The following is a 72,089-nucleotide window of genomic DNA, read 5'->3' as shown; positions in this document are numbered from 1 at the left end:
CTGCTGAGGATGATGGCTTCTAGCTTCATCCATGTCCCTGCAAAGGACATGATCTCATTCCTTTTTATGTAACCTCATGTGGTTAGTGGCTATGGTGTTCGACCATGAAGTTCTGGAGCAGGGCTTTTCAAACTTGTGTGGATTCCGAGGTGGACGGATCACCTGAGGTTGGGAGCTCAAGACCAGCCTGACCAACATGGAGAAACTCCGTCTCTACTAAAAACAGAAAATAAATCGGGCGTGGTGGCGCATGCCTGTAATCCCAGCTACTCGGGAGGCTGAGGCAGGAGAATTGCTTGAACCCGGGAGGCGGAGGTTGCAGTGAGCCGAGATTGTGCCATTGCACTCCAGCCTGGGCAACAAGGATGAAACTCTGTCTCAAAAAAAGAAAAAAGAAGAAGAATCTGCATTTAAACACCAAGATTCCTATTCACACAGGTTTGAAAAGCCCTGCTCCAGAACTGCATAGTTCAATACCATAGCCACTAACCATAGGAGGTTATTTAGATTTAAATTAAATTAAAAATTCAGCTCCTCAGTTGCACTAGCAACATACATTTCAACTGCTCAATTGCCACGTGTCACTGGCTGGTGGCTACCATATTGGACAGTACAGATAGAGAATAGCCTGATCACTGCTGAAAGTTTATTGGACAGTACTGCTCCAGAACATTCTGGAGTGGTGGTAATCCACCAGTCTTTTTTCCTGTGGATGCTGCAGGCATACAGACAGACAGTGCTACCCTCCCTGGATGGGACAAAATTAAGATACATTCAAGCAGGCACACAGGGGATGTATCTAGATTATTGATTTTCCGCTCATTTGAAATAAATCAAGGACATGGCCATGTCTTCCCAAGCCCTAAATAAGTGCAGTTTGTGGGGTGGGAAACAGATGAGTGGGGAAGAAAGGAGAGGAGAAATGCAAGAAGCAAGATCAATTTCAGGTGCTAGAACAGGATGCAAGAGGGTTAGCCCAGGCCCCCACACCTCTCTGTCAGTCTCAGCACTGCCTGCTAATCACAAGGCAGGAGAGCACTTGGCAAGCAGATGAGGTTGATTTGTTACTTCAGGTGCAAATATGAAAAGGGGGCATTTAGTCAGCTAAATAATAGCCAAGCTGTAGTGTGACGAGGGTGGGGGCTTAGGTTGTTTTTCTTCTGCTTTAGGGTGGAGATGGCGGCAGAGAGTTCCACCCTTCTGCAAAACCTTGCCTGTTTTCTGGGAAGGCCAGGCGAGGTTTCCGCCTTGTAGACCGTTTAGTTGCAGTCAGAGGGATGTATAATGGGGCTAGAGCTGAACAATATGATAATGACAAGCCAGACCAGCAGTAGAGAGTGATGTGTATTTTTCTTGGAAAGCTGCTGTCCATGTAGACAGCAGCTGACAGTAGGTGAGGGGCAGCAGTTAGCGGCAGATCATTTGCCTACTTGCACGCTACCCCTTGGGTGTGCTCCTTCCGAAATACTGTGGGTCAGGGCAGGGTGAAAAGGGTGAAAACTCAAAACAAGAGAATGCACCAACAAAATGTACCCTACTACACAGCAACATGCACCATTCAGTGCTTTTCAAACTTTCAGCTTTTAAGGCTCACTAATACTTCTACATAGTAAAGCTTTTTGCATTTTGAGGTGTTTTGTGGTTGCCTTATGGGGCTGGTCCTCATGACCGCCTCTGGAGGAAGTCAGAGCAAATTTTGCCATCCCTTTAGACGTGAATAAAGCCCAGAATGGTTAAGTGAGTTTTCCAGAGTCACACTGATCGTGAGTTGAAGACGTAAAACAATCATTCCGTTATTTGTTTATTCATAACTATTTACTGAGAGCCCTACTAAGTGCCCAACCCTGGGGATGCTTCTGTAATGTCTCTGTTTTCGTGGAACTTGGAGCTTGGATTCTAAAGAGGCTGATAGAAAAAAAAAGTAAACAAATGAAAGAACCACCAATTACAGTAAATGCTACAAAGGGAAGACAAACTAAGAGAATGCTGAGAGAAAAACAGGGAGAGGGATGGGGCAACTTGGAGAAGTTGATTTGCAAAGGCTTCTCTGAAAAGGACATGTTTATGCTGCAACTTGAAGAATGAGATGTAACAAGAGCGGGAGAACATTTCCGGCAGAGGGAGCTGTATAAGTAAAGGCAGATGATTGGAAGAGTACACAGCCTACGTGGGCCACGCAAGGAGACGGGTGTAGCTGGTGCCCATGAGAGGCAGAGAGCATGGTTTGAGATAAGAGCACGTAAGGGCCTCCCACCTCCCTCGCCCCCAATGTATCCCTATGTCCAAGGGGAATTTTGTCTTCACCTTTCAGTTCCTCCTCCTCTAATGAGGGACAATTCAGCCAGCCCATTCCAAGACTTCGTGCTGTGGCATCAGGAGGTCTGGGAAGGGGGATGAAGAAGAGAGACAGGTCTGGGAAGGGGGAAGGAAGACAAATAGGTTTCAAAGACAGGGACCCTGAAGCCTGAATGTCTGCAAAAGCTGGAGTAGAAAGTTGAAAATGAAGAACTGAAAAAGAGCAAGGGGTCAGAGTTTCCAGGGCCGCTGCCAGACACAGAAAGAAGGCCGGTCGGGTGGACGGGAGCCTCTTCATTCTCCTTCAGAGGTAACTTAAGGCTTTGTCTCTGTGCTTCTTCTGACAGGCTATTGCTGAAAGACTGAATGACATGGACCCCAGAGTTTATGTGAGTTACTCTAAAATATGGTAAAATCAGGGCTTCACTCCCAACTGAGAGCCTTGCAGAGTGAAGAGTTTCTCTAGAGACCATCTGATAAATGCGGGCTCCCACACACAGAGATGTGAGCTAGAGCCGTGCAGCAAATAATATATATTATTTTCTTCTCCACTTAAGGTCCAAATTATCTGGTGTAACATCTTTGGTGACCATTCCATTTGGGAATCCTAGCTTACTGGATGGAGCCGTGTGCATTGTGAGGTTGGCCCTTGTTGTGCCTGAGCTTAGAAGAAGGAATAGCAGGGGTAATAATGATTATGATAAGCACTTCTTCAGCACTCACTACATATTAGGCACTATTCTGAGCATATCACATGCACGGGTTCTTTTAATGTGCATAACAACCCCACAGGATTAGTAGGTGCCACTTACATCCCCATTTTACAGGTAAGAAAACCAGGGCACAGGGTCTCAGAGTTAGCAGGTGGCGTTGCCAAGATTGGAAATCAGACAGTTTGGCTCCAGAGCTCCTGCCCTTTAGCACTGTGGAGGTGACTTGAGAGATGCCGTAAGTTCCAGCCCAACCACAAATACCACCCCCATTGGCCATAGTACATGACTAAATGTGACAATTACTTATTCAGCATTTATTAAAAGCACAGTATTGTCCTAAGCACTTTACATGTAGTATCCCAGTGCATCTCCTTATCAACTCTTTTAGATAGGTACTGTTATTCTTCATCTTTTACAGAGGAAGAAATTGAGGCTCAAATCAATAAGTAACTTGGTGAGAGTCTCCCACTTAAAAAATTGGTAAAGTTGAAATCCAAATCTAAGCATCCAACCCCAGAGCCCAAGCTCTCAACTAACCCTGGTCACTTTTTTGAGTAAGGACTTTGTATCTCTCAAATGCCCCCTATTAAAATGAACCTCAGCCATGTGGGAGCAGTGTGATATTTTTTTTCCTGCCCCTAAAGCATGTTGAAGATTTGGGGACAAGTTTTATTGAAACTCCCCAAGGCACTAGCTTTCACCCTTGGTGGTAATTATCTAGTGACTGCAGATGCCTAATTAAATGAGTTCAGGCACACTGATCTCCTTAATTCAGTTTCTTCCAACCCCCATCTTCATTCTGCCCTTGTCTTTGAACTCCTCATGCTTTGTCTCAGTGATCTCCTCCACTACCAGCTGTTAACATCTTCTGTATTGGGATGAATCCCTGACACACAACTTCAGCCCAGACCTGGCTCCAAATCTCCATGTCCTTCATTCCACCTGCTCCAAGACCTAGGCACCTGGATTTTCCCTAGTGTAGCTGAGGCTGGCGTGCCCCACCCAGATCCCACGGGGTCTTTTTTCTACCCCCATTTCCAAGCCACTGCCTGCATTGCTGCAGGTAAAGGCTCACATCTGCAGCCTTCTCCTGAGGCTTGCCCTTGAGCAATGGGAGCAGCCTCACCCAGACTCGTACTCCCCACCTTCACCTGACCTCAGATACTGATAGCGTCTGTTCCAAGAATCTAGTGCAACTTCCTTAGACTAGCAATCAATACCTCCTGCACCTGGCGACAACCTCACTGTCAAATCTTCACTCCTGCTCAGCTGCAGAGCAGCTCCTCAGCCCTTAAGAGTTCCTCTGCCTTCTGGCCTTCTTGCCTTTGCTCACTCTGCTTCTGTTTGGAATGTCATCCGCCCTGCTTCCAACTGTCAAAATTCTACACATCCTCTGAAGGCTAGTGACACTGCGCTTCTGCCCACGAGGCATTCCCAAATTGTGCTTGCCCTTGCAACGTGGGTTATTGCTAGTTACGCATGGGTCTCTAGTCAGCATGGTTTGTATTATAAAAGGTCAAGAATGAATCTGATTCTCTCAGCTATCTCTAGTTAAGGGTTCAAATGTGTACCCACCAAAGGGTACTGAAGTCTTAACCCTCGGTACCTGTGAGTATGACTTTATTCAGAAATAGGGTCATTGCAGATGTAATCAAGTTAAAATGAGGTCATTAGGGTGAGCCCTAATCCAAGAGAAGAGAGACAGACACAGACTGGCACAGAAGGAAGATGATGTGAAGGCACACAGGGAGAACACAGAAGCAGAGATTGCAGTGACGATGCTCGCATGAGCCAAGGAACTCCAGATCTGCTGGCAAAACCAGAAGCTCAGAAAAAGGCATGGAGCAGATCTCCCCTAGAGCCTTCAGAAAGAGCACAGCCCTGCTGACACCCTGATTCCAGACTTCCAGCCTCCAGGAAGGAACTGCGAGAGAATAAATATCTGTTGTTCTAAGCCACCCAGTTTGTGGTCCTTTGTCACAGTAGCCCTAGGACACTAATATATTAAGTATCTCACACAGTGCCTTCCACAGAGTAAGTAATGGCAAAAGCATGTTGAATTCATGTGGGGGTGGAATATTTCTCTCACTAGCTTTTTTTTTAAACAAGCTATTTAATGTTTATTGTAACATGCCTTGCACTATGTTGATAGAATCTCTCAGATTTCCTAAACCTTTTGTTGTTATGCCATACCTATACACTACCCAGCCCCCACTTGTACATTCCATATGTACTCTTTTCTCTTTTTTCTTCCTTCCTTTCTTTCTCTCTTCTTTCTTTTTCTTTATTTCTTTTTTTTTTTTTTTGGTCTCCCTATGTTGCCCAGGCTGGTCTTGAACTCCTGGGCTCAAGCGATCCTCCTTCCCTGGCCTCCCAAAGTGCTGGGATTACAGGCATGAGCGGCAGTGCCCAGCCATTCCATATATATATGACGGAGAAGAGCGCTTACACCAACCTAATAGTTACTTAATGTTGTATAACAAATCATGGCAAAGCTTAGTGGCTTAAAACAAGAGTCATTTATTACATTTCACAGTTCCTGTGCAGCAGCCTGGCTGGGAGGTCCAGACTCTGGACTTCCCATGAGGTTACAGTCGTCTATCTGAAGGCTTGACTGGGGCTGGAGGATCTACTTCCAAGGTGGCCCACTCACACGGCTGGCAGCTTAGTGCTGGCTATTGGCAGGAGGCCTCTGTTTCCCTGCAGAGGCTGCTTAAGTGTCCTGATGACATACATGCTAGTTGGCTTCCCCCAGGTTGAACCATCCAAGCAGAGAGCAAGACAGGAGCTAGAAAGCCTTCATGACTTACCTTTGAAAGTCACAAATCATCATTTCCACCATGGTATACCATCTACACAGGCTAGACCTGATTAAATGTGGGAAGGCATGAATGCCAGGAGGTGAAGATCATTGAGGGCCATCTTCATTAGTCAAGGCCATGCAATCTCAGCAGGGCCAATACCATCCCAACCAGGCAAAACATTCATTCTTGGAAGGAATGAAAAAAAAAATTACTCTTTTTATGTATAAGCAAAGATATACATACTGTACATAAACAGATACAGAGTATATCTGTGGTGCTAAAATTTCATGGTGAGGGGAACAGACAATAAAGAAAAAAATTGTCTAAAAATTCTTGGGGGTGATTTTTTTTTTTTAATTTAAAAGTAAACTTTAATGTCGAAAACGCAAACTTGGGAAGGGCAGAAAGATCACACATAAGGCTGCCACTTCACACCTGGAGGGTTGCACAGCGGCCGGGCAGAAGCGCTCCTCACTTGCCAGGCGGTGCGGAAGCTGGGCAGAGGTGCTCCTCACTTCCCAGACAGTGGGACTGCAGGCCAGAGGTGCTCCACAATTCCCAAACGGTGGGGCTGCCCTGCAAAAGCGCTCCTCACTTCCCAGAAGGTGCAGGTCAGGGCAGAGGTGCTCCTCACTTCCCAGATGGTGGGGGACCGGGCAGAGGTGCTCCTCACTTCCCAGACGGTGGGGCGGCCGGGCAGAGGTGCTCCTCACTTCCCAGACGGTGGGGCAGCCGGGCAGAAGCCTCCTCACTTCCCAAACGGTGCTGGGCAGGCGGACTCCATTGCTAGATCTGACTTGGGTTTAAGCCTCTCCCTTCTGCCCTCATCTGGACATGCTGACAGCCTGCGCTCTCCCTCCTTTGGCACGGGATGAAGACTGAAGCCTGGCAAGGCCCTGCCCTCAGCAGGAACTCCCACTGGGCCCCACTCTGTGACCCTGAGCCCAGGCCAGGATCCTTCCTTTACTTTCTCAAGCCACTTTGGGCCTGCCCAGCTCTCTCAGAGCCCTGTCATGTAGGTGACAACACTGTTTTTTGTTTGTTTGTTCCTTGTATCTTTAGTAGAGGCAGGGTTTCACCATATTGGCCAGGCTGGTCTGGAATTCCTGACCTCAGGTGATGCACTCGCCTCAGCCTTCCAAAGTGCTGGGATTACAGGCGTGAGCCACCGCGCCCGGCCCCCGTTCCCACATTCTTGGTGTATGTGCTGTCATCACATTCAACCCCAACCAAACCTTGAGTGGGTAGCCTCTGCAGGGGACCACTCGCAACTGGCCTGTAGTTACGGTCCCCTGCAGAGCCCTCGCAGGTGGTCCAGATGTGCCCACTGACCCTGCCCCAGGTGCGTCTTCCCTGCCCCTAGCCTGCTCTGCCTGATGTGCACTGCACTCAGCTCTGCTGACTCCCAGGGGACCTCCGTCACACACCGAGCCAGCCTCATGAGCGGTCTCGGTAGGTGGTGTTCAGGGACAAGGTAATGGGATCCAGCCCTTCCTAAGGTGTACCTGGGCTGCGACTCAGAATGGATGTTCAGAACAAAGAGATGCAACTGTGAGTGACCCCACAGGCCGACCGTCAACCAGGCCTTGGCTCTAGTCCATCGGGCACTCACCCCTTGCAAGACGTGGACCCGCTGATGCCCAACGTGTGAACGAGTACCTGGAAGCCTCACCCCACACTGCTAGCATGGCCAGAGAAAAGGATCTGCCTGCCTCTTCCCCACCCAGGTGTGGCAGCTCCTGGTGCCAGTTTCCCAGGAGCATGGCCAGGCCCCGAGTCTCTCCATCACAGCTGCGGCTCTGGCTGCTTCTTGGAAGTGGGGAGGGGCTCACTCCCCATGCAGCCGCCACTGCTGCTTCAACATCTGTAGGCCTGCATGGCCCACTCTCTCTCCTCCCCACAATCCGCTGGTAGGCCAGGGAGGCAGTCAGAGGCTGGAATACACCTCGGGGGCTCAGAAGCATCCTCAGCATCTGCGATCTCCTGCCAGGCTGGTCCTTGCTTACGCTCCTCCGGGGCCTGGTAGTCAGCTCTGGGTGCTGCAGGACAACCTCACCAAACTTCACTGTGTCTCGGAGCAACTCCTGCTCCAGCCTGTCTGCTGTCTTTTCCTCCTTTTTCTGCCAGGCTTTATCTAGTCGTCGCTTCTGGAACACTTTTTTTGCTTTTTTCAGCTCAGACTTCTCCTTGGGAGCTGCCTGGACCTCTGGCTGCTGGGTGGCCTGGTTCTTGCTGAGGAATAGCATGTGCTGGATATAGGCCTAGTCGGACTCCCCCTTCCTCTGCTTGAACTTGGGGATGGCAATGTCGGGCTCCACTCCCTTTGCTTCCTTTTCCAGTGTCTTTCTGAAGGCCACCTGGGCCGCTTTCTTCCTCTTCTTGTTACCGGTCAGATTTTTCATCTCCCGGCAGCTCCTCATAATCTCCCGGAGCCGGAAAGGGATCTCCTGTTTGTCCTGGGTTTTGGGCTTGCAATTCACTTTCTCCTCTTTGCTGTGAATCCTGGACCACGGCGCTGGGCGCTGCTTCCCCAGCAGCTGCACTTGCTGCCGGCTGCTGCACCCGCTGGGGACTCCCAGGACCCGCCGGCGCCCTGGGCACTGCTGCCCCACCTCCAGCTTGTCCCATCCCCACACTGGAAGCTTCCCTAGCGAAGCCACTTCCACATTCCTCCATTTTTTAAAGTGATTAAGAAACACTGGCTAAAACTTTTTCAGTTGTAAGCAATAAAACCCAATTCAAACTGACTTACGCAAAAATGAAGTTCAGGAGTCTGGACTTCAGGTATTGCCAGATCCAGAGGTTCAGATAGTATCAGCAGTGCTTTTTCTATCCATATTACACACAGACTGTCTCCAAGTAGCTGTCCGTGAGGGCTCCTGTGAGTGTCATTTACATCTTACTGCCAGCTATCTGGGAGGATTGTGAAACACTGCCCAGCTCTGACAAGCCTAGATTAGACAGCAGTGTAGGCGCTAAGACTCCCACGTATATGGACAGAGAAGATAAAAGACCTTCAGCCATTTCACAGTGCTGCCTGGGGAGGGCTCATTTTCTCCTCATATTCTAGGAGAACAAGAAAAACAGGGCTTTGTAATCTGATAGGTATAAATTCAAATCTAAGATCTACCAGTTACTAGCTCTGTGATCCTTAAAGTTCTTGAAGCTTTGGTTTTTCATCTGTAAAATGGAGGTAATGGTAGTCACCCGTAAGATTGTTGCTAGGATTAGTTGAGACCATGCATGTAAAGTTTCCCACAGAGCACCTGCACATGCTATATCTAAAAGAGGAGGGGAGGAGGAGGAGGACTGTAAGTGGGGGATGCTTATTTCCTGTTTCCAGAGAGGGGAGGACACCTGCCCACTCCAAATGTTTTCTGCTCTTGTGTTGTTTTGCTCAAGATTGAAATCCCCAGGATAGAAACTCAGATTGGCCAAGCTTGGGTGATGGGAAAGGCCAGGTGAAGTCAGTGCACCTTGCTTGACCCACCAAGACCACCCAAATGGGGGTGGAGTGGTTCCCCAGAGGAAAATTGGGTGCTGTTAGGAGAAAGGAGGGGGCGGACACTGGGTAGGAAAAGTTGCAGATGTCCACCGCAGGCATCCTTCAATGCAGTGTGCCGGGAAGCCCTGACCCATACTTTCTTCCCCTCACCCCCTTGTGTCTATTTTCTCCTCTAGTGGGATCTGCAGAGAAGGAGGAGTAGGTGATTGTGGCTGACACAGTCAATTGCCTCCCCCAAGGACCTTTCCCACCTTCTTTTAGCTGGCTAAGTTCAAGAGTTGACCATCTCTGGCCTGCTCTGCCTGATGTGTGCTATGTGCTCGGCTCTGCTGACTCCCAGGGGACTCCATCACAAGGCTAGCCAGGCTCATCAGCTGTCTTAATAAATGGTGTTCAGGGACAGGGTAATGGGACCCAGCCCTTCCTAAGGTGTACCTGGGCTGCGACTCAGAATGGATGTTCAGAACAAAGAGACACAACTGTGAGTGACCCCAGGCCCCACAGGCTGACCGTCAGCCAGGCCCTGGCCCTAGTCCATCGGGCACTCACCCCTTGCAAGATGTGGACCCGCTGATGCCCAACGTGTGAACGAGTACCTGGAGGCCTCACCCCCACGCTGTTAGCATGGCCAGAGAAAAGGATCTGCCTGCCTCTCCCCCACCCAGGTGTGGCAGCTCCTGGTGCCAGTTTTCCAGGAGTGTGGCCAGGCCCCAGGTCTCTGCATCACAGCTGTGGCTCTGGCTTCTTCCGGGAAGTGAGGTGGGGTCGCTCCCCATGCAGCTGCAGCTGCTGCTGCTTCAGTGCTCTGTAAGCCTGCACTGCCGGTTCTCTCTCCTCCCCTACAATCCGCTGGTGGGCCAGGGAGACAGGGGCAAAGGGCTCCTCCCCAGCCCCAGGAAGGGGATATCACTTGGACTCACCAGATCATGGTAATTCCATTGCCCTTGCCAGCAACTGTGTGTACATGACTATCGTAGCGAGTGGGATTTAATGGAATACCCTCTGGGCACCTCTGGGAGAGTTGTTCCTCCTGAATAAAAAGACACATGGGCCAGGCACGGTGGCTCATGCCTGTAATTCCAGCACTTTGGGAGGCCAAGGCAGGTGGAACACTTGAGGTCACGAGTTCAAGACCGGCCTGGTCAATGGTGAAATCCCGTCTCTACTAAAAATACAAAAATTAACTGGGCGTGGTGGCACAAGCCTGTAATCCCAGCTACTCGGGAGACTGAGGCAGGAGAATTGCTTGAACCCGGGAGGTGGAGGTTGCAGTGAGTCGAGATCATGCCATTGCACTCTAGCCTGGGAGACACAGCAAGACTCTGTCTCAAAAAAAAAAAAAAAAAAAAACCGCAAGGAAGAAAGCCCCATCTCTTCTTCAGACTAATGTTTCTGGGTTCACATGTGATACGTGGAACAGTGGCAGACTTCAGCCTTTCTGGAATAATGAAGAGACAAGCCCAAGAACAAAGCCAACATGATGAGGATGGCAGGACAGAAAGACAGGGAGAGGCTAATCCTTATTGAAGTCAGTCATTGGCTGAGCTATCCATGGATACTACCTCCAGACTTCCTTTGATGCCTTACTGCCTAAACTACATTCAGGTGGGTTTACTCATACCAAAGCCAAAGCATCTCAGTGATACATATATATGCTCATCTATTTCTAAATCTCCAACAAGGGTAAGGAAGCCTTTTAGGTCAGTGGTTCTCAAAGTGTGGCCCCTGGACCAGCAGTATTGACATCACCTGGAAACTTATTAGAAATGCATATTCTTGGGCCCCATCCAGTTCTTGTCAATCTGAAAGGGAATGTGTGCAGCAGCAATCGTGCTTTCACAAGCACTCCAGGTCATTGTGAGGCATGCTACAGTGTGCCAACCTCGGCTTTATATACTACTCTGTTGTCATACTGATATCAGAACTGACCACTGGGAGTGAGAGCACCACTCATTATTCCATCCAACTTAACCTTTTTCTATCATTGCTTCATTTGATTCTGCTATCCCTAAAACAAACAAACAGAAAAACAAGAAAAAGGACAAGGAAAAAAAAAAGGGAGAGAAAGAGAGAGACAGAAAGGATTTGAAAACTGTTGGCCAAATAAACCTTTTGCTTTGAGTTTCAATCTGCTGACTCTGGGTCATCAGCTCTTTCCAGAAAAGACTTTGGGTGTCTGCAGAAACCTGTAGTTGCTAGAATGTGGTGGACATTTCCAAAATATTTAGAAACACTAATAATCACTGTTATCAATAATGCTCCATAGGGATCTCCCTTGAGCTACCGGAAGTGAAGTTAGCAAGGAACTTAGAGAGGCGTGTACTGCCTGGGGTGAGAAAAGAGAATTTGGAGGGACAGAGGAGCCCTGAGAATAATGTTAGAAAAAAAAGGAAAGAAAAACTTGCTGAAAAAAGGAGAAAAGAAGGAAGGAAAGAAAGAAAAGAAAAAGAAAATGAGTCTCATCAGGGAAGCCGGTGAAGATGGATTTGTTTTCCAGGACTCAATACATTTAGACAAAGGAGCCCAGAGAGGAGATCCAGGTTTAGGGGTGGTTTGAGCAAGGTGTCCAGGAGGGAAGGCAGGGGCACGTCTGGACACCTGGGCAGCCATGGATAACGGAGAGAACAGGTCATGGGAGTAATGCTGTGCGGGAGGAAGAATGCCTCCACAGGATTAGACTCTGGCACCACCCCCTACTAACTTTGGTCTTAGGCAGCTTCCCGAGCTTCTCTAAGCTTCAGTTTCCTCAACAGCCAATGGGCTCAGTGATTCTTATCTCACAGCTTGTTGGAAGGTTTACATAAATCAACATACTATGATCTGAAGTGCATACCCCCCAAATTTATATGTTGATGCACTAACCACCAATGTGTCGAATTTGGAGATAAGACTCTCGGGAGGTAATTAAGGCTAGATGAGGTCAAGGGAAAGGAGCCTCCATGATAGGACTGGTGGCTTTATAAGAAGATGAAAAAACAGAGAGAGAGAGAGTTCTCTCTCTTTACCATACAAGGACACCACAAGAAGGCAGCTGTCTACAAGCCAGGAAGAGGGCCTTCACCAGAACCAGAATCAGCCAGCACCTTAATATTAGACTTCCAGCCTCCGCTGTGAGAAAATAAATGCCGGTTGTTTAAACCACCCAGGCTATGGTATTTTGTTATGGCAACCTGAACTGACTAATACACAAGGTATATTAAGGACCTTGCATAGTGTTTGGCTCATTCTAAATGCTCAATAAATAAATAAGATTCATAACAATGAATACATTAATAAGCAATAAGTTAGGAAAATGAGATTGCCAAGGTCTTTGAATGACTAAACTGAGTATGTAATTTATTATCTGCCCATGGGGAGTTTCTGAGCAGGAAACAAAAAGAGGAAGCATATGTGTGCATAGCTCTGAGGTCAGTGTGACAATAGGGCATTACATAAGGCGGGATTCAGCAAACGTGAGGGTGCGTCAGGATCACTTCGAGGGCTTGTGAAAATATAGGTTGCTGCCGCCTCTACTTTCTCTTTCAGATTCAGCAGGTCTGGGAAGGGGTTCAAGAATTTGCATTTCAAGTAAGTTCCCGGGAGATGCTGATGCTGCTTGTCTAGGGACCAGACTTTAAAAGAGGAAAGAAGAAAGATAAAGAGAGAAAAAACAGACAGAGACATTAGCATGACCTTTGGTCTGGAATGGCAGCAGAATGCTTGCTCTGCAGACATTCAGTCCACACTGTGATGGATGACGGAGAACGGAGGTGGTGCCTGGAGCTGCCAAAAGTAATTGCTTCAAGCATGGCACGCAATTATGGCATTGGTTTTTTTGGTTTTGTTTGGCTTTAAGGGTAAACCACTATAATTAGAAAACTTGCAAAATCCTGACTTACAAAGTGAGCAGATTTTCAAATCAGAGAAACTTAGTTTTCATGCCTTCTCCAAGTTGTGGATCACTGCTCAGAGATGACTATTTGGGGCCGGTTGCTAAGACTGTTACTAGTTGCAAGGTAATATCATACACAGTGCTGGTAAGGTCAGCTTGAGCTGCAGGCCCATTAGGATGTTTGGTTGAATGTGTGATGGTAGGAGTGAGATGGTCTTTTTTGTTGTTGTTGTTGTTGTTTGTTTTTTGTTTTTTTTCTGATTTTTCTTAGGACCCTGAGGTGAACATATGTGGTTTCTTCCACATAGTGCTTATTTCTTCTTTACATTTGTACCTGCACTCTCCCTTTATCTTTCTTTGGGAAAATCCTCGTCACTGCATACTTCTTCTTCTGTTTTTTTGTTGACAGAGTTTCACTCTGTTGCCCAGGCTGGAGTGCAGTGGTGTGATCTCAGCTCAGGCCAACCCCTGCCTCTGGGGTTCAAGTGATGCTCCTGCTTCAGCCTCCTGAGTAGCTGAAATTATAGACACGCATCACCACACTCAGCCAATTTTTGTATTTTTAGTAGAGACGGGGTCTCGCCTTGTTGGCCCTCAAACTCCTGACTCCAGGAGATCTGCCCACCTTGGCCTCCCAAAGTTTTGGGATTATAGGCATGAGCCACCACGCCTGGCACACTGCATACTGCTATATGGTGTCTGTCAGGCTGCTAAACTCCTCAGTCTTCCCGTAAGCCACAAGGGTGGCCATGGGATCGAGGTCTGCCCGATCCTAGTGTCTTCTCCCTTCAGACCCTGTGACTGGGCTAAGGAAGCTTGTGACCAGACCAGCCTATCAGAATCCTTGTCTGGGATTCATCCGTAAACCAAAAATAAAATTCTAAGTCCCCAGCCATTTTGATGGACCCCGTCTCTTGGCCAAAGCATTCCAAAGTTAACCAGAAAAACTAGTTCAGGCCATGATGGGAAGAGGGAGTCAGACATGCTTCACCATACCGTCCTCCCCTTTTGGAATTCAGGCTCACCTGACCAGCATTAACATCAACTCAACCTTAAGACTGATAGAACAGAGGTTTTAAGTCTGATAAGAAACATTTACAATCTATTCTGTCTGCAGCCTGCCACCCGAGGCTTCATCTACATGGTAAACCTTGGTGTCTACAATGCCTTATCACAACCCAGACATTCCTTCTGTTGATTCCAGGTCTTTAGATAATAACTCTTTCAACCAATTGCCAATCAAAAAGTCTCTGAATCTGCCTATGACCTGCGAGCGCCCCCGCTTCCAGTTGTCCTGCCATTCCAGACCGAACCAATACACATCTTACATGTATTGATTGATCTTCTTATGTCTCCCTAAAATGTAGAAAACCAAGTTGTAGCTCAACCACCTTGGGCACATGTTCTCAGGATCTCCTGAGGGTTGTGTCACAGGCCATTGGTCACTCATGTTTGGCTAGAATAAATCTCTTCAAATATTTTACAGAGTTTGACTCTTTTTGTTGACACACCTATGGGTACCAGAAGAGAGAAATCACTGTTTCCTTGGACGGCCCTAAGATGTGATGATGTGACTGAAGCATGCAGTTCACCCAACCCCATAAATGAATGGAGTCCTCTTGTAAGAGGCAATCAGCCCCAACCTACAGAGAAAAGAGAAGCTAAGTCTAGGCAGGGGAGGGAGAAAGGGGTAAAGGAAGGAAGAAGAGATGGGGAGGGAGGAAGGGACAGTGGAAAAGAGGAAGGCAAGGGGAGGGAAAAGAGATCCTTGTCGTTCGATTCACTAGCATCCCAAGGCTAATACCACATTCAGATTTTCACTCGCATGAGTCAAAAAAACTTCCCCATTTTACTTAAGCTTTGAGTTGGTTTCTGGCACTTTTAACTAAAAAGGTCTGAATAATAAAGTTCATCAATCCACTTGTAACGTCTAACTTCTAGAATTCAGGTTGTGCGGGGAAATTGCTAATTCAAAACTCAAGTGCCTACATCAGCGTGGGAAGGAGTCCTTTGGAGCTGTCTGAAATTTCAGGGCATTGTCCCCATTGGAAGCTTTGAACATTACACTTAGAAATGCTAATGAGAAAGAGAGAAAAGAGGGAGAGAGAGAAGGTTTAACCAATTTTCAAAAGCCGAAGTCAGTCTTTTTAGGAGAGAAAGAGGAAGAAAAAGGGATGGAAGACACTGGGAGTGTTTTTAGTGGCTGAGACAATGGAGGGTCTTCCTCACCAGGTAGTGAGGAATTTTTCCTACAAAAAAGACACGAGTGGCTTTTGTATTTGTAGAGAGGACTAACCCTCCTGGGGGTGAGCTGATCAAGGTGAAATTATATAACCTATACAGTTAACTAAAGTGAATTCATCTCCATGCCCTCAGCAAGAAGAGTGAAAAAGAGGGCTGTGTTTGTTCTGCCCATCCTCACCTGCAAGGGGCATGTGAGAGCTGAAGTAATCAGATTTACTTCCTACTTCTCACGGTGCAAGCACCTCACTGTGCTAGCGGGCATTTGAAGGGATTTTCCAAATGCACCTTTAACCGTACACAATTTTCATCTTTGTAGAAATTTAGAACCCGACTCCCTAAATAAGATGAGACATCACCATCGCAGGCCTCATATTACAAGCCTGTACAGAGGGTGTGTGTGTGTGTATGTGTGTGCGTGTATGTGTATGTGTGTGCATATGTGTGTGTCTCAGAATATATCTGATGGTTATTTGAAGCTCAGTATTAATAAGCTATATAATAACTGGGTTCTATAGTATTTGAAATCAAAATCACTTTTAGATTCCTCTAGTCCTCTGGGCTCTTGTAAATGATAAGTACATCAAAATGCCTTGTGATGGCCTTCTGGGAAAAAATCCTCTCAGCCCAATTTACCAGGCAACTTTTATCCCATTGAATAAACTTGAGGCTCTAAGGCAGTGACTCTGCCATCAACAACATATATGAAAGCCTGCACTTTGTGGTTGGCCTGTTTTGTGTGAGGTGGGCACTTGCTGTTCTACTTGCCCAGTGGCACTTTTTAATTGGAATGATTTTTATTTGGTCTGATTTCCTGAAATAGAATACATCGCCTGCTTTAGAAACCCCAGATAGTCTATCAGCACAGACAGCAAATTGTCCTGGGGTTCTTGGCTTAGCTGTTTGTGGGGGGAAAGACTGCTGGGCAGGGTTTTGGCGGGGGGCAGTTGTAGCATATTCAAATCTGATATTGAAACAGTTTGTGTGTGTTTAGGAAGTAACCGCAAATTTGACATGCCACCTCCACCCCAAACCCCAAACTGGTTCCATTCCAACAGGCAGTAGTCTCAAAGACTCTCTTAAATGGTTCATTTCTCCCTATTTACAACTCCCACAGCGAGCTGTTTTTTTAAGGGGAAATCAGTTTCTATGAACGTCTAGGGCCCTGAGTGGGTCTTTGCTCTTTATTTGTCCTGCTTTGTTTAAACCAAAGAATACCTCAAGCCAGTAACTAGGCGAGCAGGGGCCTGTGACAGGCATGGTCACCTGAAATCCATTTATGCACAGGGATTGAAGGAGTAATCATATTCTAAATAAGGCTAATGAAGCTTTTTGTGAAAGCGCCAAAACCCACACACAAACGTCACCCTTGGCGTGTTCTCATTTCCACGGAGCAAAAGTGAAGGGGAGAAGGCTTACTGGGAAGCTGCCGCTGGCACATAGAATTAAGCAAATGCTGTCCCATAGGTGTGCACAGCGGGCTTCTTTTCAGAGGGAGGATGAGGAGGAGGCAATGTGGTTCTCGCATACTAAGGGACTCAGTGTACTGCTCTAGGTGTGATTTTTCTTTTCTGTCACAATTGAGCCCAGTTTGAATTTCTCCCCTTACTTTCTTTTGGTTCACTCTTTTCCTTCATGGTAATCTTGCTGCTTAATGACCCTGGCCCCAGGCTTCCAAGGCAACTTGCCAAGAAGATCAAGTTTACTTCTGAAGTCCATGGCCTCTCACTTCCTCTTACTTCGTCCCTCACCTCTTCTCACTTTTCTCCTCACACCTCCCGCACAACATCTGAAATATTCACTACCTCCAAGCGGCCCCACTTTTGCAACCCACCCAAGCCTGTCATTTGTTTAAACACTACTACTTATTTGGGTTTTGGCTCTGGGCCAGTCATCAGCAAACATTTTCTGAAAAGGGTTAGATAGTAAATAGTCTCAGCTTTTGAGCCACACTGTCTCTGTTGCAACCCTTCACTCTGTTATATCATGTAAATAGCCATCAACAATATGTAAATGAACAGGTAGGTGTGTCTGTGTTGCAATAAAACTTCATTTACAAAAAGAGGCACTAGGTTTGATTTGGCCTGATGGTCAAATGGAGTGAGTCCATGTGACATATGCAGGAAACTCACAAGGCTTTTAAGAATGGTATGTCCCCCAAAACACTGCCAGCTTGACCTGAAAGGGACAGAGAGAACAAAATGAAAGAAGGCTGTCAAATCCCCAAAATTCTACAGACAGGAAACAGGTGGGTGAAACTACAGCTGCAAACAAGTTTTACCCTTCATGAAAAAGGAAAGATGACTGTGAGAGCAGACCTTATAGGCTCAGAAGGCAGAGCTGAGAGCCATGCCTTGAAACCTAATGGAGTTTTTCTGGTTGGATTTAGAAAATATTTGGGACCAGGGACTCTTTTTTTTCTTTCATTCTTCTCTCGTTTTGAATGGGAGTGCTGTTACCCTGGTGGAGTGTGTTTCATTTTGTATTTTGGGAGCAGATAATTTCTTTGCTAGCTTCATAGGTCCGCAGATAGAGAGAAATTGTGCCACACACTGGACTATACCCAGAGCTTCACCCATGCCTATATTCGATGATTTATGTGATGAGAAATGAAACTTTTGACCTGATAAGACTTAGATGAGATTTTGGATTCAGGTTGATTGCTGTAATGGGTTGAGAGTTTTTAAGAATGGGGTCAATGCAGTTGAGATAGACATAAAACTTTGGGAACAGACAGCAGATTTTTGCAGGTTAAACAATGCCCTCCAGGCCAGCACAGTGGCTCACACCTGTAATCCCAACACTTTGGTAGGCTGAGGAAAGAGGATCACTCGAGCCCAGGAGTTCAAGACCAGCATGGGCAATATAGTGAGATACTGTCTTTTTTTAAAATTAAATAATAATAATAATAATAATGGCCCTCCAAAGATGTCCATATCCTAATCCCTGGAACCTGTAAATATATTACTTTCCACTGTAAAAGGAATTCTGCAGATGTGATTATGTTGAGGATCTTGAGATGGGGAGGTTATCCTGGTGGGCCCAATGTAATCAGAAGAGTCCTTGTGAGAGATCAGCAGAAGCATCAGAATCAGAGAGGGAAGATGTAAGGATGGAAGCTGAGGTCAGAGAAAAGAGAAGATGCCACACTTCTGGCCTTGAAGCTGGAAGAAGGGGCCACAAGCCAAGGAATGCAGGCAGTCTCTAGAAGTTGGACAAATCAAGGAAGCAGATTTTCCCCTAGAGCCTCCAAGAGGAAGATAGGCTGACACCTTGATTTTAGCCCAGTATTTTTATTCCAGAACTATAGGATAATAAATTCACATTGTTTTAAGCCCACTGTGTTTGTCGTCTGTTGCGGGAAGTCAGGGACCCCAAATGGAGGGACCGGCTGAATCCATGGCAGAAGAACATAAATTGTGAAGATTTCATGGACATTTATCACTTCCCCAATCAATACTCTTATAATTTCCTATGCCTGTCTTTACTTTAATCTCTTAATCTCATCATCTTCGTAAGCTGAAGAGATATGTCACCTCAGGACCCAGTGATAATTGCGTTAACTGCACAAATTGTTTGTAAAACGTGTGTTTGAACAATATGAAATCTGGGCATCCTAAAAAAGAACAGGATAACAGTGATTTTCAGGGAACAAGGGAGATAACCATAAGGTCTGACTGCCTGTGGGGCCGGGCAGAACAGAGTCATATTTCTCTTCTTGCAGAAGGCGAATAGGAGAAATATCACTGAATTCTTTTCCCAGCAAGGAATAAACCTGGGAAAGGAATGTATTCCCAGGGGAAGGTCTGTAAAATGGCCTCTCTGGGAGTGTCTGTCTTATGCGGTTGAAGATAAGGGATGAAATACGCCCTGGTCTCCTGCAGTGCCCTCAGGCTTGCTAGGATTAGGAAATTCCAGCCTGGTGAATTCTAGTCAGACCGGTTGTCTGCTCTCTAACCTTGTTTCCTGTTAACATGTTTATCAATGACAATGTGTGCCCAGCAGGACATGGAACCTCATCAGTAATTCTGATTTTGCCCTGGCCTTGTGATCTTGCTCTGCCACTTGTCTTGTGATCTTTTATTGCCCTAGGAAGCATGTGATCTCTGTGACCCACTCCCTATTCGTACCCCCTCCCCTTTTGAAGTCCTTAATAAAAACTTGCTGGTTTTGTGGCTCAAGGGGCATCACGGAACCTGCTGACATGTGATGTCACCCCCGGAGGACCAGCTGTAAAATTTCTCTCTTTTGTACTCTTTCTCTTTATTTCGCAGACTGGCCAACACTTAGGGGAAATAGAAAAGAACCTACATTGAAATATTGGGGCTGGTTCTTCCGACAGTGGTCATTTGTTATAGCAGCAAAGGAGACTAATACAGATTTTGCCAACCACTGATCTAAACATAAACTATGTAAGGGACTTTCATGCATTACCTTCTCCAGTTCCTCACCACACCACTTTGAGGCAGGTATCAACAATATTCCCACTTGCAAGAGAGAAAATGCTGCTTGCAGAGATTGATTCAACAGTGTAGTTTATTGAACTTCAAAGCCCATGTTTCTGTCATATTGCTTGACTCAGGCAGACTTCCATTTTCCTTATTTCAGAGTGCCTCCACAACCCCCATTAATGTTTACCAGGCCTGGGTCCCAATCTCTTGGAACTTTTTCCTCTGTTTCTATGCATGTGTTTTTCATTCACTCAGCCTACAGTTTCTGAGACCTACCAAGTACCAAGCCTTGGCTTAGGTTCCAAGATAGGTATATAAAAAAGATGCTTATTCCAGGCTGGATGGGGTGGCTCACACCTGTAATCCTAACACTTTCAGAGGCTAAGGCAAGTAGATCACTTGAGCTCAAAAGTTCAAGACCAGCCTGGGCAACATGGCAAAATCTCATCTCCACAAAAAATATAAAAACTAGCCAGGCATGGTGGTGCGTATCTGTAGTCCCAGCTACTCAGGAGGCTGAATTGGGAAGGATTGCCTGAGCCAGGGAGGTTGAGGTTGCAGCGAGCAGTGATCATGCCACTGCACTCCAACGTGGGTGACAGAGCAAGACCCTGTCTCATATATATATATCCTCTCTCTATATATATATCCTCTATATATATATATACTCTCTATATATATCCTCCATATATATCCTATATATATATATCCTCTATATGTATCCTATATATATATCCTCTATATATATCCTATATATATATATCCTCTATATATATATCCTCTATATATATATCCTCTATATATATCCTCTATATATATATCCTCTATATATATCCTCTATATATATATCCTATATATATATCCTCTATATATATATCCTATATATATATCTCCTATATATATATCCCATATATATCTCCTATATGTATATATCCTATATATATATCTCCTATATGTATATATCCTATATATATCTCCTATATATCCTATATATATCTCCTATATATCTCCTATATATATCCTATATATATCCTATATATATCCTATATATATCCTATATATCCTATATATATATCCTATATATCCTATATATATATCCTATATATATATCCTATATATCCTATATATATCCTATATATCCTATATATCCTATATATATGTATCCTATATATATATCCTATATATATGTATCCTATATATGTATCCTATATATATGTATCCTATATATGTATCCTATATATGTATCCTATATATGTATCCTATATATGTATCCTATATATGTATCCTATATATATGTATCCTATATATGTATCCTATATATATGTATCCTATATATGTATCCTATATATATGTATCCTATATATATATCCTATATATATGTATCCTATATATATCCTATATATATGTATCTTATATATATCCTATATATATATGTATCCTATATATATATCCTGTATATGTATCCTATATATATATATCCTGTATATGTATCCTATATATATATATCCTGTATATGTATCCTATATATATACACTATATATGTATCCTATATATATATACTATATATGTATCCTATATATATATACTATATGTGTATCCTATATATATATATCCTATATATATGTATCCTATATATATGTATCCTATATATATGTATCCTATATATATATCCTATATATATGTATCCTATATATATATATCCTATATATATGTATCCTATATATATATATCCTATATATATATCCTCTATATATATATCCTATATATATATATCCTCTATATATATATCCTCTATATATATCCTCTATATATATATCCTCTATATATATATCCTCTATATATATCCTCTATATATATATCCTCTATATATATATCCTCTATATATATCCTCTATATATATATCCTATATATATATCCTCTATATATATATCCTATATATATATATCCTCTATATATATATCCTCTATATATATATCCTCTATATATATATATCCTCTCTATATATATCCTCTATATATATATCCTCTCTATATATATCCTCTATATATATATCCTCTCTATATATATCCTATATATATATCCTCTCTATATATATCCTATATATATATATCCTCTCTATATATATCCTATATATATATATCCTCTCTATATATATCCTATATATATATATCCTCTCTCTATATATCCTATATATATATATCCTCTATATATATATCCTATATATATATATCCTCTATATATATATCCTATATATATATATCCTCTATATATATATCCTATATATATATATCCTCTATATATATATCCTATATATATATATCCTCTATATATATATCCTATATATATATATCCTCTATATATATATCCTATATATATATATCCTCTATATATATATCCTATATATATATATCCTCTATATATATATCCTCTATATATCCTCTATATATATATCCTCTATATATATATCCTCTATATATATCCTCTATATATATATCCTCTATATATATATCCTCTATATATATATCCTCTATATATATATCCTCTATATATATCCTCTCTATATATATATCCTATATATATATCCTCTCTCTATATATATCCTATATATATATCCTCTCTCTATATATATCCTATATATATATATCCTCTCTCTATATATATCCTATATATATATCCTCTCTCTATATATATCCTATATATATATATATATCCTCTCTATATATATCCTCTATATATATATATCCTCTCTCTCTATATATATCCTCTCTCTCTCTATATATATATATATATAGCCTATCCTAGAAGAATCAACATCCCTCTCTCTGGTATTTGGGGATGGGACCTTTGGGAGATAATTAGATTTAGATGAGGTCATGAGCATAGAACCCTCATCACAAGATTCATGGCGTTGCAAGGGGAGGAAGGGTGAGCTCTATCTCTCTCTCTCTCTCTGCTGTCTGAAGGCACAGCAAGAAGGTGTCTGTCTGCAAGCCAGAAAGAGAGCCCTCATCAGAAAAATGAATCAGTAGGCACCTTGATCCTGAATCTCCCAGCCTCCAGAAATGTGAGAAAGGATTGTCTGTTGTTTAAGCTATTCACTCTATGGTATTTTGTTATTGCAGCCTGTGAAGATGGAGACAATCTACAAAGCAAAAACAAAACCCTAAAAACAGCACTTGGGCTAGTAGCTGAAAGAGGCTTACACATTTGTAATAAGTGGGCTAAGCAGGAAGCAGGACAGCATGGATTGGTAGGCTGACTCTTAGATGGCCTCAAGGATCCTCACCTCCTGGTATGTCTGCCCCTGTGATCCCACTGTGTGATGGTGGGTTGGCCAAGCAACTTGCTTTTAACCAATAGAATATAGCAAAGGTGATAACATGTCACTTCCATGATTATGTTACATAAAATTGCAATGTCCATATTGCTAACAGTCTCTCTCCTTTGCTAGACTTGATGAAGCAAGTTGCCATGTTGTGAGCTATCCTACAGTGAGGCTCATCTGGCAAGGAACTGAGGGTGACCTCCAGCTGACAGCAAGTAGGGACCTGAGGCTCTGTCTTACAACCTAAAAACAACTGAATTCTGCCAACAGCCATGTGAACTGGAAAGTAGCTCAGTTGAGCGTTCAAATGAGACCTTAGTCCTGGCCAAAACCTTGGTTGTAGTTATTCAGAGGACCTCCTAAGTTGTGCCCAGATTCCTTACCTACAGATACAGTGAGAAAACAAATGTATGCTGTTTTAAGCTGCTAAGTTGTGATAATTTGTTATACAGCAATAAATAACTAATGCAAGTTGAGAGCATGGGTTTAGACTCATTGAGCAAACATTGTGGGTTCGAATTTTGCCTTGACTGCTTACTCTTGTAATCTTGGGCATGCCACTCAGAGGCTTAGTTTTCTTATGTGCGAAATAAGACAATACCAGAGCCTACCACATAACAAGTATTCAATTATTGCTAGCTGTTATTATTTTTTAAGTGCTAAGGAATCACAGATGAGGGAAATTTAATTTTCTCTGAAATCAGAGCAAAATAATTAAAACTAACACTTGTATTGGGCTCTCAAATTTACAAAGGCTCGCATAGGAATTACTGATTTTAATCCTTGCTGTGGTGTTTCCTGACTATGGGCAATTTTGTTTCCCAGGGAATATTTGGAGATGTTTTTGGTTGTCACAACTGGTAGAAGGTGCTACTGGCATCTAGTAGCTGGAGAATAGAGATGCTGATAAACATCTTGTAATGCACAGGGTACTCTCCCTACACACACACACACACACACACACACACACACACACACACACACACAGACACAGAATTATCTAACCAGAATGTTGATAGTGCTGAGGTTGAGAAACCGTGCCTTAGTAATCTTGTGAGAGAGGGTGTGCTTATCATGCATGACTCCTAGATGAGAAAACTGAAGCTAAGAAAGGTTGAATTACAGAATGTTGAGGTGAGGGGTCAAGTAGGTGGTATGTGGCAGGGCTGTAGAAGGCTTTGCCGCCAGGCCCCAGATGCATTGCTTTTTCTTCACCCCAACTTGACCTACTAAGCCTGTCTGGAGGCCCACTGATTTCAGCCCAGAGACAATGAACAGAATGTATCAGCCTACAGGAGTAATGGTGAAGGCTTAAGGCATTGGGCCAGGTCGGGACAGAATTTGTTCAGGAGCAGATAGATTCAATCCTACTTGGTAGAAGGGTGAGATTAGAGTGGAGGGGCCTATTCCATCAGAATAAAGAGACATTCTTGCCTATGTAAAAACTCTGTATTCTTATATAGAGATATCTTGATATTCTTTTTCAACTCTTGAGATTTCGAGCTAACAAAGACATTCATTCAACCAACATTTTTGATCATTGTTTCTGCTTAGACATCATTAAGACCTTCCATGGAGCTGGCATTTTACAGTTCCAATTGTTCCCCAATAGTAACCCATATAAACCTCTCAGTAGATAGTTGTGTTCCCATTTGACAGGTGAGGAAACTGAGCCTTGGAGAGGAATGCAGTTATATATCAAAGGGTACAAAGTTTTCAAAGGGCAGAGTTGGGTTCCAAACCCGGGCTTTTAACATCAAGTCCACATTGACTTCCACGCTAGGACTGAGCTCCCTATAACGGAGTTTGGGATATTTGCAGGAAGGGAGTGTAAAGCATTTCCTGTTTTCAAGGAATTTGCTATTTAAAGGAGGAAACAATTGTAGTAGGTGAGTAAAATTAAAAGGAGAGTGAAAACACATACTTAAAATGGTTTCAAACAACACACTCCTGGGAGCACAGGGGAAAAAACAAAAAAATAGTTCTCAGGGGTGGGGCTGGGGGAAAAGGAGCTGGAAAGTCTTCAGGGAAGAGGTGACTCTTGAGCTGTGCCTTAAATTGCAGGCAGAACAAAAAGCCCATGCCCCAAATCAAACAATAGATTCACTTGTTAAAAGTGATTACTGCCTCCAGATGCTAAAAGAAAAAAAATTCTAATTCTACTGTAACCAGTCCTCAGCGACAGAGCCTTAGGATTTCACACATGTTCTTATTATTGCTCCTTTTTCTCCTTGCATGATTCGACAGCCAGGCAGCCTGCGTTCTATGCGCTTCTGATCAGGGCTGAAGATCTGCTGCATTTGGCTTGTCTTGTGATTTATTTTGCGGTGTGATTATACTAAGTTTATGAGACAAGAATCTTATCACCACTATCAGCACTTTTGTTTTTCCATTTTCGTTCATTTTTACAAAATAATAAGAGCAATGAGCTCCTAAAATAGTCAAATAATCACACAAACCAACACTCTCCTGGGCAGACAACAACAGCAATGTGAAAAATGGAACCCTTAGCCAACAGACCACACACTCGGATGCCATCGTTTGAAGCACTGATTCAACTGTTGAAAAACAGAAACCCAATTTCTGCATGTGAAGGGTGATTCGGGCCTCTCAAGGCAGAAAGCATAACTGTACAGGTGACATAATATATTCATTTATTAATTCACTTAATAAATATCTACTAAAGACCTTTTCATTTCCAGACACTGTTTCAGGAAATGGGATATAGCCATGAAATTGACATATAAGGTCCCCATCCTCATGGAACCTCCAGACTAGATGGGGAGATGGACAATATATAAGTAAGCACATCAAGAAGTAAGGTAAATTCAGGCTGGGTGCGGTGGCTCATGCCTGTAATCCCAGCACTTTGGGAGGCCGAGACGGGTGGATCACTTGAAGCCAGGAGTTCGAGACCAGCATGGCCAACATGGTAAAACCCCTTCCTCTACCAAAAATAAAAAAAACTAGCCAAATCTCAACTACTTGGTAGGCTGAGGCATGAGAATTGCTTGAAGCCAGGAGGCAGAGGTTGCAGTGAGCCAAGATCATGCCACTGCACTCCACCCTGGGTGGCGGAGTGAGACTTTGTCTCAATAATAATAATAATAATAAGGTAAGTTAAAATTGTGATAAATACTACGTAGGGTCACCAGATCAAATACAGCTGCAGTCCCCAAAGTTTTTGGCACCAGGGAGCAGTTTGGTGGAAGACAATTTTTCCACAGACCAAGAGAGGGGGCCCAGGGGGATGGTTTTGGGATCATTCAAGTGCATTCAAGTGCATTACATTTACTGTGCACTTTATTTCTATTATTATTATATTGCACATTCTACAACTCACCATAACGCAGAATCAGTGGGAGCCCTAAGCTTGTTTTCCTGCAACTAGACAGTCCCATCTGAGGTTATGGGAGACAGTGACAGATCATCAGGCATTAGATTCTCATAAGGAGCCAGCAACCTAGATCCCTCACATACGCAGTTCTCAATAGGGTTCGTGCTTCTATGAGAATCTAATGCCACTGCTGATCTGACAGGAGGTGGAGCTCAGGCGGTAAAGCAAGCGATGGGGAGTGGCTGTAAACACAGATGGAGCTTTGCTCACTCACCTGCTGTTCACCTCCTGCTGTGAGGCTCAGTTCCTTACTGGGAGTTGGGAACCCCTGAAATACAGGATGTCCAGTTAAATCTGAATTTCAAATAAACATCAAAATTTTTTTAGTGTATGTACATCCCAGGTATTGCATCCTAGCTGCAATATTGTATTTTTACTAGCTAACTCAGGCAACCTGAGCACTAAGAAAATAAATGGTGTAACTGGAGAGTTATATCACACAGGGCTCCACCACAGAAAAAGAACCAGTAGAATATATTAAGAGATTTATTGCAGAGAATTGTCTCGAGCAGGTATAGGGGCTGGCTAGGCCAGTCTAAAATCTGTAGAACTGGCTATCAGGAAGGGTGGCTGGAAATCTTGAGCACAACTGAATCTGCTGTTGAAAGACAGAATTTCATCTTCCTCAGAGAAACCTCAACTCTAGTTTTAAGACCTTTCAAGTGATTAGGTCAGGTCCACCCAGACTATGGAGAATAATTTTCCTTACTGAAAGATTATGGACTTTAATCACACCCACAAAATACCTTCCCAGAAACATCTAGACTAGTGCTCCATTGAACAACTGGGAGCTATAGCCTAGCCATGCTGACACATACAACTGACTGTCACAGATGGGAAAGGTGCCCACACAGGGAAGGCTTCTCTAAGAGGTGGGGTCATTTGAATTGATACGTGAACATTGAAACACTGAGCATTAAACTGCCATTCTAAGAGCCATGAGATGAGAATATTCCAGATGGAAAGAAAAGCAGATGGAAAGGATCTCAGATGGGAAAGAATCTGTCTTATTTTAGAAACAAAAGGAAGGTCAATGTGTCTGGAGTGGAGTGATCAAGGGGCACAGTGGTACCTGATTGAGTGGGAGAGGAGGACAGAAGCTGGGTTGTGCACAGTGATGTACAAAAGTCAAGTTTATAGAACTCCAGATTACTACTTATTACTACTTATAAAAAGATGGTGATGGATAGAGAAATTAGAGCAGGTCTTTGAAGAAGCTTCTACCTGAGTATTTCTGGGTATCAAATTGGTATAAAGGTGTCTATTTGCTTGCTCAAAAAAAGTGCTTAAGGCATGGAACTTAAGAAACCCTGAACATCACCAAATTGAAATGATCTAGGACTCCATAAAGTCAGACCATCCCTTATTATTAGGTTGGTGTAAAAGTAACTGTAGTTTTTGCCATTGAAAGTGATGGCAAAAAAATTATTGTTTCAGAAAAGCAATCTTCTCAAGAGCTGAAGAACAAGCTTAATAGCTGGGGAACCTCCATGGGACATCTCCAGTCTAGAGGTTTTCCTTAACCAGTCTTTGCATTCCAGGGCCTTTTGAAGGCTAGAGTTGTCAGATGGCAAACCAATTGTTTACATGAAGCCGCTGAATATGAGTCAACACTTTCTGTGTCTTGGGGACTTACAACTTGCTTAAGGAAAGATTGCAACAATTTTCCTTAAACAAACAACAAATCAGTTTTACATATTGATATTGAATTGTAATTCCACAGACAGCTTTGTCTCCTGGCTATTGTAAATATGTTTGTGAACCCTCAGTATTGGTGATGTGCAGAAAACATTATTACCTAGGCCAGCTGGAAATTCCTGATATCAATAACTTTTCAGAATTTGCCTGTTGCCTCCAACTTAAACCAGGATTCCTCCAAACTGGATAAAAGAACTTCAGGAAAATCACTTATTTTCTCTCAATCTAGGTTTCCCTATCTATTAGGGGAAAAAATGAAGATTTTTCAACTCTCTGAGTTATCTTTTGACCCAGAATTCTGATTCCATGAGAATTCTGTAGATAATATGTAGATTATCTCCAGTATTTTGTTTCAATTCAGTAGACAGTAGAGGCAAGAAATGTTGATACCTGTTATATGTCATGTGCTAGAGCAATTTTGCTTCCTAAAATCTTCATAATGGATTCTTCCTGTTCTATCTCCCCACCCCCACTAATAATCAAATAATTATCTATTGTAGCACAAAAAATTACCCCTAAAATTTAGTGGCTTAACACACAAAAAATATTTACTATCTCCACAATTTCTGTGAATTAGAAATTTGAGACATAGCTGGGCTCTGGCTTAGGGTCTCTCATGTAGTTGCAGTCAAGATGCCAGCTGGGTCTATGGTCAACTGAAGGTTTGACTGGGGCAGGAGGAGCACATGGCTGTTGGTGGAAGCCCTCAATTTCTCACCATATGGCCTCTCCATATACTGTTTGGTGTATCCTCATGACATGGCACCTGGCTTTTCCCAGAATGAGTGACCTAAGAAAGAAGGAAGCTTAAGTGTGTCTTATGATCTAGTCTTGGAAGTCATACATGATCAGTCTCATTATATCTACTGGTTAGAAGTAAATCACTAAGTCTGGCCCCACACTCAAGTCGCGGATGGAAATTAGGAGGACAGCCAAGCACTTTTGGACGTATTTTAAACCACCAAAGTTCTGTCTTGTGTGTGTGCCAGAGAAACTTCACTCCCTAAGACCCTGATGATATTGTTCTTCCAACTCTATCTTCCCAACCTCACCCCTACTAGTTAAATAGTATTTAGCCTATAACTTTTCTCTCCTTCTGTCTTGTATAATTTATTCTGAGCACAATGTGGCCTTGCTTAAGAAAACCTGAACATCAAAAATACTCCTCTTTTGCTGCTTTCAAGTTTTTAACTCCCTTGGTAGTAATTGGCAAATCTTCCCTTCCCCACCTCTTAGGTAGTCCATTGCATGAGGATAGGGAAAGGGGAAAGTAGAGGTTAAAATAAGGGATATTTTTTTCTTTAGCCCCTTGATATGGTTTGGCTGTGTCCCCACCCCAATCTCATCTTGAATTCTGACATGTTATGGGAGGTGCCCAGTGGGAGGTAATTGAATCATCAGGGCAGGTCTTTCCTGTACTGTTTTTGTGACAGTGAATAAGTCTCATGAGATCTGATGGTTTTTAAAAAGGAGAGTTTCCCTCCACAAGCTCTCTTTACCTGCTGCCATCCACATAAGATGTGACTTGCTCTTCCTTGCCTTCCGCAATGATTGTAAGGCCTCCCCAGCCACGTGGAACTGTGGGTCCGATTAAACCTCTTTCTTTTGTAAATTGCCCAGTCTCAGGTATGTCTTTATGAGCAACATGAAAACTGACTAATACACCCCTTTAGACAGATGAACCACTTTATGCACCATTGCATCCAGTGGTAGATTGTGCAGAAATATTCTAGGACCAGGCTGGCCAGAGGATGGCCTTCTCAAATAGCAGCCAGCATATGTGATCAGAGGGATTTTGACACACAGAAAAACATCCAGGGATGCATGCACACAGAGAAAAGATCATGTGAGGACACAGTGAGAATGTGGCCATCTGCAAGCCAAGGAGAGAGGCCCCAAGAAATCATATTTGCCGACACCTTGATCTTGGACTTCCAGCTTCCAGACTATGAGAAAATAAATTTCTGTTGTTTAAGTCACCCAGTCTGTAGTATTATTTTACCGAAGCCCTAGCAAGCTAATATAGCTGTCAATGTAAACTCTCAAAAGTAAATCAGATCATCTCACTCCTGTTTAAAAATCCTTGAAGGGCTTCTCACCGCACTTAGAATAAAATCTGCACTCCTTAATGTGGGCTACGTCAGCCAGTCACTGCTTATCTTTTCAACTCATCTACCACTAAGCTTCTCCAGCCCACAGTGCTGCAGTCACAGTGGCCTTTCAACAAACTGTCCTGCAGTCATGCCACGTTCTTTTCTTCCTCATGGCCTTGGCATTTGTTGTTCTTTCTGCCTAGAAGCCCTACTTAGTGCTTTTTACCTAGTTGGTACTAAAATCATTCTTCAAGATATATTAATAGTTTCAAAATCATCTCCTCAGAGAGATCCTCCAGACCACCTGTGGAGTCTGTTCCCCTCTCCATGAATCTAGGCTGGCCTCAGTGACTCATTTGAACAGTCACATGCAGCAAAAGTAAACTATGGAGACTTTCAAGTCTAGATTGTATCAAGCTTTGCAGCTTCCACCTTGCCTCTTGGAATACTAACTCTGAGAACCCAACAATCACACTGTAAAGAAGCTCAAGCAGCCACATGGAAAGTACTAAAACCCATGGGTGTCAGGCAGTCCAGGCTGAGTCTCAGCTCACAACCAGCACCAACTTGCCAGCCACGTGAATGAGCCAGCCCTAGCTGAGCCTCCCCAGCTGACACTCCATGGAGCAGAGATGTTTGTTTTGACCATTAAATTTTGAAGTGATCTGTTACACAGTAATAGATCATAAGAACACCACTTTATGTAACATACCACCCTGACTGATTAACATCTACTGCACCATTGTTTTATTCCCTTCATAGCACCTGCCACAATCTGAAATTACCACATTTATTTAACTTCCTTATTTCCTATTTCTCACCACCACTAGAATATAAACTCTACGAAGGCAGGCAACCTGGCTTTGTTATTCATCACTAAATCCATAATAGAGTAGATGCTCAATAAAGACTGACTGAATGAATAAATGAAGGAGTGAAAAAGTGAATTAATGAACTCGCTTCAAGCCCTCGATTCAGAATGATAAGGGAAGGGGCCTCTTCTGCCTAGTTAAATCAATACAGTTGACAAAATATTGAATCAATGATGTCCTCAGCCTCCTTGGTTTGCACTGGGCTCTTCATTCTTCTGCAGAGAACACTCTTTCCCCTATAGTCACATTTACTTGGCTTGGAATTTGAGATCCATCCAGTGAGGAACAGTTCACTCGAATAAAAGAATCTTGTTTCTGAAGAGCTGTGAATGAACAAAGGCCTGGAGCTCTGTGGCACTGTGGAAAACCAATGAACCTGCTGCCTCATTCTCTTTTAAAGGGATGTGCCATGTTTGCATTTTCATCAGAACTTCAATTTTACCCTCTGTATCTCTTACTTTTTCTTTCCCTCTTTTCTCCCTCTCTCTTTTCCTTTGAATGCATAGAATACTAAAAAGATTAAAAGGCCTTGGAGTGTATGGAATGTACCTACAGGGTGATATTAATATCAACATTCTAGAAAGAAAACGGACCCAAATGCAGACTCATCTAAGTTGATTTTGGCAAAATAAGGTGCCAACCTTTGAAACTATCAAATCCTCCCCTCCTGTAGAATTTCTCCACCACTGACAGGACACATATTTCTCCTATCCTTGCCCTGCAATATCCCTTCTAAAACTAGATAGATAGATAGATAGATAGATAGATAGATAGATAGATAGATAGATAATAGATAGATAGATTATAGATAGATAGATAGATAATAGATAGATTATAGATAGATAGATAGATAGATAGATAGATAGATAGATAGATAGATAGATAGATAGATATGGTTTGGCTTTGTCCCCACCCAAATCTCATCTTGAATTCTCACGTGTTGTGGGAGGGACTTGGTGGGAGGGAATTGAATCATGGGGGCAAGTCTTCCCCATGCTGTTCTCATGATAGTGAAAAGCCTCACAAGATCTGATGGTTTTAAAAAGAGGCGTTCCCCTGCACAAGCTCTCTCATTTTTTGCCAGCCGCCATCCACATAAGTTGTGACTTGTTCCTCCTTGCCTTCCACCATGATTGTGAGGCTTCCCCAGCCACATGGAACTGTAATTCCAATTAAATCTCTTTCTCTTGTAAATTACTCAGCCTTGGGTATGTCTTTATCAGCAGCATGAAAACATACTAATACAGTAAATTGGTACCAGCAGAGTGGGGCACTGCTGAAAAGATACCTGAAAATGTGGAAGCGACTTTGGAACTGGGTAACAGGCAGAGGTTGGAACAGTTTGGAGGGCTCAGTAGAAGATAGGAAAATGTGGGAAAGTTTGGAACTTGCTAGAGACGTGTTGAATGGCTTTGACCAGAATGCTGTTATGATATGGCCAATGAAATCCAGACTGAGGTGGTCTCAGATGGAGATGAGGAATTTGTTGGGAACTGGAGCAAAGGTGACTCTTATTATGTTTTAGCAAAGAGACTGGCAGCATTTTGTCCCTGCCTTAGAGATCTGTGAAACTTTGAGCTTGAAAGAGATGATTTAGGGTATCTGGCAAAAGAAATTTCTAAGCAGAAAAGCATTCAAGAGGTGACTTGGGTGCTGTTAAAGGTATTCAGTTTTATAAGGGAAGCAGAGCATAAAAGTTCAAAAAATTTGCAGCCTGACAATGGGATAAAAAAGAAAATCCCATTTTCTGAGAAGAAATTCAAGCTGGCTGCTGAAATTTGCATAAGTAACAAGAAGCCGAATGTTAATCACCAAGCAGTGGGGAAAATGTCTCCAGGGCATGTCAGAGGTCTTCACAGCAGCCCCTCCCATCACAGGCCCTGAGGCCTAGGAGGAACAAGTGGTTTCATGGGCATGCTGTGTGCAGCCTAAGGACTTGATACCCTGAATCCCAGCCGTTCCAGCTGTGGCCAAAAGGGGCCAACGTAGAGCTCAGGCCATGGCTTCAGAGGGTCCAAGCCCCAAGCCTTGGCAGCTTCCACATGGTGTTGAGGCTGTGAGTACACAGCAGTCAAGATTTGAGATTTGGGAATCTCTGCTTAGATTTCAGAAGATGTATGGAAATGCCTGGATGCCCAGGCAGAAGTTTGTTTCAGAGGTGGGGTCCTCATGGAGAACCTCTGCTAGGGCAGTGTGGAAGGGAAATGTGGGGTCAGAGCCCCCACACAGAGTCCCCACTGGGGCACTGCCTAGTGGAGTTATGAGAAGAGGACCACTGTCCTCCAGACCCCAGAATGGTAGATCCACTGACAGCTTGCACCATGTGCCTGGAAAAGCCACAGAAATTCAACACCAGCCCATGAAGGCAGCTGGGAGGGAGGCTGTACCCTGCAAAGCCACAGGAGTGGAGCTGCCCAAGACCATGGGAACCCACCTCTTGCATCAGCATGACTTGGATGTGAGACATGGAGTCAAAGGAGATCATTTTGAAGCTTTAATATTTGACTGCCCTGCTGGATTCTGGACTTGCATGGGACCTGTAGCCCCTTTGTTTTGGCCAATTTCTCCCATTTGGAATGGCTGTATTTACCCAATGCCTGTACCCCCATTGTATCTAGGAAGTAACAAATTTGCTTGTGATTTACAGGCTCATCGGTGGAAGGGACTTGTCTCAGACAAGACTTTGGACTGTGGACTTTTGAGTTAATGCTGAAATGAGTTAAGACTTTGAGGGACTGTTGGGAAGGCATGATTGGTTTTGAAACATGAGGACATGAGATTTTGGAGGGGTCAGGGGCAGAATGATATGGTTTGGCTGTGCCCCCACCCAAATCTTATCTTGAATTCCCATGTGTTGTGGGAGGGACCTGGTGGGAGGGAATTGAATCATGGAGTCAAGTCTTTCCTGTGCTGTTATTGTGATAGTGAATAAGTCTCACAAGATCTGATGGTTTTAAAAAGAGGCATTCCCCTGCACAAGCTCTCTCATTTTTTGCCAGCCACCATCCACGTAAGATGTGACTTGCTCCTCCTTGCTTCCATCATGTTTGTGAGGCTTCCGCAGCCATGTGGAACTTTAATTCCAATTAAAACTCTTTCTTTTATAGGTTGCTCAGCCTTGGGTATGTCTTTATCAGCAGCGTGATGATATAGATAGAGAGAGAGAGAGAGAGAGATAGATAGATAGATAGAGTACATAAATAGATACATAGATAGGTATAGACAGATAATAGAAATTTCTTCCACTCTCCTTCCCCCAGGATAGATTCCTTTCCCCAAAAGTCATTTCTGCCCCCAAAACAGAGACACCAAGAAACTGCTTGATGTTGGTGGTTTTGAGTTGGATTGTGTGTCTGCCCAGCCAGTCTTGACTGGTCAAGTTGGAACACATGGGACAGGAGAGGGATAGGGTCCCAACATTCACATAGAGCCTGACTTCACTGCTATGCCTACCAGCCAGCCAACAGAAACCAAGAGAGAGGGATTTGGAGCCATGCCTTTCCAGGGATCTATCCAAAGGCATTTGTAGGTCAGGGTCTGGAACAAGTTGCCATCTAGGCCAACCACCTGTGACTCAGCTCATTCCAACAATTTAATACGAGTAATACCTGGTTAAAAATGAACACCAGAGATGACTGAAAGGAATTCAAGAGCCAGGTGTCAAAGGGCAAGAGCTAGCTTATTCGCTCTTGACGTGGTTATGGCAAGAGGTTTATTAATCTAGTCTGCCATGGCAGACATTGTCAGGACCCTCCTGTACCCCTCATTTTTACCACTTTTATGCGTACTGGCCTGACTTCCAACTGCTGGCATCTCTGTTTTTTCGCCTGGGAGTTTCTCTTCCTGACAGGACCCTCCGAGAGCAGCCCTCAACCAATTACTAATGGGATTTGGTATATAAATACCCTAGCCCCCTCACCCTTGGAGCAGGATACCTCAGAGGCACATTTCTACACTGAATCCTAGAGTTTCCTCAGTGGGACTAAGCTCTAGTCACCCATAGGAGTAGCTAGCTTGAAAACATACCCTTTATTAACTTTTATCCCTTCCTTCTCTTCACCTTGACCTGCCTCCTAATGTCCCCTTCCTTCCCAAATCTCAAACTGTCTCCACTCTAATCCTTGTCTTAGAGATGATTTCTGGAGGAACCCAAACTAACACAGCTAGGTATTCATTCACAAGCATCCCTCCGATTCCTCCTATATAGCAAAGGCTGTGGCCCATACCTTAGGGGCTTTAAAACCTAGCTGGCAATACCAGTTTATCCAGCCAAGACAACACAAGACTCTATGTGTTAGGAGCTCTGTCAGAGAGCCCCTGTGTCATATACAGAGAGAAAGAGCAATGACAGCAAAGTTGTCCAGCCAACTGCTCAGCTGGAGCCCCATGGTGGAGTCTTCACCTGGGTCTTTATCTATGTGCATCCAAAATCTCTCTGGGAGAGATGCAACTCTCTAAGCTGACCAGCATGGAGATATGGTTTTAAAAAGCCACATTAAAGACTCACATTAACCATGCCCCCAAGAGTCTGGGATATATATCAGAATGCGAATTGTGAGCTTACGGTAAGTGAATTTATGCCAGCTGCCAGGCAGGCTCAGGAACACTAATATAGCCTTAGCAGCACTTCTCCCCCACAGGAAAGTGCCTGGTTGAAGCTAGCTTGCAATCCCAAAGTCAGAAGGTTGCCTGGGAAGCCATGAAACAAAGCCAAATCAAGGCAAAGCAGACACATGGAGATTTTGAGACTGAGAAGAGGAAAACTGAGGACATTCATGTGAGATGGTTTCAAGTTTCCCTTAGAAGGAGAAGTTATCTTCAGAAGGTCAGGTTGGTGAGGTGGGAGTTCAAAAACAACAAAGTATGTAGCTACCATTGTGAGGAAGACCATGGAAAATGGACAAATCAGAATGAAAGGCTTTCTGAACAAGAGTAAGTACCCCCACTGATATGGCTTGGTGGTGTCCCCACCCAAATCTCATCTTGAATTGTAGCTCCCACAATTCCCACGTGGTGTGGGAGGGACCTGGTGGGAGGTAATTGAATCATGGGGTCGGGGGTGTTTCCCATGCTGTTCTCATGATAGTAAATAAGTTTCACGAGATCTGATGGTTTTATAAAGGGGAGTTTCCCTGCACAAGCTCCCTCCTGCCTGCTGCCATGTGAGACGTGCGTTTTGCCTTCCACCATGACTGTGAGGCCTCTTCCCTGGCCACGTGGAACTGTGAGTCCACGAAACCTCTTTTTCTTTATAAATTACCCAGTGTCGGGTATATCTTTATCAGCAGCGTGAAAACGGACTAATACACCCGCCTTTGCCACCACCCACATTAAAACAACTTTAACTTCAACCTAGTCAAAGTATATGGGCTTCCCAATCAGGCAGATTCACGGTTTCATTCTTACTCCACCAGAAATTAGCTGTGTGTGGATGTTAGTCTCTGGGCTTTGTTTCTAAAATGCATGTAATAATGCACCAGGTTCTAAAATCCGGTGAGAATTCTGTGAGATTATGCATGCAAAGTGCTGAGCATGGGGCCTGGCTCATAGAAAGTATCAAATAAGTGGTAGACAAGTTGTCATTTTCACTTGTGGTTGATAATTTCCACTTTTGCCTTTCTGCAGCCCAGAGACAGAAGCAGATAATGCAAGTGTCATCTACATCTGGCAAAAGCCAAAGTTTTGGAAGATGGAAAAAGGAATCCAGGCAAAAAGGAGCCCAAGATTGAAGTGAATGACCAGGTGCACCAGTTCAAATGCAATCAGGAGGGACGGGTAGAGGGAGAAGCCTAGAGCAGCGCTTCTCAAACTGACTATTCAAGTCACCTGGAGATCTTGGTGAAATGCAGACTCTGGTGCAGTAGGTCCTGGTGGGAACTTGAAATTCTGCATTTTGACCAAGCTCCAAGGTGAATGTCCAGTGCTGTTGTCCTTGGCCCACAGCGGGAGGAGCAGGGATCTAAGACTTGGAGAGCAAATGTCAAGCTCAGAAGAAAGACTGGAAGTTTGGGGACAAAACCCAAATATGGCTAAAGAAAGCCTGTAGGTAAGCTTTGAGTTGTATTTTCCATCGCATCTGAAGCTGTGCTGGCCAGCATGGTAGTCACTGGCCCTGTGTGGCTATGGGCTAGTCCTAATGGACATGTGCTCTAACATGTAAAATACACACTGGATTTTCAATACTTGGTACCAAGAAAATAATGTAAAATATCTCAATACTTTAAAAACATTATTACATGTTGAAATAATATTTTAGATATATTGGGCTAAATAAAATATACCCATATTACTGAAATTAACGTCACCTGTTTCTTTTTACCTTTTCTTTTCTTTTTTATTTTATTTTATTTTATTTTTTTTGAGGCGAAGTTTTTGCTCTTGTTGCCCAGGCTGGAGTGCAATGACACGATCTCAGCTCACTGCAACCTCCGCCTCCCGGGTTCAAGCAATTCTCCTGCCTCAGCCTCCGGAGTAGCCGGGATTACAGGTGACTGCCACCACGCCCAGCTAATTTTTTGTATATTTAGTAAAGACGCAGTTTCACCATGTGGACCAGGCTGGTCTTGAACTTCTGACCTCAGGTGATCCACCCGCCTCAGCCTCCCAAAGTGCTGGGATTACAGGCATGAGCCACCATGCCCGGCCTACCTTTTCTTTTTAATATAGCTACTAAAAAAATTAAAATTACATTTGTGGCTTATGTTAAATTGAGCAGCACTAGTCTAGAAAGGGTTTCTTTCTCTCGCCTTCTCTGAGCTTCTGCCCAAAACCCCACTCTCAGCAATTCCTGTAGTGTCCCAGGGAAAACTCTAGACTAGAGAGGTTTATTGCTCTGAAGGGGAGACAGGCAGGACTGCGCGAGGGAGCTGTTTGGGAGGAACAAGGTAGAAACATGCCAAGTCATTCTCTGCAACAGGAGAGCCATAGCCATGGGGCCGGCTGGGAGGCCTGGATCCTGGAGATGCCAGCCTGCCATGCTCCAGTGCCTTCTGTCTGGGCCTCGTCAGTTTTTTCTCATGTTCTCCTCCCTATCCTGGGCGACAGGTAATTAGCAGGGCCAGCTGGCAGCCTCCACCGGGCACTGCCGCCAGAGAGCCGGCAGCCGGCCTGCAATTACTGTAATCCTGGCTTGGCCTCCAAAGAGAGCTCTATTCAGCAATCCCTCTGCAAGTTGGCTTGAGGTGATGGGGCTTGTAATCTGTACATTCTCTGGGTGCCTCCTGGCAATGAAAGGCCTACAGAAGAAAGTCTCCAGTGTGCCTACCTGCGGCAGACTTCCTTTGGTAAATAACTGGGCAGCTGGGACTAAGTCTTTGCCTGTTGGTGGCATGGAGGGGTGATATTTGAAATGTCTCACCCAAGCCATATATTCCCAATGTTTTTTTTTTTTTTTTTTTTTTTAATGTGTTCCCAGTATCTCCTCTTTCCAGAAAGTGTTTCCCAGGACGAGCAGCCAGTCCTTCTAACTCCAGGAAGCTTGTCCAGGGCAGATCCCAGGCACCTCTGAAATGTGTTAAGAATAACTCTAGAAAATCCATGAACTTTAGTTCCATGAAGGTAGTTTGGCCCTAGAAGGGAATGAGAAGAAAGGCTACTTTATGAAATGGAAACTGTCGGCAAAGACAGGTGGTAGCAAGTGCAAGGCGTGCTGGGATGAACAGACAAAGGATGTGCAAAGAGACTGCAGAAAGGTCCTCATTTTCACTGGGCTAACCCTTTAGCCTCTCAAGCTTCAGTTTTCCCATATGCAACCAGGCATAATAGTAGCATGTATTTCACAGGGCTGCTGTGAGAATTAAATGAGACATTCTGTGTAAAGGGTTTAACATGGCAAGCACCCAACAAATATGAGCATTAAAAGCTAAGTAAAGTAACATATAAGGGAATGAACCTGAAGAAGCTAGACAGATGGAATGCATGTAGACCTAGCCTGAGAGAAACTTCCAAATTGGAGCACTGAGATTTAGATGGGGCGGGGGTAGGGAGGGGTCTTTTTAAAGGAACAGTCTCTCCTTTTTGGGAGGGGAGTGAGAAAAGGTTCTCTTGGAGGCTTAGTGGGTGAAGGACCCTCACTGCCGGCACAACAGTCTGTGGTGCGGTTTGGGGCCCAGTGACATCATTTGTAAGGTCCAGTGCAAAGTAAAAACACAGGACCCCTTGTTCATAAATCAGGATAAAGGTGCAATCAAAGGAACTGAAATAGAAAACTTTGTCCACTCTTCTACTCTTCTACTGTCTGTCTTTTTGTCTCTTGTTCCTTTTCTCTCCCCAACTTCTGTTTTTATTTATTATTTAATGTGCCATCTCCTCAGGCAAAGGAATACTCACGCAGACAGTGTGACTGTCACAGGTACTGGGAATCCTGTGACTCAGCACATGCCAGCCCTCAGCCCCACCTGCTAGGCTCCCACTCCCAGCAGCCACCAGACTGACGCCTGCACCCCAGCCAAGGGCAGAGAAGCCATTCTCTCCTTCCTACTGGCCAGCCACCACAACCCACAGTGGACAGGCAACCCTCAAGGATTGCAACCTCCATGCTGGGCACACTGGTATGGGTCAGGTGGGCAGAGGCTTGCTCCTGCCAAGCTGTGTACCAGGCATGCCGAGATGCAGCCATATCTTGCTCCTGGATGCCACTAAGTGCATGCACCCAAGTTCACTCTTCCCATGACAGCGCCTAGGCCTCTCTTGGGGCTGGAAGGCAGCATCAATCATTGGACGATGCTTAGGGACACCTGGTGGTGGCGGTGGCTGTAGTCACTGGGGGAGTGGCAGAGAGAGAGAGAGAAAGAGAGGCCAAGCAGTATCAGGGTGTTATGGGGCACAGGAGCGAGTGACGGAGAACTCATCCTGGGGAGATGACGAGGTGAAAAGGCAGCAGCAGGACAGCTCCACAGTCCCATCAAAATCGGCTTACAAAACCCAAAATCAAAGGTATAATTATTAGGAGTTTCAAGGTGACAACTCTGGAGCATTAATCCCCAAATGTGGGCCTCTGAGCCAGGTTCTGTGCCACTTCACTACTTGTGTGCATATGAAGCAGGCTCTCTGGAGGGTCATGGCTGTCTTGCAGTATTTCAACGCCATGTTTCCTATCCCAAGTAAAGCCTGGGATTCAGACCCCAGCTCTACCACTTACTAGTTTCAATCATGTTGGGCAAGTCTTTTAACCTTCCAAGACTCAGTGTCTGCATCTGTAAAATGGGATTAATGATAGAACCAACTCTTAAAAGTTGTTGCGAGGATTAAAAAATTATGTAATAGGGCTTAGTGTGATGCTTTAATGCATTCTCTTCATGTAGCATAAAGCAAGACCTTAAAAACTGTTAGCTATTGCTAGCAAAGTGACTTTTTAAAGGGAGGCATGCTTCTCCCAATTTATCTCTTGGAAAACTAATCCGTCACACTTTTCTGAGCTCAGAGATCCTCTGTTTCCCTTCTTCCAGTAGGTGGTGAGTGGCTGAATGAGACAAAGCAATAACGGGCCAGGGGTTCCAGGGCAGGATCTATATCTGCTTTTGCCAAGCAATAGATCCCCCAGTGCCTAGCCTGATTCCTGACTAGTAGGAGATACTCAATAAACGCTTGTCCAATTAATGAAAGTCTGGATGGATGGATGGATGGATGGATGGATGGATGGATGGATGGATGGAAAGATGGAAGGAAGAGATAGAAGAAAGGATGGACAGATGGAAGAAAGAGATCTTTTTATATGGTTTGAATGACTCTAAGGTCATTCCCAGCTGTGACAAGCAATTATGCTATTAAGTCACCTTCATTATTTCCATTTTTTCCCATGAAGGATGAAGTTGGAAGTTCCAGAGCCTTCTCTTCACATAATGGGACATGCAAGGGGGAAACCAAATCAAAAGTGTAGAATGCGTCGCTGGATGTCTTTGACATGGTGAGGTCTTGTTCCTAACGGAGCTTTTCCTCTTGGTCACATTACCTCTGAAGGTATCTAGGGCCCCATACTCTATTCCGGGGGTGCTGTGGCCCACATGGGTCTGCATAGTCAGACAGTGGCTAAAGCAAATTCTCTGGCTGCAGAAGAGCCTCAGTCCTTCTGTTTGATTGGCTGGCAACATGACCATGAGTGTGCCCTAGCAGATGGCCATGAGGAGGACAACTGGGCACAAACTGGGCAGCCATGTGGCTCCCTGGCACTGGGATGAATGGCATCACTCCCAAGACCTGGAGCCTCTTGATCTCACTTAGCTCCTGTCTCCATGGTCCCTCTTCTTCCTCTCTCCTTCAGGGGTGGAGTCTTAATTTATCTGACAGCAGAGAAAAAATGTGTTCTGCAGGTATATGCACTATGATTTCTGCCTTAAATTTAAGCAAGTGGATTTTTAAAAACTTGGTAGTCAGGAATTTGCATCCCTCTTCCTGCTTTGTTTTCTTCTTTCCCCCAAAGCAGTGGGTGACTCTGTCCATCTGGGCCAGGGAGGAAGAGCCCCAGCCTAGGGATTGCTTCTCAAATTTTAATGCTCACATCAATCCCCTAGGGATAATACAATTAAACATGGCTCAGTGAGGGAATGAACTCTGAGAAATGTGTCATCAGGTAATTTTGTCATTGCACAAATATCACAGAGCAGAGTCCAAACTCTTACATAAACCTAGATGGCAGAGCCTACTACATACCTAGGCTGTACGGTATGGCCTATTGCTCCTGGGCTACAAACCTCTATGGCATGTGACTGTACTGAATATTGCAGGATATTGTAACACAATGGTAAGTATTTGTGCATCTAAACATATCTGAGCATAGAAAAGGAACAGTAAAAACACAATTTAAAAGATTTTAAAATGGGACACCCGTATAGGGCCCTTACCATGAATGGAGTTTGCAGGACTGGAAGTTGCTCTGAGTGAGTCAGTGAGTGAATGTGAAGACCTAGGACATTATTGTACACTACTGTAGACCTTATACACATTGGACGCTTAGGCGACATTAAATCTACAAAAGAATATTTTTCTTTCCCTTGGCTTACTATATCTTTTTTATTACTATTTTATAAACTTTTTAACTCTTATGTATTAACACTTAGCTTACAACACAAACACATTGTACAGCTATACAAAAATATTTTCTTTCTTGGCAAGGCATGGTGGCTCACACCTGTAATCCCAACACTTCGGGAGGCAGAGTCAGGAAGATCATTTGAGGTCAGGAGTTCAAGACCAGCCTGACCAACATGGTGAAATCCCATGTCCACTAAAAATAAAAAAAAACTTCTTTTAATCTTTCTTCATATATTCTTATTGTATACAGTTTTTTCTTTTTTTTAATTTTTAAAATGATTTTTTAAAAACTAAGGCACAGGCCAGGCACGGAGGCTCATGCCTATAATCTCAGCATTTTGAGAGGCCAAGGCGGGCGGATTACCTGAGGTCAGGAGTTCAAGACCAGCCTGGCCAAAACGGCGAAACGCTGTCTCTACTAAAAATACAAAAATTAGCTAAGTGTGGTAGTGTGCAGCGGTAAACCCAGCTACTTGGGAGGCTGAGGCACGAGAATCACTTGAACCTGGGAAGCGGAGGCTACAGTGAGCTGAGATTGTGCACTGCACTCCAGCCTGGGCAACAGAGCAAGATTTCATCTCAAAAAAAAATAAAACAAAAACAAAACAAAAACAAAACAGGGCCGGGCGCAGTGGCTCACACCTGTAATCCCAGCACTTTGGGAGGCCAAGGCAGATCACGAGGTCAAGAGATCAAGATCATCCTGGCCAACATGGTGAAACCCCATCTCTACTAAAAATACAAAAATTAGCTGGGCATGGTGGCATGCGCCTGTAGTCCTGCTACTCGGGAGGCTGAGCAGAAGAATTGCCTGAACCCAGGAGGTGGAGGTTGCAGTGAGCCGAGATCACACTGCTGCACTACAGCCTGGCAACAGAATGAGACTCCTTCTTAAAAAATAAAAATAAAAACAACAACAACAACAACAAAAACTAAGGCACAAACACACATCAGCCTAGGCCTACACAGGGTCAGGATTATCAATATCACTGTCTTCTATTTCCACATCTTGTCCCACTCAAGGTCTTCAAGGGCAATAATACACATGGAGCTGTCATCTCCAATGATGACAATGTCTTCTTCTGGAATACCTCCTGAATGGCCTGCCTGAGGCTGTTTTACATTTAATTTTTTTAATAAGTAGAAGGAGTATAATCTAAATAACAATAAAAATATAGTATAGTAAGTTCATGAATCAGTAATATAGTCATCTGTTATCAAGTATTCTATATCGAGCATAGTCATATACACTATCCTTTTATACGACTGGCAGTGTAGATTTGTTTATTGGTCCATTTTCATGCTACTGATAAAGACATATCTAAGACTGGGCAATTTACAAAAGAAAGAGGTTTATTGGACTTACAGTTGCACATGTCTGGGGAGGCCTCACAATCATGGTGGAAGGCAGCAAATCATGCCTTACATGGATGGCAGCAGGCAAAAGGAAAGCTTGTGCAGGGAGACTCCTGTTTTTCAAAACCATCAGATCTCACAAGACTTATTCACTATCACGAGAACAGCATGGGAAAGACCTGCCCCCACGATTACTTATCTCCCACCAAGCCCCTCCCACAACATGTGGGAATTCAAGATGACATTTGGGTGGGGACATAGCCAAACCATATCAGTTTGTTTACACCAGCATCACCAAAAATATATGAGTAATGCTACGATGTTAAGGTGCCTACATCACTAGATGAAGGAAGTTTTCAGCTTCATTATAATCTTATGAGCTCACCGTCATAAAATTTGACGTCATAAGATTTGAAGATAAGATGTTTGGCCTGTGGCCAAAACATCATTATTCAGCACATGACTACACTCAACTGCAGTTTCTGACTCAAGAGGTGTGGAGTAAGTCTAAGATTCCAGATTTCTAACAAACTCCCAGGCAATGCCAATGCTGGTGGCCCAGGAAGCTCTCAAACCCACTTTGGTTTTTGTTTTGTTTTGTTTTGTTTTGAGACAAGAGTCTCACTCTGTCACCCAGGCTGGAGTGCAGTGGCATGATTTCACCTCAATGCAATCTCCACTTCCCCGGTTCAAGAATTCTCCTGCCTCAGCCTCCCAAGTAGCTGGGATTACAGATGTGTGCCACCATGCCCAGGTAATTTTTTGTATTTTTAATAGAGACGGGGTTTCGCCATTTTGGCCAGGCTGGTCTCGAACTCCAGACTCAAGTGATCCATCCGCCTCAGCCTCCCAAAGTGCTAGGATTACAGGCCTGAGCCACCACGCCTGGCCTCACAATCTCACTTTGAATAGCAAGACTTTGTGGAAGACAGAGAGAGAGAGAGAGAATCCTAAAAGGGGAGAGCAAGGAAGAATAAGCACATCATCAAATATTTCAAAACATTCTTGTACTACACACAAGCTTGAGTTCTAGGAACAAGTCTGAGAGAAAAAGGGAAAAGGGTGGGAGGGTGTTGGGGAGATGTGCAGCCAACTGGTCTACTCCTCTGCTTTTGCTCCAAATTGAGGCTGAAAACCAGATGGTGGTTGGTTTGTTTTCAGCAGTTCATCTTCACAGCCTGGGGAGGTCATAGTCTAAGAAGGGAGGGAAACTGAGGTATTGTAGCCATGGAGCATTTTCTCATCCTCCCAGATTACCCTTGAGAGGCAGGATGGGAGCTGCCTGGGGTCCCCACCCTGGGCTCTCCTTTAGACTGAAAACAAATGCTGGCCTCCTCCTGGTCCACCTGCCTGTGGGCTGGAAAGCACTCTCTGCCCTGGCTGCTCACACACACAGCATCCCCACTGCTCTGGGCTAATTGGACCTGAGATAGGGAGATGACTTCAGGCTTGGAGAGGCATTTTTCTCTTCCTTCTTGGCAAGGATCCAGGACCAGGAGATCATCGAGGACCACAGAAGAGAGAGGCGAGAGGGCCCTTGAGCAGCCAGCATTCACAATTCAGAATGTCTAGTGGGCTTGGGCTTTGGAGCCACCAGAGGGATGATGGCATCTTTCATAGGGTTCTTGTTATCCTTTATTTTACAAAGCAGAGAGGCAATGACAGCCCCAAATGGATTAGATGCTCAAGAGCCCTCCTGGGCCACTTTTCCTTCCTCCATCAGGATCTTCAGTTCAAAGGCCCACAAGTGTCTTTGCTCAAATCCTTTCAAGCCAAACTCTAGCCAGCCCTCTAAATCCTTCCAAAGAAAAACGGAGGAGGGCTTAGGAGAAGACTATACCCACTCAGCTAATGAATGATGTCTTGGCTTGCCTGCCTAGGCAACAATCTAGGGTCAAGGATTGCAAGCCCAAATGCCTACAAGGGCTAGGCCGGAAACACAATGAGCCAGGAGGGGTGCACATGAAGAAACCAGGAATGGTGGTGTCAAAGGGGCAGCTTTGGCTGATTGTTGCCCTGTGGGTTTATGGACACAGCCTTCCCAGATCCTAGGTGTTGGGGGACATTCTAAGAAAGCAATGTCTTAAAATAATAATAACAGGTTTTATAAAGCATGTACTGTGTGCTAGACACTGTTCTAAGCACTTTACGTGTTTTACCTTACTTGCTTCTCACCATGACCTGGTGATGAAGTACTGTAATTTTCCCCATTTCACAGATGAGGAAACCAAGGCACAGGGAGATGACATAACTTACCCGAGGTCTTTCGCCTGGCAAAATGACAGAGCTGGGATTTGAATCTAGGCAGTGTGGTTCCAATTCCACGTTCCTAACCACCATGCTCTATCTACCGCTGGCCGGAAAAGATCCTCCCACATGATCCAGTCTTCAAAGGCAGCAAAGGCACGTGCAAGCTTTCTTGTGCTTTGAATCTCTCTGACTTTCCTTCCGCTACCAGACAGGAAAAACTCTACTTTTAAAGGTTTCACCTAATTGGGTCAGGCCTACCTGAATAATTTTTGTAATTTAAGGTTGACTGACTTGCCACTTTAATCCCATCAGCAAAGTCCCTTCCCAGCAGTGTGTAGACTCATGTCTCATTAAATATCCAGGAGATGGGAATTTGTGGGTGGGGAGTGGGGGGTCCAGGTTTAGAATTTTGCATACCACAGCACTTAAAAACTTTTTAAAAACCTCATTTATGATAAACAATCACATCTGCAGGGCAGGGGTTTCTAACCTGTGGGCCAATTCTATTGTTTATTTGATAAATCTTTACGTAGCACCCACTGGGTGACAGCATTGTGCTAGGTGCTGGGAACACAGCATTTTACATGGCAGACAAGTCCTCCACCCTGATCTTCCAGATAGCTTATGGCTAAGGCAATCATGATCCCTGGGCTCCATTCCTGATTCTCTGGTTGAGTATTTATTTGTCTTCAGTTACATGCCCCACAAACCCTGTTTGTTTTTTCCTCCACCTTGAATATTCATAACCACGAATTGCTCCGATTTCCTAATCAGTCTCCCATGTGAGGTACATTTAAACAGGGACCACATCTAACACCTCTGTTCTGATGTCTTGGCCAAAGCAAATAAAATTACGAATGAACAGGAGGCTGCTAAATTCCCAGTCCCAGGAGACAGCTGCTATCGACAGGGCAACCTGAAGTCCCTGATCCAGGACACCAGATGTGGACTGGCACTGGGAGAGCAGGAAGAGCTTTGGTGATTTCCCGAATGCCAATTTTTGTGAGTCCTGTGGTTTGAGATTTCAGGCATCCTCCTCTCACTCACAGTAGCTTTCTAAAAGGAGGGCATTTCCATCTCCATTTGGGGCTTAAAATTCCAGAGAGCTTGAGATGTTACCTGCTGCTAAAATATGATTATGCACAACCAAATGGCCTGATCCAATATGCACAGCCTTATGGTCTAATATTCTCATTAATTCAATTTCATTAGTATTTCCTGAGCCCCTTGCATTAGATGCTTTAGGAATTTAAGTGGTTTCCTCACCTCTTACCAGCCCTCTTCTCAGCACACACTTCACCTACACATAGCATCCTATATGGCCCAGAAATGGATCTGTGTATTTTAAAAATATATCTATTTGCCAATACCCAGCAAAGTGTGACATCCCAGGAGAAATAGAATGATGCAGATGTGGTTTAAGTAGTGACCCCCTTGGCTGGAATTAATCTCTCCCTTCTCCATGCTCCTCTTAACACTGACTCCCAAATGCTGGGATTAGCATGGGGATAAAACCTGACCCTGAGGTGTAGTTGCACTTGACTGAGAATTACCTCCCTTCTCTTGATACCTGGGAAAATGTTGCTAGGCTTCTGTAGAGTTCTCTCCTGCAACTCCAGCAGGTCCAGAGATCATGGGCAGGCCACCAGGGTTTTATCTGCATAAATGTTTAATGGACCTATTGGGATAGTCAATGACAAATGTTGAGTGGGACCCACAGAACTAAAACTATTTTTTAAAAAAGGAGTTGGGGGTTATAGCCCACCCCTCCACCCTCAAGGTGGGGCCCTGGATATTAATAATAATGAGAGCTAATATTTACTGGGAACTCACTCTGTGCATGCACGTGCTTGGCATGGGCTTATATCATCTCATTTAATCCTCATCATAACCCTAAGAGGTAGATTCTATTATTACCAGCACCTTAAAGATGAAGAAACCAGGGCACCTAGGACTTGCACATCTGTCCAGGGTAATGCAGGCAGCAAGGTGGGAGAGAACTCAGTTGCACGCCAGCCAGTCAGAGGGCATCACTTCATACCAGTTGGCAGAGATCATCCAGGGAGAACAGGATGAAGCGACGTCCAGCACCTTTCCCAGACCAGGCTGCCAGTGTAACAAGAGAGGGAGGAAGATCTTTGAGTCTGAAAAAAACAAGCATATTTTATTTTTTTAAATTTCAATATTAGCATTGAGGGGCTGGCTGGGAACAGGCAGAGAAATGAGTTCTGGGCCTCTCCCAAGAGAGAGTGCTCATGGTTTTACTTAGTTTTAATTTTCTCTCCTGATGAAAAATTTGCCATGGTTAGAGAGGCACCAAATAAACAGAACCGTGACCGATGTTTTGCAATTTCCTTAGCGGATTCCACATATTTTTTAGAGTTCCATCAATATTTCAACAGTTGCAACCTGGTTCCCCCTCTGGGAAGCTGTGGTGGAGTCACGGTCCCCTGACATCCTGCTTCCCCCACACAGCAGAGGCTGGGCTTGTGTCTAGGGTCCTGAGATTTGAGAAATGTTGTTGGGAAGAGGGGCAGGCAGTATTGGGGCCCTGCCATAAGCCCTCAGCTCTCAGCTCCACCCACGAAAGCAGGTGCTGCACACTGCTGGGTCTCTCTGCTTCTGGGCATTTTCCTTGGCCTCTGAGCCCCCAAACAATACGGATGGGTGGCCCAACACCCAGTCCATGCCCCCAGGTAGGATAACTTGAAGGCACCTTCCACACTATGTCCCAGAGCTCTCCAGAATGAGCTCAACTGACCACAAGAACTTGCCTGTCAGTGCCCCTCCTGGCCTGTTTCCCTTCCCCATCTCAACATCCTCGCTCCCCTATTTGCCCTTCTTCCCAAATAAACCACTTGCACTCAAATCTTCACCTCGGGGTCTGATTGTGGGGAGACTGCAACCTAGGAGCAGTCAGAGGGGTTCCAAGCCAGAGAGGGCTGCCAGGGAAATTCAGATTAACAGCAAGGATCAGGCTGGGCACGGTGGCTCACGCCTGTAATCCCAGCACTTTGGGAGTCCGAGGAGGGTGGATCACTCGAAGTCAGGAGTTCGAGACCAGCCTGGCCAACATGGTGAAACGCCATCTCTACTAAAAATACAAAAATTAGCCAGATGTGGTGGCACATGCCTGTAATCCCAGCTACTCAGGAGGCTGAGGCAGGAGAATTGCTTGAACCCGGGACGCAGAGGTTGCAGTGAGTCGAGATCGTGCTACTACACTCTAGCCTAGGAGATAGAGCGAGACTCCATCTCAAAAAAACAAAACAACAACAACAAAAAACCCAGAAAGGATCGGAAACCTGGCAAATGGTCCTGTCAATAACGCCAGAAAAAGAAGATTCAGAAAGACTTACCCAAAAACACCAACCTGGAGGAGCCCTGATTCAGAGGGCCACGTGTCTGCTACAACTAACACATCTCTGCTCTTGCGTCATCATAAGCTTGAGGGCGCCTTCCAGAGACATGAGTGGTCAACACTTCCAGGAAGCAGGGGCTGGCTGGGGTTGAGGTATCCCGCCTTCCTTGGGTCATTGCTGGTGTGTGTGTGTATGTGCAGTGGTGGAGACTGACCTAGAACACAGGAAGAACTCCAAGGACAAGGCTAAGCCTCTTCCAGACTGGGCACACATGGAGAAATGGAAAAAGGCAGGCGATTAGCACATCCTGGCAGCAGAGACAGACGTGGGCTTTGAGAAGAGTTGCTGGCAGGATTCTCCCACTCAATCGCACTTGGCACAGCAGACGCAAGGACCCCGTCTTACTATTCCTTTCCTTCTGAGCCAGAATCAACGCCATGAGTAGGGGCTTTTTTTCCTTCATTCCACAGGTTCAGCACCCCCATTTCTCCAACTTGATTCACTCTCAATTCACTCTTTTTCTGCTTTTCTAGTTAAATTCACTCAATTCACTCCTTTTCTGCTTTTCTAATTAAATAAACTCAATTCACTCTTTTTCTGCTTTTCTAGTTAAAGATACAGCTGGGGAAGGCCCTTGGTACCCAAGCCTTCAAGCACAAATGTCGGTGGAGGCTCACTAAGTGGCAGACTCTGTGCTGAGTGCTTTAAATGCATGATCACATTAAATTCTATGTATTTGTTTGTTTATTCATTCATTCATTTAAGAGATATGGTCTCTCTCTGTTGCCCAGGCTGGAGTGCAGTGGCACAATCATGTCTCACTGTAGCCTCGACCTCCTGGGCTCAAGAGATCCTCCCACCTCAGGCTCTGGAGTAGCTAGGACTACAGGCATGTCCCACCACCCCCAGCTAATTACGTATTTATTATTATTTTTATTTTGTAAAGACATGGTCTCATTAAAGTGCCCAGGCTGGTTTCAAACTCCTGGCCTCAAGCGATCCTCCCACCTTGGCCCCCCAGTGCCCTGGAATTACAGGCATAAACCACCACGCCTGACCTAAATTCTCTTTAAAATCCTACTTTGCTGTACTTCACAGTGAGAAAACTGAGGCACAGGAAGGTTGAATAATAGGCCTGAAGTCACACAGTCAGTGTAGCCCATCTGGAATTGGACTTTCAGATTAGTTGCCTCTGAACCTTGAGCTCTTAACCACTCTGTTAATTTGTTTCCTGGGTGTGTTCTGTGTTTGTGTGTGTGTGTGTGTGTTTTGGTTTTTGTTTTGTTGTTGCTGTTGTTGTTGTAGATATTACTATCTGAGGTAGGTAATGATCCTAAGTAGACCTTGGATTTTTAAACCGCTTTACGGTTTACAAAGCCCTTACATCTACATTATTATATAATATAACCCTCACCATAACTCATTGAGCCCTATAGGGCAAGAATTATTAAAACATAGTGCTTAGCACAGTATGTAAACAGTACCCACGAGTAACAGTAGCATCTTTCACCTTTTACAAATGAGGAAACTGAGTCTCTGTTTAAGTGACTTGCCAGAGACCCCCAGCAAGTGAAGAGCCGTATCTTGTGAACATGTTCTCTCCTGCTTTGGCAAGCGCATCCTCTCTAGTTGTCCACACTCTCTTGGGTAATGCTGGATGGCACAATAGCTAGGACCACCTTCACTCTGATACTCAGAATCTCTACTGTGACTTCAGGGTAGTGGGCATCTGCTAATCTCACCTTTGTAGCCGGCATTTATGTTAAGAGGCTCTTGCTGAAGGCTTCTCTCCTACCTTGGCTAGACTACATTTCTCATTCCCCTATACTTGACTAGGGATGTGCTATCGTTTTTCTGGTTGAAAATCTACTAACATTTCTTAGAGTCAATGTTCTAAGAGACACAGTTTAAAAAACACACCTAGTACAATCCTACTTTTAAAAACATATATATATTTAAATATATATATTTATATTTTAAAATATATATTATATTTATATTTAAATATAAAATAAGTTATGTTGTTATATATAATAATTATATAATATAGCTTATATTATATATAATTATATAATATAGCTTATATTATATATAATTATATAATATAGCTTATATTATATATAATAATTATATAATATAGCTTATATTATATATAATAATTATATAATATAGCTTATATTATATATAATAATTATATAATATAGCTTATATTATATATAATAATTATATAATATAGCTTATATTGTATATAATAATCATATAATATAGCTTATATTGTATATAATAATTATATAATATAGCTTATATTATAATAATTATATAATATAGCTTATATTATATATAATAATGATATATAACAATATAACTTATATTGTTATATATTATATATAATATATATTATATATAACTATATGTTATAGTTATATTATATATAATATATATTATATATAACTATATGTTATGTTATAGTTATATATAACTATATATAGCTATATTATATAATAATTATTATATAATATAAATTATTATATGTAATTATATATTACTATTATATATAATAATGTTCTCTTCCCATTGGCTAGGCACATGTCTCTGCATGTGCCTAGCCAATGGGAGGAGAGCAGGTTGTCTGCCCCCTGGACCCTCCCCTCTAGGTTGTCCACATTCTCTTCCCCCAACTCCCTGCATGTAGCTCACCCTGGGGCTCTTTCTCTTTCTACACCCAGTGGCAAGCACGGAACGTTCCACCAGCATGTCCCTGCATCCTCTCTCTTCTTCAGAGCCTGCTGGGTGATTTTCTCTGGAATGCACAGAGCTTTCAAAAAAGTGTTTATTCCCTACTTTAAGCCCAGCACAGAAATCAGAAACAGGATGTCAAAAAGTACAAAGAGCTTAGGTTGCAATTCTGCTGGAATGCAAACCCAGGAAACTTCCTTTCTTTCTGGAGAAGTCATAATGGGATGGCTGGAAATTAACTTGGACTTTTCTGGGGCATGGGAAAGAGGAGACAGAAGCACACATATGGCTCATTGGGACCACTCTGCCAGAAAAGCTGCTGCTGTGCTGAACGATGACATGTGGACTTGGGCCATTCCTGTGGTATTGGGCCACAAATTCTGGGAGGCCACAGACATGAGGAGGAAAGAGAGGAGGTTTGGTGATTTTATGGTCCACATTTTCCATGTTTAAGATGAATAGGTCCAATCACACTGGGACAGTGGTTCTCACCTACGGGTAATTTTGTCCCCCACTCGTGATGTTTTTAGTTGTCATAACTAGGGGGCAAGGAGAAGGCTACTGGCACCTAACGGGTAGAGGCCAGGATGCTGCTCCACATCCTACAATCCCTGAGACATACTACCCAGGCAAATGCCAATCATGCCAAGGTTGAGATCACCTACTCTAAGACATCTTGAACTTTCCTACTGAATTAACCCTATCAGCAGAGAGCAGTGGGAAGAGAAAACATACACTTTCAGTGTTTTGAGGTTGTAAAGATGATATTACTTCAAGGTGTTTTATCTGAAAACCTCAAAATATCACATTATACCCCAATCCACAACTCATTCATTTGTTCATTCATTCACTTAACTAATAGTTACTGAGCATCTATTATGTGCAATGCCTGTACTGGGCTCTTCTTTTGCTTTGCTATAGTACGTCCCCCTTATTATTCAGGTGTTGGTAGAAACATCACACCCTCAGAGAACCTTCCCTGGGACCATCCCATCCACAGCAGCCACTACTGACTTGTCACTATCAGTCTCTCGAGCAATTTCAGCTTAGTACTTGCACAATTCATGATTATTTTAGTTAACTATCTGTCTCCTTTATGGTCTGCAGTTTCTATGAAGAGAGAGGCCAGGCTTGTCTATTTTTAGACACAGTCCCCAGCTCTGGGCTAAGGGCTTTTAAATGCATGATCTTTCCATGATCCCCATTTTATAGGTAAGAAAACTGAGGCACAGTTTATTCATTTATTTGCCAAATGAATGAATAAATAGCACCCCCCGCCCCCGCCTCAGAAGATGTGCTGTATTCATGCTGTACCTTATCTGTAGCTTATATACTGGCCAGTTTCATGTTCCTGGGGGTCATGACCTAATTTGAGAGGTTTGGGGAAATGAGCAGTCTACTTGGGACCTAATGCAGGCCTGCAACTTCCTCCTGAGGCAAGCTGTTTGATCTTGGGTAAGTCAAATCCTCATTCTGAGCCTCATGCACTTGTGTGCCAAAAATACACATATTTTCTAAAAGGTAGGATTGTACTAGGTCTGTTTTTTAAACTATGTCCCTTAGAACATTGATTCTAAGAACTGTTACTAGATTTTCAAGCAGAAAAATAATGACATGTCCCTGGTCAAGTACTTATGGGAAATGTTTTAAATAATGATAGATTTTCTTTAATGCAGGACTTGTCAGAGCCTTCATATGCTACCACACAATGTGAATGCCCAGGAGGAAACATGTCTTTTTCATTGTTTTCCAAACATATCTGCTCAAGGAAATTCATTTATGTGAAGCACATTGAAGGATCTGAATTGCTCGCATACCTTGGGCAATGCTACGTGGCATAATAGCTAGGACCGCCTTCACTCTGATACTCAGAATCTCTACTGTGACTTCAGGGTAGTGGGTATCTGCTATTCTCAGCTCTGCATCTGCCATTTGTGTTAAGAGACTCTTGCTGAAGTCTCCTCTTCTGCCTGGGCTCAACCACATTTCTCATCCCCCTATCCCTGGGAGAGAGACATGTGCCTAGCCAATGGGAGAAGAGCAGGTGGCCTGCCCCCTGGAACCTCCCCTCTAGGTTGTCCACATTCTCCTCTCCCAACTCTCAGCAAGATGCTAGGATCCAGTGAGGCATTCCAAAGCCCTGGGAACAGTGAGTCACAGATGGAAAGAATCTAGACCTCTGAAAGCTGCCCCACCCCCTGATTGGACCGAGACGGGAGCGAGAAGTAAGCCCGCTCTTGCATGAAGCTGCTGAGATCCACGACTCATTCATGATGGCAGTTAGCCCAGGCTGACCACTGGGGCTTATTCAAGGAAAACAGAGTCCCACTCAGCCCCTACCACAACCCTGTTAAACATGAATGGGAGGATGAATAGGTGACTTCTTTTTTTTTCCCTCACCTCATGTCTCAGACCACAAGGCCACTGCTCACATGAACAGGTGCCTTCCATTTCCCAGTGTCGGTAACCAGAGGCAATGAAAGACACCTGAGGAAGACATAACACTGTCCCCAAGGCAGCAGAGCCTTTAATAGTGATGACTGATGCTCACAGAGCCACTCTCCTACCTTTCTTCAAAAAGAAAAGGTATCAAAAGAGAAGGAAGAAAAAAATCCCAGTAATCTGTGCCCTGTGGTCAAGCACAGCCCAAGCTTTGGATGGCCATTGTCAGTTTCCCTGGGATGGAGTCTCTCTTGATACTTGTCAAGACACTGGCACATCCCACCTGCCAGTAGTTAAGATGCTGACAGCTCTTGCTGACCAGGTGTGGGAGCAGTGAACTGTGCAGGACCAGGTCTCTACTAGCCACCTGGTATTGGGTTGCTGTGCACCTGGGGCTGCTGGGCACTGCTGAGATCATGGAGCATCCCTGCTTGGGGCCAGCAACCTCTGTGCCCAGCAACCTCTGTGCCCAGCCACAGGGAGAGGCAAGTCCTTGCTGCCTCTCCCAGCAGCCTGCATGTCTGGGATTTGGCACTGAGGACACTTCGGGAGGAGGAGGCAGACCAGGACAGGCTGAGTTCAGCTCCATCTGTCTCCGGCTTCTGTTTGGCATCTTGGCTGTGCTGTAGGAGCCCTCTGCAGTTCCCTGCCTCTCTCAGCAGCTGCTCAACAGGAGACAGGAAAATTGCTCTCCCTTCAGTGTACTAGTCTAGTTAGGAGGCATCCCCAGGAATCCATAGGAGGGAAGGAGTCCAGGATGGCCAAGACCAAAAGACAAAAACACACCTAAGCCCAGCCAAACCTGGCAGGCATTTGAATTTCCAAACTGAGTCTTGTCTTTCTTTCTTTTCCACTCAGCATGGCTGCTCCAAGCTGAGATATTAGCCCAGATAAACTCAACATGAAAATCATAATCCGGCAAGTCATGGCCATTCTTGTCAATTCTCTTAAAGGTTAATCTGCTTTTCTCCTTATTAATGAAGGGCCTCGGAAATGCAGCCGGGCCTCTCCCGTGTTTTGGTAGATTTGGGCTAATAGGTTATTTTATTTCCATGGTAACAGCTTCCAGTGTTACAGGAAGATAATTTTCCAGACAAAAGATTTGTGGGTCTTATTATTCTGCAGGGATCTGACTGTGAAGGCTGGGAAAGTGGGTTCACAGGCTACCCAGGATTGCAAGTTCCACCCATTCTGGGGCACCTGTTTGCCTCTGGCTTCTGGGTCTTGAAGCTTGTTAGGTGCCATGTATTGTAGGAAATTGGCAGGAACTGAATAGGAAACTGGCAGGGACTGAATAAAGACATCCTTTGAAAGACAATACCCTAAATTCATTCTCATATCAGGCAATGAGGTTGGAATGAGAAGTGGCTTGTACTATAGTAATCGCTGGCACAACAGGGGTCTCTGCCCTATGGGGTGAGCCGGGAGCTGTCCTTATAGTGAGGGGCACCCTAAGAGGTGCCTCTAAGCAGAGCCATCACCCCCTACACCTCTCAGTCTCAGGGTAGACTGGCAGCATTCTCGCCTCCCAGGCATTCAGCACCCAGTTCAGCAACTGCCAGGTACCAGGCTAGTCAGAGGAAGACAAAAGATGAACAAATTGGCATGCCCCTCCTCTAAAGGAGCTTAGAGTTTACTGGTGTGTTAGGGGATGGGTGGGTTAAAATAAAATAGGGGAAAGAAAACAGGCAATGGCCATACTTTGTGATATGTGTTACAATTGGAACATCCTGGGTCCAGGGAGCATAGGGAGGTCAGGAAAGACACACAGAGAAAGAGCTCTTTGAGGGAGACTTTGAGAGCACTGTAGAAGCAAAAGCTTTTCAAGCATTGACTAAATGATTTGTATGAACCAAGCACTACTCTAGGTCCTGGGGATCCAAACATAGATAAAGCCAGACAGAGTCTCTATTTACACCATGGGAGGGTAAAGAGACAATAATCAATACTGCAATTTAAGGTTGCAACTGAGAGTAGTGCCCCCACCAAGGGGGAAGTTCTTAATGCAAAGAGATGCAATGAGATGGGAACTGACCAAGACAGGACTCTCCCATATGGCTGGGCAGGCTGTACACTGCACAACTCTAGGGGGAGCCAGTCACATCATAGACATTATAAATTTGAATATTTATTATGACAGTTTTCTGGAATGTGGCATCCAAAATGTCTTAAGAAAGGGGTGCCATTCCTTAAATTGAACAAAATTAATTCTATGGCCTAGCCACAGGGAGAGGCAAGTCCTTGCTGCCTCTCCCAGCAGCCTGCCAGGAAGAAAAGGAAAGTCTTCCCCCAGTAAGGGACAAGCTCTAGGATCTGAAGAGTGGGTAGGAGCTCAGAGGGTAAAGAGACAGAAAAAAGGATGTCCTGGATGCAGGGAACAGCAGGTGCTTATTGAGATCATTGTATCCCAGAGACTGAAAAGCAGCCAGGGAGGTTGCAGCAAGTAGAATGGGGAGCACGGTGCTGGGGAGTTGCAGCAAGTAGAATGGGGAGCACAATGAGGCTGGAGAAGGCAGCAGGAGCTAATCGCACAGGGCTAGGTCAGCATTTCACCTCCCTACTTAGAGTTTCCAGTGGCACAGGACACCTGGGGGCCCTGGACCTCCGGACAGGAATAAGTGGGTAAATTAGATGCAGCCGTGAGAAGGAGCCTTTGGTTAGTTATGGAAACGAGGCAAAATTGGTGGCCCATAGACTAATGATTATGAGAGTCTGGTCTGTGGATCACCCACATCAGAAGCCCCTAGGATGCATGTTGCAAATGCAGCCTCCTGAGTCCCCCATAAGACCTACCACAGTTGACTCTCTGGGGCAAGGGCAGGAATCTGCTTTTACCATATGAAGCCATGTAATGTTTTTGCAACCCAAGTTTCAGAATGCCTGGGTTATGCTAGTGTCTGTTCAGCTACATTCTGATCCTTATTCTGCCCTTCCTAGCTATGAAATTTTAGGCAAGTTCAAGGCTTTCCTTGGATTTATTTCTTTATTGATCTGATGAGTTCCATAACATCCGCGCCCCCCCACCCATTTTTTTTTTTTTTTTTTGAGACTAGGTCTTGCACTGTTGCCCAGGCTGGAGTGGATCTCAGCTCACTGCAGCCTCATCTTCCTGGGCTCTAGTGATCCTCCTGCTTCAGCCTCTGGAGTAGCTGGGACTACAGGCATGTGCCACCATGCCCCGCTCATTTTTGTTTTTGTTTGTAGAGATGGGCTTTTGCCATATCGCCCAGCCTGTGACATTTCTTACAAGAGGATGATCTGTGGTGTTTGTTTTGAGAAGGAGTCTTGTTCTGTCATCCAGGCTGGAGTGCAGTGGTGCAATCTCGGCTCACTGCAACCTCCACCTCCTGGGTTCAAGTGATTCTCCTGCCTCAGCCTCCTGAGTAGCTGGGATTATAGTCATGTGTCACAATGCCAGGCTAATTATTTTGTATTTTTAGTAGAGACAGGATTTCGCATGTTGGCAAGGCTGGCCTCGAACTCCTGACCTCAAGTGATCCGCCCGCCTCGGCCTCCCAAAGTGCTGGGATTACAGGCCAGAGCCACCACACCCAGCCTGATGATTTGTTCATTCTTGCCCAGTGTTCCTTGAGGAGCAATTCTGTCAAGGAAGCAAAGAAGTTTCATCTTACGTGTCACATCTACTTCCTTACGAGTGGCTGCTAAAAGTATGTACAGCAGTCCCCTGCTTATCCTCTGTTTCACTTACCTGCAGTCAACTAGTCTGAAAATATTCAATGGAAAATTCCAGAAATAATTCATGAGTTTTCAATTGTACGCCGTTCTGAGTAATGTGATGAAATATCACGCTGCTCCTCCCCACCCTGTCCCACCTGGGACCTGAATCCTCCCTTTGTCCAGAGTATCCACACTGTATACACTACTCGCCCACTAGTCATTTAGGAGCATCTCAGTTATCAGGCCAACTGTCATGGCATCACAGTGCTTGTGTTCAAGGAGCCCTTACTTTACTCAATAATGGCCCCAAAGGGCAGGAGTAGTGATGCTGGTGATTCAGATTGCCAAAGAGAAGCCATAAAGTGCTTCCTTTAAGTGAAATGGTGAAAGTTCTCAATTTGTGGAAAGAAAAAAAAATCCTATGCTGAGGTTGTTAAGATCTATGGTGAGAATGGATTTTCTATCCATGAAATTGTGAAGAAGGGAAAGGAAATTAGTGCAAACTGTATACAGGCTTCCATACATTCCACAGTTCCAGGCATCCACTGGGGGTCTGGGAACATATTTCTAGTGCATATGGGGTACTACCGCATTGATTGACTAGAGATAGCTGTCACAAGCATTGAAAGGGAGGTGGTGAAACATCAAGTCTCCAGCTACACATATCTTATGTGAGAAGTCAGCCGTCAGAGCAGCCTTCCAGACCACCTGAAGTAGCACAGTGCACCTCCCTCCCTAACGCATCTCCATGTCATTTCCATCACAGCCTTTATTACAATCTGTAGCCCTCTTGTTTATTTAGTTGCTCACTTGTTTCTTTCTCTGGTCTTTTTCCCCTTGCTGACTATAAGCTCCATGAAGACAGGGCTGTGTCTCTTTGATTCATGACTGTCTCCCTCACACTATGCACAAAGTAGGTGTGCATTAAGCAAGTATTGAATGTATGAATAAAGGCATCAGGGCTTGCCATCCCTGAACTTAATGCCTGGCACCATGCAAAGCACAGAAGACACAGGGCCACTTGGCAAAGACCAACATCCAATTAGGGAGATAAGACCTATCCAGAAGGAGGAATCAAACTCAAGCCAAATGAAAGAAGCAAAAACACAGAAACAGAAAAGGAAGGAAGGAAGGAGGGAGGGAGGGAGAGAGGGAGGAGAGGGAGGAAGGAAAAGAGGGAGGGAGGAGGGAGGAGGGAGGGAGGAGGAAGGGAGGGAGAAGGAAGGAAGGAAGGAGGGAAGGAGGGAGGGAGGGAAGGAGGGAGGGAGGGAAGGAGGGAGGGAGGGAAGGAGGGAAAGAGGGAGGGAGGAGGGAGGGAATGAGGGAGGGAGGAGGGAGGGAATGAGGGAGGGAGGGAGGAGGGAGGGAATGAGGGAGGGAGGAGGGAGGGAATGAGGGAGGGAGGGAAGGAGGGAGGGAGGGAGGAGGAGAGGGAAGGAGGAGGAGAGGGAGGGGGGAGGAAGGGAGGGAGGAGGAAGGAAGGAAGGAAGGGAAGGAGGGAGGGAGGAAGGGAGGGAAAGAGAATCAATCCCTTCAACCAGAATTCTGTAAAGATACAATGAAGTGATCAATGTCAACTTGCTATGATTGATTGAAATGTTATCATTCAACCAACTGTGTTATCAATTAACACAAATTTTACCATCTTGTGTTACCACTGGGGGAAATTGGGGAAACATGGATCTCTCTGTATTGCTTCTTACAATTTGAGGTGAAACTAAGTATCTCAAAATTTAAAAGCTTTTTAGAAAAAAAAAAATTCCACAATTTCCAATGTACTTGAAAGTTGGAAGCTGAACCAAAGGGCACTTCAGCCCCACAGATTCCACTCCTTGTCTCAACCCTTCCCCCACCACAATGTACCAAATTGTTTACAGTCCATTCTCCCAGAGGCTCCTGGCATCTCTTGTAAACCACAATCTGTTAGACTGTAGCTTCAGCAAAGATTTCTGGAAGACATCACTGAAATTCTGAGTGTCCAATGTGGGCATGAAGCCAGTTTTCTAGCTTCCAGCCTGTCCAAATCTGAGGATATTATAGTATTCAAATGGCAGCCTGTGAACTCACGTTTCAAGGAGACTGTTCCTCTTGCATCCTGGACTTCCACCATGGTAAGGTTCACGTCCTTGAGTCTAATGACTTGGTCCTCACCAGGCTTCCTTGCTGGAACATAAGCACCACGAGGACAGAAATACTGGTGGGTTCCCTGCTGTTGCCCCTCGCCCACAGTGCCTATCACATCAGTGTCCCCATAGTGGCCATTTGCAGTTCCTACCTGTTCAACTCCATTTGTTGTTCTGCTGATAAAAGCATTCTTGTTTTTCCTTTGGGAAGCCACCCCTCCTGCGTTGCAGACAGTCTGAGGGGCAGGGGGAGTTTAATTCAAAGTGCCCTGGTTTCTGCCCTGGCCAAGGGGAAGCAGGAGACCCGAGGCAATCAGAACTGGTAAATGCCAAGCACTAGATTTTTGCTAAAAATACATTAAAAGACACATTCTCTCTTTCCCCTACAGTTATTGTTCTGATAGAATATCAGCGGGGAGCTACTGAGGACCTCCTCACTACCCTCCCTTGGAAGAGTTTGTCTGCAATGGAGCCAACACAGTGGAAAGCAGAGCTGAGAAATGGACAAACAACTCCTGATGCCTCATTTGAGCACCTGGATTTAGCCACGCCTAAAGCTATTATATCCTTGAACTTTTGAATCATGTAGGTTACCATAATTCCTTTTTTGTTAAAGCTAATTTGAGTTGGGTTTCTATCACTTGCAATCAACAATTGACCAGGTGCTTAGTAGATAATGAATGAGTGAATGAACAAATTCAATTCTGTAAGTATTTATCATCTCCTTACATGGCAGGCACTGTTTTAAGTCCCAAAGAAAGAGGCAGAGGAGCGACAGAGATGACTTCCTCCCTTGAGAACGAAGCATGTGGCCTGACAACCTAAAATTGGGGTCAATCCATCCAATTATGGTGACTGCTTAGAAATATCCCTTTTCCTCCCAACCTTTTCCTTTCTTTCTCCCATGAACATAATAATGTCTCCTGCCAGTACTAAGGCATGGCCCATGGACCCACTAACACCTATGCTCACATTAGCTCTTGAGGCCGAGTGGCTTGGTTCTATCTGGTTATCAGATGCAAACTTCATCACAGCAGGGATTTGGCCTAGACATTAGAGGAATAGTGTGGTACCAGATGGTGTTTCTGAAGAAGGTTGTCCTATTTTTGCAGTTTAAGGATTTGATAATAAATCTGCCTGGCAGCCCTCAGATGTGATTTGGCCTTGAAATCGTTTCTGTTAATCCTTGATGCTGTGTATATCTGTCAAGGTCCAACCAGGAAAAACAGAACCTGCTCTAAGTATCTGAACAAAGGGAAATTTAATGTAAGGAGCTGATTGCACAGATGAAGGAAGGGGCTGGGAGGCAAACAACAGGGAACTGTGAGGTAACCCAGGGATTTGCCACAGTAGGAAGACATGACCACTACTAGGATAGAGAGGTAAAAAATAAAAAAACAAAAAAAGAGGTGGTGTTACTTGTATTCAGGAGGTGGAGTCATCCAGAGGAGGCTGAAGCCATGGCAGGTCTGTGTGGCAGAAGCTGCTGCCAAGGAAGACATACCATGGCTCCAAGAAAAGCTGCCAGAGACAGAAAGTGTGGGGGAGAAAGATTCTTCCTTTTCCCTGCCTCCCACCTCTCAAACTCACCGCAGAGCTTCCCCTTGGCCACATCCAACTTAGCACCTCCCATTGGCCACACCCAACCCAGCACTTCCCATTGGCCACACCCAACCCAGCACCTCCCATTGGTCACACCCAACTCAGCACCTCCCAGTGGACACATCCAACTCAGTATCTTCCACTGGTCACACACAATTCTGTACCTGCCATTGGTCATACCCAACCCAGCACTTCCCATTGGCCACACCCAACCCAGCACCCCCCATTGGTCACACCCAACTCAGCACCTCCCAATGGACACACTCAACTCAGCATCTCCCATTGGTCACATCCAACACAGTACCTCCCATTGGCCACACCCAACCCAGCACCTCCCATTGGTTACAGCCAACTCAGCACCTCGCAATGGACACATCCAACTCAGCATCTTCCACTTGTCACACCCAACTCAGTACCTCCCATTGGTCATATCCAACCCAGCACTTCCCATTGGTCACACCCAACTCAGCACCTCCCAATGGACACACCCAACTCAGCATCTCCCATTGACCACACCCAACCCAGCACCTCCCATTGGTCACCCCCAACTCAGCACCTCCCAATAGACACACCCAACTCAGCATCTCCCATTGACCACACCCAACCCAGCACCTCCCATTGGTCACCCCAACCAGGAGCCACAAACCAGGGATCCTCAGAAGCACAGCCTGCAGGGGTCAGCCTCCTGTGATACAGAGCAGAGCAGGGGTGGGTGGGCATGGATCAGAGGTGGAAACAGATCAAAGATAATAGGACTGTACACTGCTGTTCCCTAGAAGCTGCCATCTCTGGGTTCCCACATGCAGTACCTCGCTTCTCACCTGAGAAGAAATGGCCCTTTGAGATCCAAAGATGCCATCATTGAGTCTCTATCAGAAATTAGGATCAAGTTCCAAGACATTCATACCCTGCTGGTGGGATTGTAAAATGGCACAACCACTTTAGAGAACTATTTAGCAATTTCTGATCAATTAAACATCCATCCATCCTAAGACCCAGCGAGTCCACTCTTGGGTATTTTCTCAAAAGCAATAAAAACATTGCACAAAAAGAATTATACAAGAATGTGTACAGCATTTTTTCCATAACAGCCAAAATTGGGAACAATTTAAATGTCCATTCTCTGAGGAGTGGATAAACAAAATTATGGCAGAGTCATACAATGGAACCCTACTCAGCAATTAAAAGGAACACACTACTTCTACACACAGCAATGTAGTGAATCTCAAAAAGATTACAAGAAGCCAGACATAAAAGAGTGCATACTACCTCATTCATTTAAGTAGAATCCAAGAAGACATAAAAATCTAATCTACAATGAGAGAAATCATAGTGGTTCTTAGTACGGGGGCTGGGGATTGACTCAGAAGGCACATCAAGGAACTTTCAGCTATGAAGCAAATGTTCTGTATCTTATTTTGGCTAGTGGTTACCCAGGCGTATACAATTATCAATACTCGTTCAACTGAAAACCTAAACTTTGTGCATGTTAGTGTGTGTTATTTATTTGTTGTAGGGGACTGGAATATGCCACCCAAAAATATGCCTCCTTGGCATAAGAATTATTTTGAACTGATTATTTTGAGAAACACAGCAACAAAAGAGAAGCTCTGGAAATGAAGTAGAAGTTACCCTTTTGTAAGGGAAATTTGCATCTATAAAGGAAGTCTCTATTTGTAATGGTGTCTCCCACTCTGTACCAGAAGAAGGATGACTAAATCTCAAGAAAAAAAAAAAATTTTTTGAGACAGCGTTTCACTCTGTTGCCCAGGCTGGAGTGCAGTGGCACAATCACGGCTTACTGTAGCCTCAACCTCCTGAGCTCAAGCAATCCTCCCCCCTCGACCTCCTGAGTAGCTAGAACTACAGGCGCACACCACAATGTTTAGCTAATTTTGTTTATTTTTTGTAGAGATGGGGTCTCAGTATGTTGCCCAGGCTGGTTGGTCTCAAACTCCTGGGCTCAAGCAATCCATCTGCCTCAGCCTTCCAAAGTGCTGGGATTACAGGTGTGAGCCACTGCACCTGGCCAAGAAACTCTTATCAGTGGAGAAGGAAACAAATTAAATTCTGCAAAACAAAACTTCTTTTTTTACCATTCATTTCCTGGTCACCTTCCCCATAACTTGCCTCCCCAACGCCCTTTTTACTTTGTTCTAGTTGAAGATGCTATGTAAGGCAGAGTTCTAGGCCACTTCTTTGAGAGTTACTTATTTTTCTCGGGGTATTTCCCATGTGTTTGTGAGGTATAAATGTTAAAACACTCTGTTGTTTTACCCTTGTTAATCTGTCTTTTGTTACAGGGGGTCTCAGCTGAGAGCTTAGAAGATTAGAGGGAAAATTATTTTTTTCCTACCCTACAATGTCAAATTAGCTATAAGGATACAAAACCAACAAAAAAGAACCAAATTTCAAGGTAAAGGACAAATTTCCTATTTCTCTACTTGGCCTGCGCTATCAAGAAAGACAACATTATTACAACCTGGCAGATTTCTTACTCCACAGTTCTGTACGGTGGGATATTACCCACAAGCAGGTAGACGGCACTCAGTTTTTTAGGCTAATTCATATGACATAGACCAGGAGTGACACGCAGCCCCAATGCCCCCACCACCCCCATGATTCATGGACATGGGACAAACTCAGCAGAAATGGTTGATGGGTGTTTTACATTAAACTAAGTGGCCATAAATATTTAATCACGTGACCATTACTTTTAAATACATCACCTACCACTGTGTATTCCTTTTGGAAACGGTGCCCTTCTGGCTTTATCCAAATACCAACTAAGAGCACTGGGAAAAGATACTAGGGCAAGAAATGTAACACTCCCTCTGCAAATGTTGCTTCCCCAGCATTCACTTCCAGTTTTCCACCTCCACCCCCACCCCCACCCCCAGTTTCTATTTAGGGCTCTGTGTAATTCTAGGGAAGCGAACTCTCCCCGCCCCTTCCTCCCATCCTGCCAGCTCTAGGTTTGTAGCACCTGACTCAGACTAGGCCAATCACTGCCTTTCATCCCACCACACCACCTCCCACCAGAGAGACTGGGTGAAGGTGGATGTGTGAACTAAACAGGCCCCATCATATTGAATCACAGTTCTTTGGCTTACAAAGACTCTTCCTCAGGATAGCCGTAGCTTGGAAGTGTAAGGCCTGGAACTACTGAAGCCATTTTTGCTTCTGTGAGTTGAGGCATGGCTAGGATACAGCAGAAAGGAGTGTTGAGAGAACTCTAGGGAAATGAATCTTAGCCCTGCAGACATTATGATAACAAGTCTGAAATCTGTCTTGTCTCTCAACATTTTGGTTCCATGAGCCAATAAGCCTTCCATATTGTTTAGTTTGACTTAGGTTTTGTATTTGCAGCCCACAGCATCATAACAATTGGGTGATAACCAGAATGCCAGGCTCATTTGTACAGCAGGGTATAGTCTGTGAAAAAGGGTGAGACTGGCAATCAGAAGGCCTGAGTCCTGATGCTGGCTGGGTCACAGTTGAGCTGCATGAGCCTGGGCAAGTCATTTCACCTGGCAGAATCTCAGTTTACTCCTCTGCAGAATGAGGCAATCAGACAAGCAGGGTCTCTAAGTCCTGTGGCATTAATAGCAATGAAAGCAATGATAATGATAACAAAACAACTAATAATTTATGTGCCTGATGCTGTCCTAATTGCTTTAGATCCATGATTTCATTTGATTCTTGTATCGCTCAGGGTTGAATCCAGAATATTATGCAATAGGGCTGTGGTTTAAGAAGACCTTATACAATTGTGGGAGAAGCTGAGAACCATGGGACAAAAGGGAAAGTAGGAGGATCCGAGTAAAGCCACCAACCAGTCCTCCTGAGTCACTTGTGTGAGCGAGGAAGTAGGAGTTTGCCAGGGAGTACAGGAGAGGGCAGGCACATCCTGCTGCTGTGGTGAGACAGCAAAGGGGAACCCAGTGAGGCAGTCTGTAGAAGACTGGTGTCTCAGAGACGTGGGGGGCCTGGGGCACTGTTGGTAACAAGCCTGACAGTTGGAAAGAAGTGGCATGGGAAAAAGTGAAGATAAACTAGATCTGCTGATACCTCTGCATCTGTCCCTTACTATATCCAAGCATAATGATCTTCAGCGAGTAATGGCTGTTGATTCACTTTTACCTTCCAAACTTCATGTCCCCAATTTTTTTTTCTTTTGGTCAACTCAACCTAGACATATTAATAATACATAGGGAAGAGGATTTGGGGAAGTATAGTTCAAGTTTGAACAAGTTGACAATGCAGACCAACAAAGTTCTGAGAGAAATAGAATAAATAGCCCCCAATGTTTAGAGAAGCTAAATAACTTGCTCAAAATTATCCATCTGGCGAGTACTAGAATCAGGACTAAGAATCAATCAGTGCTTCTTACTTCTACTTAGTCCTTTTTCTGTATACTTGGCAACTTGTTCCCCAAATTTAGCTTTGTTTTTAATATAAAATGTGGTTGATTTTATTCATTGCTCTTTTATCTTGTTCACCGTCCTTCTCACTGATCACTGTTATCAACGACCCTGTCTCTTACTCCTTCTACTTCACCATCCTTAACCACTCGGTTTTGTGGCCTCATGGCCACAAGATGGCTGCTGCAGAGCCAGGCAACACATGGGACATGACAGCAGCCAGCTGAAGGACAGTCTTCATCTCTTGAGACTCTTTTTATTGGCTAGGAGTCCCTTTCCCAGAAGCTCCCATTCCTGGGCCGCATGCTTCATAAGCTGCACAGGAGGCTGGAAATCATGTCTGTATCTAGTGTGTTCAGCCTCCATCTTGCAAAGTAACTTTGCCAGCAAATTAAAAAAAAAAAAAAAGTGGGGCAGGTGCTGTGGCTCACTCCTGTAATCTCAGCACTTTAGGAGGTCAAGGTGGGCAGATCACTTGAGCCCAGGAGTTCGAGACCAGCCTGGGCAACGTGGCAAAACTGTTGGGAGCAGGCCCTCCAAAATCTGGCCATAAACTGGCCCCAAAACTGGCCATAAATGAAATCTCTGCAGCACTGTAACATGTTTATAATGGCCCTAATGCCCACGCTGGAAGGTTGTGGGTTTACGGGAATGAGGGCAAGGAACACCTGGCCCACCGGGGGTGGAAAACCGCTTAAAGGCATTCTTAAGCCACAGACAATAGCATGAGCAATCTGTGCCTTAAGGACATGCTGTAGTTAACTAGCCCAACCTATTGCTTTAATTTGACCCATCCCTTCACCCATAAGGGATACTTTTACTTAATTTAATATCTATAGAAACAATGCTAATGACTGGTTTGCTGTTAATAAACATGTGGGTAAATCTCTGTTCGGGGCTGTCAGCTCTGAAGGCTGTGAGACCCCTCATTTCCCACTTCACACCTCTATATTTCTGCGTGTGTGTCTTTAATTCCTCTAGCACCGCTGGGTTAGGGTCTCCCCGACCGAGCTAGTCTCAGCACAAAACCATGTCTCTACAAAAAATACAAAAATTAGCCAGGCATGGTGGCATGCATCTGTGGTCTCCGCTACTGGGAGAGGGAAGGTTAGGGGCTGAGGTGGGAGGATCCTTTGAGCCCAGGAGGTTGAGACTGCAGTGAACCATGATTGTGCCACTGCACTCCAGCCTGGATGACAGAGTGAGACCCTGTCCCCTTCCCACCAAAAAAAGAAAAAGAAAGGTAGAGGGAATGCTATGGTGTGGGCATCCATTGGCCATACCCTCGTAAGTTCCTTCTTTTTTAACTTTGCCCTTCGGTCATCAAGACTAGATGGCTTTGTCGGCTTGATTACACTTTGCGTAGAAGGATAGCTTTTATCTTTTCTGGTTTTTTGTTTTGTTTTGTTTTGTTTTTTCTGAGACAGGGTCTCACCCTGTTGCCCAGGCTGGAGTGCAGTGGTGTGATCTCAGCTCACTGCAGCCACCACCTCTGGGGTTCAAGCAGTTCTACAGCCTCAGCCTCCTGAGTAGCTGAGATTACAGGTGCACAACACCACCACAGCCAGCTAATTTTTGTTTTTTAGTAGAAACAGGGTTTCACCGTGTTGACCAGGCTGGTCTTGAACTCCTGACCTCAAGTGATCCACCTGCCTCAGCCTCCCAAAGTGCTGGGATTACAGGAGTGAGCCACTGTGCCTGGCCAAAGGATAATTTTCTACTTGACAATTTGTAAAATTGTCCACATTAGCATCAGTATGTAAAGGCCCCGAAAGCAATGTCTTTCAAAAAGGAGTAGTAGCGCTACACCAAACATACAGTTCAGTGTTTCTCAACCATTTTTAAAATGTTTCAGCTCCCTACAGAGCCTTTCTAGGCATTTTTTTTTTCTTGATCTGCCACCCATGAAACTAAAACCACAGCTATTCCATATATTGGTTTGTGTGCTTTATGTCTATCTGTGCTTTACGCATTTAAAAACTTAAGGGATTTTTACCTCCCTCGAAACTCATTTTTTTCTTCTTGACTGCCTTATGGTACCCATTAAGAAGGTAATGTAACCTTGAGCTCTTTCAGACAGGTATTCCTATTTTGCAACGAGGTAAAGATTGATACTTATCCAATCACAATATCCAGACGTATCAATAAGCCCTGCAAGGCTGCTCAGCTGTCAGAGGCATTCGAACCAAAGCAACCCCATTTGAATAGGGGTGGAGTAAAGTGAGGCTGAGACCTACTGGGCTGCATTCTCAGGAGGTTAGGCATTGTAAGTCACAGGATGAGATAGGAGGTCGGTTTCACTGGCGTCCGTGTGAAGAGACCACCAAACAGGCTTTGTGTGAGCAATAAAGCTGTTTATTTCACCTGGGTGCAGGCGGGCTGAGTCTGAAAAGAGAGTCAGCGAAGGGAGATAGGGGTGGGGCCATTTTATAGGATTTGGGTAGGTAAAGGAAAATTACAGTCAAAGGGGGGTTGTTCTCTGGCGGGCAGGAGTGGGGGGTCCCAAGGTGCTCAGTAGGGGAGCTTTCGAGCCAGGATGAGCCAGGAGAAGGAATTTCACAAGATAATGTCATCAGTTAAGGCAGGAACAGGCCATCTGGATGTGTACGTGCAGGTCACAGGGGATATGATGGCTTAGCTTGGCTCAGAGACCTGACATTCCTGTCTTCTTATATTAATAAGAAAAATAAAATGAAATAGTGGTAAAGTGTTGGGACGGCGAAAATTTTGGGGGGATGGTATGGAGAGATAATGGGCGATGTTTGTCAGGGCTGCTTTGAGCCGGATTAGGGGCGGCGTGGGAACCTAGAGTGGGAGAGATTAAGCTGAAGGAAGATTTTGTGGTAAGGGGTGATATTGTGGGACTGTTAGAAGAAATATTTGTCATTTAGAATTATTGGTCATGGCCTGGGTACGGTTTTGTATGAATTGAAAAACTAAACAGAATAAGAGAAGGAGAAAAACAGGTATTAAAGGACTAAGAATTGGGAGGACCCAGGACATCTGATTAGAGAGTGCCTAAGGAGGTTCAGCATAGTCCTGCCAGCAAAGATTATTTATTTACTTTAAGAGTTAACAGTGGCAGTTTGGGGATAGCACCGGGAGATATCAGCTGTGATGGCTTGGAGAAACAGTGTAAACCGGCAGTGTAAACAAGAGCAGGGCATGTATGAGTAGTTGAGAACGGTGAATAGGAGTATGACTAGAAAGAAGACAGTAGGGATGACAAGTTTTTTGGGGCACAGTCCAAGTTGGTTTGGTGTCTGGAATGAGACTGGGGCCTGATAAAAAGGAGCATCCACACAGGAGCTTAAATGGGCTGTACCCTGTAGCACTCCGAGGACAGGCCTGAATTCTGAGAAGGGAAAGTGGTAAGAGTATTGTCTAGTCCTTTTTAAGTTGGTGGCTGAGCTTGGTGAGGTGTGTTTTTAAAAGACCATTAGTCCATTCTACCTTTCCTGAAGACTGAGGACTGTAAGGGATATAAAGGTTTCACTGAATACCAAGAGCCTGAAAAAATGCTTGGCTGATTTGACTAATAAAGGCCGGTCTGCTATCAGACTGTATAGAGGTGGGAAGGCCAAACCAAGGAATTATGTCTGACAGAAGGGAAGAAATGACCATGGTGGCCTTCTTAGACCCTGTGGGAAAGGCCTCTACCTATCCAGTGAAAGTGTCTACCTAGACCAAGAGGTATTTTAGTTTCCTGACTCGGGGCATGTTGAGTAAAGCTAATTTGCCAGTCCTGGGAGGGGGCAAATCCCTGAGCTTGATGTGCAGGGAAGGGAGAGGACCTGAATAATCCCTGAGAAGTAGGAGAATAGTAAATTTGCCAGTCCTGGGCAGGGGCAAATCCCTGAGCTTGATGTGTAGGGAAGGGAGGGGGCCTGAAGAATTCCTGAGGAGTAGTAGAATAGCAGATGGAACACTGAGAAGTTATTTCCTTGAGGACAGATTTCCACGATGGAAAGGAAATGAGAGGTTCTAAGAGGCGGGTTAGTGGCTTATACTATAGCATAGCCTGCCTTTGCTGGTGTGTGGCAATTAGGCCTGGTGGAACTGCCATCAATAAACCAAGTGTGATCAGGGTGAGAAACAGGGAAGAAGGAAATGTGGGGAAATGGGGTGAACATCAGGTGGATCAGAGATGCAGTCATGGGGGTCAGGTGTGGTATCAGGAATAATGTGGGAGGCCGGATTGAAGTCCGGGTCAGGAACAATGGTAATTGTGGGAGACTCAACAAAGAGTTAGTACAGCTGAAGGAGCCGGGGAGCAGAAAGTATATGCGTCAGGTGTGAGGAAGAAAATAGATTTTGGAAATTATGAGAGCTGTAGAGAGTGAGTTGAGCATAGTTTGTGATTTTAAGGGCCTCTAAAAGTATTAGGGCGGCAGCAGCCACTGCACGGAGACACGATGGCCAGCCTAAAACTGTAAGGTCAAGTTGTTTGGACAAAAAGGCTACAGGACGCGATTCCGGTCCTTGTGTAAGAATTCCAACTGCACAGCCCTGCACTTAGGCTGTGTGTAATGAAAAGGGTTGGGATGAGTCAGGGAGAGATAGGGTGGGGGCAGTCTCTAAAGCTGTCTTGAAGGAACGGAAAGAGGAGTAGGGGAAGGATTTAGGATCTATGGGGTCAGCTAGGTTTCCTTTTGTGAGTTTATATAATGGTTTTGTTAGGATGGCAAAACCAGGTATCCAAAGGCAAAAGTATTCAACCATGCCCAGGAAGGAAAGGAGTTGTTGTTTTGTAGAAGGGGTTGGGGTTTGAGAGATTAGTTGGACATGATCAGCAGGGAGAGCACGTGTGTTTTTATGAGAATTATGCTGAGATAGGTAACAGATGAGGAAGAAATTTGGGCTTGACTGAAGTAATGGGGACTGTCTGTGAAGCTTTGCAGTAGTACAGCCCAGGTAATTTGCTGAGCCTGATGGGTGTCAGGGTCAGTCCAAGTGAAAGCGAAGAGAGGCTGGGATGAAGGGTGCAAAGGAATAGTAAAGAAAGCATGTTTGAGATCCAGAACAGAATAATGGGTTGTGGAGGGTGGTATTGAGGATAGGAGAGTATATGGTTTTGGCACCATGGGGTGGATAGGCAAAACGATTTGGTTGGCAAGGCATAGATCCTGAACTAACTTGTAAGCCTTGTCTGGTTTTAGGACAGGTAAAATGGAGGAATTGTAAGGAGAGTTTATAGGCTTTAAAAGGCCATGCTGTAGCAGGCGGGTGATAACAGGCTTTAATCCTTTCAAAGCATGCTGTGGGATGGGATATTGCCATTGAGCGGGGTAAGGGTGATTAGGTTTTAATGAGATGGTAAGGGGTGCATGATCGGTTGCAAAGGAGGGAGTAGAGGTATCTTATACTTGTGGGTTAAGGTGGGGGGATACAAGAGGAGAAGCAAAGGAGGCTTTGGATTGGGAAGAAGGGCAGCAATGAGATGTAGCTGTAATCCAGGAATAGTCAGGGAAGCAGATAATTTAGTTAAAGTGTCTCAGCCTAATAAGGGAACTGGGCAGGTGGGGATAATTAAAAAGGATTGCTTAAAAGAGTATTGTCTAAGTTGGCACCAGAGTTGGGGAGTTTTAAGAGGTTTAGAAGCCTGGCTTTCAATACTCACAACAGTTATGGAGGCAAGGGAACAGGCCCTTGAAAAGAAGGTAATGTGGAGTGGGTAGCCTCCATATTGATTAAGAAGGGGACGGACTTACCCTCCACTGTGAGAGTTACCTAAATCTCGGCATCTGTAATGGTCTACAGGGCTTCCAAGGCAATCGGGCAGTGTCAGTCTTCAGCTGCTAAGCCAAGAAGATCTGGGAAGGA

The 72,089-nt window shown here is 44.5% G+C and overlaps 1 long non-coding RNA gene and 1 pseudogene across 3 annotated transcripts; one reads left to right on the top strand and one right to left on the bottom strand.

Annotated features, from left to right (window-relative positions):
• Positions 1-7,669: 7,669 nt before the first annotated feature.
• LOC101146593 (coiled-coil domain-containing protein 137-like) lies at positions 7,670-8,488 on the bottom strand (annotated as a pseudogene).
• Positions 8,489-35,905: 27,417 nt separating this feature from the next.
• Positions 35,906-61,475, top strand: LOC129532319 (uncharacterized). 3 transcript variants are annotated; one of them, XR_008678003.2, is made up of 4 exons: positions 35,906-36,197; positions 36,891-37,311; positions 41,068-41,169; positions 60,630-61,475. It is a non-coding gene; the product is annotated as an uncharacterized lncRNA (long non-coding RNA). The 3 variants fall into 3 exon arrangements; XR_008678004.2 differs by lacking the exon at positions 35,906-36,197 and having other exon boundaries at positions 36,810-37,311; positions 60,630-60,825; positions 60,977-61,475; XR_008678002.2 differs by lacking the exon at positions 35,906-36,197 and having other exon boundaries at positions 36,810-37,311.
• The last annotated feature ends 10,614 nt before the right edge of the window (positions 61,476-72,089 follow it).

Source organism: Gorilla gorilla, chromosome 2, assembly GCF_029281585.2.
Source record: "Gorilla gorilla gorilla isolate KB3781 chromosome 2, NHGRI_mGorGor1-v2.1_pri, whole genome shotgun sequence".
In the NCBI taxonomy this organism is placed as follows: domain Eukaryota; kingdom Metazoa; phylum Chordata; class Mammalia; order Primates; family Hominidae; genus Gorilla; species Gorilla gorilla.
The sequence above is the reverse complement of the archived record's forward strand: the minus strand, read 5'-3'. Positions and strand labels throughout refer to the sequence as shown.